This window comes from Cryptomeria japonica, chromosome 11 (assembly GCF_030272615.1).
Source record: "Cryptomeria japonica chromosome 11, Sugi_1.0, whole genome shotgun sequence".
Lineage (NCBI taxonomy): Eukaryota > Viridiplantae > Streptophyta > Pinopsida > Cupressales > Cupressaceae > Cryptomeria > Cryptomeria japonica.
In genome coordinates this window covers 174,897,080-174,969,168 of record NC_081415.1, presented here as the reverse complement: position 1 = coordinate 174,969,168, position 72,089 = coordinate 174,897,080, and the positions used below count along the sequence as shown (strand labels likewise).

General features: G+C 34.6%; 3 protein-coding genes across 3 annotated transcripts; 1 reads left to right on the top strand and 2 right to left on the bottom strand.

Annotated features, from left to right (window-relative positions):
* Positions 1-14,366: 14,366 nt before the first annotated feature.
* Positions 14,367-14,927, bottom strand: LOC131036966 (uncharacterized). Its single transcript, XM_057968998.2, has 2 exons — positions 14,845-14,927; positions 14,367-14,700 (listed from the first exon to the last, which is right to left on the bottom strand). Exons 1-2 carry the CDS (start codon positions 14,925-14,927, stop codon positions 14,367-14,369), a joined length of 417 nt encoding a protein of 138 aa, XP_057824981.2.
* Positions 14,928-33,210: 18,283 nt separating this feature from the next.
* LOC131036918 (uncharacterized) lies at positions 33,211-33,975 on the bottom strand. The gene is made up of 2 exons (XM_057968928.2): positions 33,856-33,975; positions 33,211-33,709 (listed from the first exon to the last, which is right to left on the bottom strand). The coding sequence occupies exons 1-2, from the start codon at positions 33,936-33,938 to the stop codon at positions 33,379-33,381; spliced, it is 414 nt and encodes a 137-aa protein (XP_057824911.2). The 5' UTR covers positions 33,939-33,975; the 3' UTR covers positions 33,211-33,378.
* A 16,047-nt stretch (positions 33,976-50,022) lies between these two features.
* Positions 50,023-50,593, top strand: LOC131859786 (uncharacterized). The gene is made up of 2 exons (XM_059213850.1): positions 50,023-50,111; positions 50,252-50,593. The coding sequence occupies exons 1-2, from the start codon at positions 50,029-50,031 to the stop codon at positions 50,574-50,576; spliced, it is 408 nt and encodes a 135-aa protein (XP_059069833.1). The 5' UTR covers positions 50,023-50,028; the 3' UTR covers positions 50,577-50,593.
* The last annotated feature ends 21,496 nt before the right edge of the window (positions 50,594-72,089 follow it).

Below are 72,089 nucleotides of genomic sequence, written 5' to 3'. Positions count from 1 at the left end.
ATAGTTTTAAATACATAGGTTTATCACTGAATTCCAAGACAATCAAAAAAGAAAGCCCCTGCACTTAGAGAGCATAGAGGTCCCTTCAAAATCTGAAAACCTTTAATCTTATGATTTAGCCATTTTTCTAAACCATAGAAGGTTTAAAAGTCTAGAGAAAGCAAACACACTATAAACATGTATGTCCGATTTTCAACAACCTAGGAACAGAGTTTTTGAACGCAAAATTGATATCTAATAAAAATATACATATATAATTGCATAACCAGTAATCAAAATGAGATATCCACAGAAAGCCTAGCTTGGGGAGGGAATGTCAGGTTGTTGAAGCTGCTTCCTTGGACGGCCTCGACCTCTGCTTGCTGAAGAGACCGGACTATGACCCTTGCTCCCACGACCACTGCTCAGGCCGCCTCTGCAACTCTGATCAGGTTTTGGCTCAGCTTCTACAACAATTGAAGGCAGGAATCCATTCAACCTTGCAAATTGGAACAGAATCTCCTCTTTCCCTTCAGCCTCTGGCTCTTCTCCTAAGAAATGCCATTTGAGATAGCTCAGCCCTGCACTAGCAAAAGCTTTGTGCCTATTCAATTCTTTGCCCTTCAGGTCCAGTAAGAAAGGGTAATAGTTGATAAGTGCTCCATGGGCATTAAAGAGGATTTAGTCACTCGGTCTGGGTGCACCAGAGTCATGAAGGGCCTTGTTCAAAACTTCTTGAAGTTCTTGAAGAATTTCCACTAGGAAGAGTTCCCTGGTAAGATTCCAGACCATTTGCTTAGGTAGCTTCTGGTCCAGTAAAGACGCCATGAATCTGGAAGAGATGTTGGTGTTATCTCTTGGGTATTCATCTCTACTCAAATGAGCGCTACCCAGAATCAATTTGATGGCTAGAAGAACTAGAGGATCCAAATCGGTAAGGAGACGTTTGAGTCTCAAATCTGTAACCTTCTTGAAAGAAACCTGACGAGTAGAAGCCCTAAGAGAAATGGGGGTGTCTGCACTGAAGCATGATTCAGGCCTGGGATAAACACTCATAATGAAGCCAAACAGGGGCTCGGAAGACATGGTGTTTGAGACCAAGGACATGCCAGAAGAAAAACTAGGGAAGAACCAGAGAATGTCAAGAGAGAAAATGTAGTGAGAAAGGGATGCTTCTGTAGGAAGACGAGCACACAATTCGACAAGCAATAATGGGAATGGAGAGTAATAAAAACTCACTCGAAGGTGGCAGAAATTAAATTCCCAAGTTAGACCAAATCTACTCAAGTGCGAAGGGAAAGATTATCTTGCGGATAGTTCATGAAAAGGACTAGACGGTGGTGTTCTCTAGCTGGAGCTGAGTGTGTCCCGATTTTATGTTGCTGATTTGTCCTAGGCTAAGCCGGACCCACCTTGCGATCCAATGTTGGCTGAATGGTTTATTTGAAAAATAAAGTGACCATTGGGATTAACTGCCAAAAGGAGGGCAGGTAAATAATATTTAAATTTTCTTTTTGCAGTCCGCCAGTCCACTGGCAAGCAGCATCTCAAACATTTTTTGATCAAGTCTTAATGCCTTGCTCTATCTAGATTATCTACTGGCTAACAACCCTGAGACCACCAGTGAACAAAGGTGCCTTGAGCTGCAATTTTTGATAAGGCATCCGCCTCTACATTTGCTTCTCTGTAAATATGTTTTGCCTTGAAGTGTTCAAGCATGTCTAGGTTTTCTAGTATTCTTTCCAATAGTGCTTGGAGCCTCCAATTGGGGGTTATCTTCTTCCTTATAGCATTGATTGCTATCTCTGAGTCTCCTTCCACTGAGACATTTTTGATGCCATGGTTGATGCAATCTTGCAAGCCTAATAGTAGAGTGGTAAACTCTGCTATGTTATTGGTGTTTGGAGGGATTGGTTTTGCCATTTTCCCAATGATTTCTCCTATTTGATCTCTGATAACATAGCCTATTCTAGAGGGGCTAGGGTTGCCTTTGGAAGCCCCATCAAATTTCAGTTTCACCCAATTTGGCTTCGGGGGAGACTAGATTGCATCTTTCCTTTTATTGGTTTTATGGCAGGAAAGTGAGGGGATAATGATTCCTTGCCAATTTTGACTAATTTTCTTATCCCATGAAGAGAAGACTTTAGACTGGTTTAGTGCAAAGGTTGTTCTGCTATTGATTGAATCCACTATTGCCAATTCTATTGAATTTAGGATTGATACCTGATTTCTAGCTTTGCCTTCAAATAGCTTGCGATTCCATTCTTTCCATATTGCCCAGATTAAGCATGATAGAGCAATTTCCATAATTTGGCTCAATGAGCTCTCCTTTATATTCAGGGGCCAGCTCTGAAATAAAGAATTAATTTCATTCGGCAAGGCTAAGATTAGTTCCAATTTTGCATAGAGTTGTCTCCAACATTTGGAGGCAAAGGGGCAATTCAGGAGGAGATGATCCACTGACTCCAATTGGGCTTTGCAAAGTATGCATCTAGAAGGTCCTTCATAACCCATTCTTGTGAACTTGTCTGCTGTTAGAATTTTTTTTTGAATTGCCAACCATGCAAAGATGCCTACTTTCGGTATGATTTTGGAGCTCCAAAACATCTTCAGAGGGATATTGAGGTTGTTGTGCTCTGTAGGGCTGACCAGAATTCTATATCCATCCTTTGAGTTATACTGTCCTATTTTAGAAGGCTCCCAAATGAGAGAATCTTCCCCTCTTCTTGGGCTGATATTTCTCACCTATAAGTGTCCTAAAAGTTCTACAAGGTCCTTCCTTGGAATCGGTAGGCCCTCCATTGATTTCCACTTCTAACTATGTGAGTTTGGAGCATCTACCATTTCTAGACAGTCTCTAACTTTGACTCCCCAATTCTGTTTGAACCAATTTTCTATGGCAGGGATATGAATGATGTTTGCCAATGGCGGATAACCACCCCAAGAGTCTTCCCATAATGGACTTGCTGATCCATCATGAATATCCCAAGAGACCGATTTTGAGATTAGATTTCTGCAAGAGGTGATGAAGTTCCATATCCTCGATCCTTTAGGAAATGTCCTTGTTTTGAGGATGTTAAGATGGTTCTGGTCTGGGAGATACTTTGTTGCTAGCATTCTGACCCAAGAGGCATTTGGGTTTTTGATGAATTTCCATACTAGTTTTGCCCCCAAGGCTATATTGTGTAATTTAAAATCCTTGATGCCTAAGCCACCCATTGGTTTGGGCTTAATAATTTTATCCCAGGCAATTAGCATGATCTTCTGCTTCTCTTCAGTGTTTTACCAAAAACAATCTCTCATCTTTTTTATGATGTAGGCATTGGCACTAGATGTTAAGGATAAAATAGATAAAAGATAAGTTGGTAAGGCCGAGATCACTGCTTGAATCATGACTAATCTTCCCACCCAAGACAACCATTTGCCCTTCCAGGCATTTGCACTTCTTTCAACTTTGATTTTTAGTGGATCCTAGAGTTTGGTGTTCCTTGCACCTCTATCTATTGGGATTCCCAAATAGGTGCATGGAAGGCTTTCTTCTTTGCAGTTTAAAATTCTAAGAATTCTAGTCTGAAGTGAGATTGATGTTGTGAAGAAGAAGACTTTAGTTTTGTCCTTGTTTCTTAACTAGCCTGAGGCCCTACCATACAGATCTAGAATCTGATTTAGGTGATTGGCTTCATTAAGATTTACTGACCCCATTAAGAGATTATCATCTACAAACTGCTGATGGGTGGCTACGAAGTCTGTGGTTATTTTGATTCCCTCTATCTTTTGATTGACATGACTAGCTTTGATGGCTCTTCCCAGAGCCTCCCCCATTATTATGTACAAAAAGGGAGAAAGGGGGTCCCCTTGCCTAATACCCATTGAGGAAGAGAAGAAACCCGTTGGCTTCCCATTAATCAGTATTGAAAATTTGGGCATTGAAATGCACTCAAATATCCAATTTATCCATTTCTTATCAAATCCAAAGGCTTGCATGATTTTACAAAGGAAATGCCAATCTACACTATCATATGCTTTTGTAATATCTAGCTTTATTATCATACCTAGCCTATTTTTGCTTTGGAGGGTATGTATTGCTTCTTGTGCTACTATCACTCCATCAAGGATTGATCATCCTCGTACAAACCCTTTCTGTTCTTCTGAGATGATGCTATTCAGGAGAGGCTTCATTCTGTTAGTCATGATTGTTTAGAGAATTTAATAAACTGTGTTGCATAGAGAAATAGGCCTATAATCTCCAAGGTTTCTTGTTTTCTCCTTCTTTGGAATGAGTGCTATAAAAGTATTGTTTACCTCCTTAAGAATTATCCCTACCCTTCTCGAGCACTGTAAGGCTTCTGAGAGTTCCTGCCCTAAGATATGCCAGCATTTCTTATAGAAATCTATAGGGAAGCCATCCGGCCCTGGTGTCTTACCAGAGGGAAGTTGGTTTAGAGCTTGGAGAACTTCTTCCATTTTTATTTTCCCATTTAGGATCTGATTCTGTTCCACTGTTATAATCCTGGGGATCCCAGACAACAACGTATTTTGATCCTGAAGATGGGATCTTTTAGTGTTATCTGGAGATTGGAGTAGTAGGAGATAATCTCTTCTTTTATAACCTTCGGGTCCTCTGAAGTTTGGTTGTTTTTGACTTGTAGTTTGGATATCCAATTTTTGCTTCTTCTGATTTTTGTTACATTGTGAAAAAACTTAGTGTTTTTGTCCCCCATTCTTAGCCAATTATCTCTTCATTTTTGCTTCCAAAAGATTTCTTCTTTGGAGAGGATATCCTCGTACTCTAGTAGGAGGGATCTTTCTTGCCGAAAAGATTCTTGATCCATGCCTGCCTTGATGATCCTGTCATTTAGGGCTGCTAATTGTTCTTCTATGAGTCTTTTTGATGAGAAGATGTTTTTTAAGTGCTGGGAGTTCCATTGAAGTAGTTTCTGTTTGACTAATTTTAGCTTTGCAATGAAACAAAAGAGTTTTGAGGCCTCAAAGGATTCTTCGTTCCACCATTTCTCTATCATTTAAAGAAAACTTGGCTCTTTCATCCACATATTTTCAAATCTGAAAGTGGTCCTAGTTGATCCCTGAGTGCATTGTAAAGAGAGCAAGATGGGATGGTGGTCCAAGCCTGAGCAAGAGAGAACATTGCAGAGAGGAGTGAATGGGAAAAGAGTAAGATCCCCTTGCTAGAAGAATCTGTCTATTTTTTCTGCAATATTGCTAAAGCCTTTTCTCCTGTTGGTCCATGTAAAGGTGTCTCCTGATTCTATTTCAAAGAGGTCATTCCTATCAATCCAACTATTAAAATCCTGTTGAGCACTCCCTAAGCGACTGATACCCCCCCTCTTATCTGATGCGCTCCTGATAGCATTAAAATCTCCCCCAATGAAGACTTGTTCTTCAAATAAGGCGGTCAAAATTCCATCTAGAGAAGACTATGTCTATCTCTTTTTGGAAAGGGCTACTGGACCATATACATTGATTATGAAGAAAGAAATGTTCAACTGTAGGAGAGTGATTTTAAGAAGCATCCAGTCCTTATTAGATGTGATACCTTCAGCTTTAATATGAGAAGGCTTCAAAATTATCATTAGTCCTCCCGAGGAACCTTCTGATGCTACTGTAGTATCCAAAGAAGCTTGAAAAGAGGAGCTTATTCCATTCTCAAAGGCCACTGCTAACTTCTCTTCAAGTTTAGTTTCTTATAGGAGGATTATATCTACACTGACCAAAAGAATCTATCTTTTGATCACCCTCTGTTTGTTAGGGGCGTTGAGTCCCCTAACATTCCAAGATAATATTTTCATTGTTGTTCAGGAAGGGGGTTTCCCTTCCCTAATTTCCAAAGATCCAATAGTTTGGATTGATTTTCCGCCTTTCCATCCTGGGTTCTGACTTCTATGAAAGACTTTTGACACTTCTTGGGTGGGGATGAGCCATAAATGTTAACACTAATGACTGTAATTATATATTTTAAAACCTATCAAATCCAAATTACATTCCCACCATAAAAATTGTTTGCACAAGAAGCGTTTGCAAGTTAACATTGTACGGGTTTCTTAATGTGGTATGACTGGTGTCACACTTGATTACCAGAGTAGGTAGGTTCCGTTTTGTTAATAGACCTCCAGTCTCAATCCCTAATCATAATCCTAGGCAACTTCCAATTTTTAAGCTCTATTATTTTAGGTGTCACACTTGATTTAAGAAAGAACAATAAAGTTTGTAGTCAGTATTGTAATCGTGCATTTTAAGTCGATTCTCAAGTGGGTTTGTCCCTCGCCAGCAAAGATACAGTAACCTATCAAACACAAAGTACATTATTATTGTTAACTATCCATACGTTTCTTCCGGCCAACGATCCGTTTGCAATGCGAATGAATCCGTTTAGCTAAGAAAAATGGTGATCAAACATGCAAATTGGAACAATGCGAATGAATTCTGTTTGGCATATAAAAATAGTGATCAAACATGCAAATCCGAACACAATAGTATTTGTTGTACCAAGTAGAAATATGACAATGCTTGATTTGATTTCTCTAGACACAAGAGTCTGTGTCATATCAATTATTCTGAACTGATTTTTTGTTTGACCATAATGGAGGGCTAGGATGTCTACAATGGGTAACAAATGATATCAATCATAGATGGTGAATTTGAGGTCATCCATTTCAGATAGGAGATGCCTTCGGCGTAAAAATCTTAAAAACATAGATATTCTTCATAGAGTCACCTCCTTTAATATCCTTTAGCTTCCCAATAGATTTCCTTTGTTTTTTTTGTTTTATAAATCATGAAACATGTGAATGTGACTTACATTTACATGAAAAGTTAACGCGTATGGTTTAGTGAATGTAACGTCTGTTTACCTTGAATACGTTTGTTATGTAGATGGGACTTTGACAAAATCGTCGTGTTGTTGTAGGCTAGTTTAAAAGGAATGTTAGGGATATTTGTCTCATTATTAAGAAGGGTTTAGTTTATTTTAATTTTGAGGTTTTCTTGAAACAAAGTTAAAGTAATAGAAAGTCAATAGAACGTTTATTTAATTTAAAGTTTGTTCAGGTTATGGTTTTAGATTTAATTATAAAATATTTTTTAAATAAGTTAATTTATAAGAAATCAAAGTAAATAATTTTGGTATTGTTGTAAATATAGTGTTATAAAGTTTGTTTTTAATTTTTATTGTATAAGTTAATTTTAACTTTGTGTTTATCAAGGGTTTTGTCTCTACTTCGGGGGCTCTTGATCTAGCCAAGGTGGGTGGTTCGGGGGCTAAGGTGTGTCTACGGGTCTTTGCAGGTTTTCCCCCGTTGGCTTCTCCTTTTACTTCGAGTGCTCGTCTACCACCTTCAGCGATGGCTATTCCCTCTTCAGTTGTGGTTGTCATGTCTCCTTCTTGGGGTAACCACTCCAATGCTGGGGTTGAGATGAAGATTGCTCCTATGGCTGAGCGTTTTCCTATCTGCAGGTTTATTGCCATTTCTTTGGAAGCAAAGACTAAGGCAGAGATTGATCACGCTGCCCCTATTTTTGCTGCTCATGGTATTATTTGTAGATTTAGACATTTTGGCCTAGCCTTCTAGAACTTCATGCATGGATATCCAAGCACTGGGAGCCCGTCATGTTTGGTACAGTTCATATCTTCCCTTTGGCTAAAGGGTTTTTCATAGAAAAATTTGAGAATGTTGAGGACAAAAATTGTATCATGTGTGATCATTTCTTCGGCTGGGATGATTGTTTTATGTTAATGGTTAAGCCTCAAGGCACAAATATTTCAATCCCTTTACTAAAACTTTCAACAAGATGCCTATTTGGGTTAGGCTCCCTAACCTCCCACTTCATCTTTGGGTGGATTACTTTCAGGAGGAAGTGGATGAGGCTCTTAGTGACTTTCCGATGTTCGACACTAATTCTTTAATATTCACCATTCTACCTATGCTCACATTTTGGTGGACATTGATGTGTCTAAGGTTTTTCCTACAAAGATTATTCTTGTGTCTTCTAAGGGCCATTGGATTTAGCCTTTGGACTATGAAAGGATTCCCTTCAGGTGTAGAAAGTGCTTTAAAATGAGTCATGTTGCTGCTAAATGTGATCTTGGTGCTACTAAGAAACGTTCTGTGTCTTGGTGAAATGGTACTTCAACTCAACATTATTATGTTGTGAAGAATTATTCATAGTGAAGTTTCTCAGAAGTAGGTGCTCAGGATAGCCTAGTTGCTACTATGACTCCTTTGGAGGATGGGGAGGCTTCCTCTAGGGAAGGTGGCATTGATTCTTCATGGCCTATGGTGGCTACTCTGGCTTGTGTGTCGTAGGTTGGTGTTTCTTCTAATGTGGTTGTCCTTCCCATTGTTGACAGGGAGGAAGTTGATGTTGCTGGTCCTTTGGGCTTGGCAGGCTCTTTCTTGGGTCATTTACACCCGACTTCTTGGATGGATTCCACTGTGAAGGTGGAAGAAGGGTGGATATCGGTGAAAAGGAAAAAATCTAAATTTACAAGTGTTTTTGATATGACCCTTTGGTCCCATAAGGGGAAGAAGTAATGTGTTGTTTGTCCTCTTCCAGTTGAGGGAGCCAACTAAAACCCTCTATTGTGTGCTTTCCTTGGTGTATGCTAGCAATTTTAAAGGGCTTGCCTTGGTTTCTTAATTTTGGCTAGGGTGTGTTGTCTTTTCCTTTGTTACAGGGTGCCTGTAAATCCCTCGAGATAGTTTCTTGCTATCCTATTTTCTTGTGTTGGTTTGAGATGCCAGTGTTTAATGTCTATCTATCTAGGCAACCTTATCTGTGGGTTCTAGTCCCTAGTTCTCTTTTGTGAGGGGTTTGGGTCCCCTCAAAACCTGTTTCTGCTTAATTAAAAAATTTGTGTTTATCGCATTTATGAATAATCTTATTTATTCATTGAACAAGATGTGTTTGAAATTCTAGGATTCCTTCAGATAAGATCATGAGTACAATTTGTTCTTTGAATTATTTTATATTTCACTCTTGTTTCAATAATTCAAATGTTAAATTCTTTCTCTTGAGGGGAGTGATTTCCAAATTTGATTATTAGTTGTAAGCTTACAAAATAAAGCATGTTGACTTAAGCATTTTGGACTTTGTATTTAAGAATAATTATAGATCATTAGTAATCATGGGATAGTGGGACAATCTCATAATATAAAGAATCATCTTATTACATTTAGATCATCCTCACATTAACAAATATACCATTGTAACATCCTAAGCAATTCTATTCATTTCTTATCATGTCTTTCATCATTAGACATTAATAAAGGGTCAAACTTATTATTGAGGAGGTTTCATCCCCAAGGTGTTTTTAAACACTACCACATTTTTAGACTTAAGCATCTAGCCATAGGGGAAGGGAAACTCAATATAATAGTAAATGATTGATATGTGCAAGGACAAAGTGTCTAAGGACCAAGTTAGTATAGAAATTTATACTTCATCTTTAAGTTGTATAGTGTTGGAATCAAGGAACACTAAGGGGGGGGTGTTGAATTAGTGTTCTGCAATTTTTAATCCTATTAACTTGTTATTTTAGCCACTTAATGCAAATGAACAAAAGAAAGATGTAGAAACACAAAGTAATCAACAACAACACCATAACACCAAATTTATACATGGAAAACCTGGTTAAGGGAAAACCCATGGTGGGGATGAGATCCACAATATAAATATACTATGCAAAGTATCAAAATATTAAATTGGGAAAGCACATGCATTTAGGCAAACTGCCTAGAGCTCACTTCTCAAAAGGAAGAAGGACAACAACCTTGGAATGCTCACTACCTTACAAAATATTTTACAAAAGATAATTGGAATGTATGAACTAAAACAATAGAATCTACAAATGGCAGGGTATAGCTCTGGTCAAGCACAAAAGACTTATTCTTTTTTTGCTCCGCTACACTACTCTGTTATGTTTATCCGCAATATTCTGGAGCATAAACCATTCACTTGCACACATGAAACTGTGTTTAATCAATCACAAATACTTTTCACACTTTCACTGATATTAAAAATGATCATATCCATCGATCTTTTATATCTGCAACAAAAAATTAGGATAATTACATGTCGTCTTCAAGAACATTATACAAATGATGAAACATGCATACATAGTCAAATCAATCCGAACTCCAATACATATGTGGACCAACAATACATATGCGGACCAAAAAGAATTGTCCACACCTTACTCATATGTTGGCCAACCATCATTGAACACAAAAACTATCACCAAAATTACTTCATCAATTATGCACAAAGACCAATTATCCAAGTTGGCCATACAACACTGTTCAACCCAAAAACCAATTCACCGGACCTTGTAACTCAATAGAGAATGAACATCGAAGGCTAAGATTCTGGAATAAGGTACTCTAGACATATGGCTAACATCCTTTACGTCCGCAACACAAAATATTCAACATAAATGAAATAGCAGCCAAAATACTACATTCTCCTTGATACACTATTCTAACCACTGCACTTGACCAAAACTTCACTTTGACTTCTTGTATATAAATATCAATCACTGCGGATAGGATATCTAGCTTCAGTTGCCATCAATGACACCATTGTATGATCTGTATAGTGTCTCTTTCCAACAATATAGGTCCATTAAAATCTAAGATGTATGGTCTATAGATAGAATCTTGAACTTAATTGTCAAGTGCAATGTACAATAAAATATTCATGTTTGTCTAATCATAAATCAATAAATATAACTAATTTCCCTTCTAACCCTCTCCATTTTTTTGTTTACATCTTTATCATCCCATGAACTATTAAATTCATTTTGATTATTGTATATTAACTTATCCTCAATTAAATCCCCTAAATCAATTACAGTATGTCTTTCAAGTCCCCCAAAATTGACATGTTCTACTTCTTCACAACCTAGTTTGCTAATGTAACAACTCTTCCTCATTTCTAGTGGAAATATTAACAATCTCATTTATAATTATCCTTCTATTTGAAAAATGAAATGTTATGCCTTTCTAACAAATATTCCTACTAAAAGATAGACAATTATTAGAAAAACAAGCTATGAAATTATTTCATGGCATCATCAATAGTAATTATTATGTAGCTAAGAATTGCAACTACCCACAATATCAAAGGAATTCCAAAATGGTGTGTAATAATAGTGAAGTCCCAATGACCAAGATAATGACCTATTATATGAAGAAAAGAAAAATAGTAGACAACAAGAAGAGGAAAATAAGTAGCAACCCATCAAATTGTGCACAACTATAGAAGGAAATCAATTCAACATGGAAAATTAATTGTTTCCAATGGAAGAAATGTAGATAATTAGTTGCCTTAAAGATATAATATTTTTCAACTTACATTTTACTCAAAAGACATATACGCAACATAGAAAAGTTCATGATTTGAAACTAATAGGTTGAAATTTTAAGGAAAGACATGTCAAATACCAATTGTTATCTTGTATTTGCTACATTATTAAAGATGTGAATATAGGGTGGGCCAAACATTGGCAATAGAGGTGAAAAAAATATTTTTACTAATTCAAAATTTGAAAATAAATATCTTTGATTTTTTCTAAGTTGGGTGAAAAGTCAAAAAATTAATAGAGTAACTAAACACAAATAAAACTAGCACTTGCACTTGAATGAGGTGCAATGGTTAAGCCGATAGTAATTTACATTATTTATTTATCTTTATAATTTTAATATAGATTTTTTATTTATCTATTAATATTATTAAATGAAAATTTAAAAATATAATATAAGAACGAGTTAAGAATTAGAAAAATATATGATCCTCATAATAGATCATAGAATATGTCCAAAAATTCGATATTAAATTTATCACATAGTCAAAATCTTAAAATCATTTCAAACACACTGTCCATCAACCTTCCTCTATCCAAAAGAAGATTTGTTGAGAGATTTTCCTCTTATGTGAAATGGAAGGGTAATGACAAGAAGAAAGTAGGTGAGAATTCTGTTAGATTAAATTAATTTATGTTTTTGTCAACACAAGCCATCTACCCACAAAGTCAATGTTTTATGTAGAAAATGTTAAATGCATTTTCTCTTTTTGTTTGTTTTGTATTGAGATAGAATGGTTTGCTTAATTTATTGTTGGATTTAAATAGTATATTTTAGATTTTGATTTTTGCCACATTTTAATCGCACTTCATCTCACTTGTTCTTGTCTCACACGTACAACAAATGCCAATGTATTCGCATTTGCAACATTATCATGCAATAACAAATAGAGATTGATTTTCTCAGTACTAATGCAAAAAATTCCAAAATGGTAGCCTTGGTAGTACTCTTGTTGTAGTGCTTATGGTCTCTACTATGACCACTTCATTGCCAAAAATTAAAATTGATCTTGTAGAAATATAAACTAAATTGGGCTTCTCGACTTCATGGTTTCCTTCGGCCTCTAACTATGCCTTCTTCAAAAGTATTTCTTTTTTCGTAGCTTTATCTTTTGGCCTATATTTAAGAAGCATCTTAAATAGGTTTGATGCTACATCTCAAACATGGTAGTATTCCTGGAAAAAAAATGTGGTCTGGAAAGAAGGACTTCAGATTCCCCAAATTTTGAAGAAATTCTAATGGCAAGTACTTCGATCTATACTTCGGATTCTCAATTACAAAAAAAACAAACAATTGGGTAGAGGCCAGGATATTTGGAGTAGAAAGGCATGATGTGGTTGTTGAATATTCCTGCAATAAAACTACAATTGTAACCAAAAGAAAATGCATTCACCTAAAATTACAAAAAAATGAACAACCTAAACAAATTTAGTCAGAGTTTAATCTATTTTTTATTTATTTAGATAGTTCATTTTAAATTATACTTATAGATGAATTCAATTTAAATATGGAATTTGATTTTATATAAATCAAAACATAGAATATGATGTTTATGTTGGAAATGTGAAGTTCAACTGTCAGATGACCTTTCACCTTCTCCTAGCTATTTGTTTCATAATTGAATACGTTTGTATAAATAAATGGCTGTGTGCAGCCCACGTATGATAATTTTTTTTTTTTTTGATTTGATAACTCATTGATTTATAAGAAATATTTGATCTGCAAGTTGTATGGCAATTTGTATGGTCAATTTGATTAACAAATCACACTTTGTAGCTGGCTTATTTGAAATACAAGATCTTCTTACAACTTTGCTATCATGTAATATCATTCAAGCGGAATCTTGAAAAAGCCTTGAGGGCTTAGAAAGGCTAGTGCTGAACATCAAGATTCTAGTGCATGGTACAATTTAGAAGCACACATCTGAATATTTTTCTTGGATGTACAAAGTTTGAAAATGAAATAAATTGCATTCACAATTGTTGAGCTGGAATTGATTATCTGTCAACAGGTGGACATGTTAGTGTGGCATTGTAGATTTTTTCTTCAATCAGCTATGTTATATTTATGACTAGCTTATTAAAAAAAATGGCCACTCTGATGTGGTCATTGAATTTCTTACTATAGTTTCTCTGATGGCCATTTTTGAACTTGCAAATCTTCACATCTGCATCCAAATATTTGATTAACTTCTACAATTTTACCTGTGCGTTGAAGTTACCATATTCTACTCTAGGAAACATCAGGATTCACATTGCATGCATTTGTTTTGAGTCAATCCCCATGCCTTTTATGGCTACTACGTTTGGACTACATGGATGTGGAAATTTAAAGAAAATGTCCAAACTGATCCATTCACCTTCTCCGGCCTACAGAACTTTGAAACAGGGTATAGACATCCATCAAAGCATATAGTGCAAAGGAGATTTTTGTCAGATGATGTAGTTGCAAGTGCCTGATAGACATGTACACAAAATGTGGAAGCATTCACCGTTCACGGTAACTGTTAGACGGAAAACCTGCGAGCAGCGAAATATTCGGGCACAAAAAACTCCAGCGTGAGACAGTTTTCCGGTGGCCACGAACCCCACCTAAAAATAGCCAATCGGCTAATAATCTGAGCCAGTATTGTAAGAAACTATGAGATTGCTTATTATAATTATTTCCATGGCTCTCTTTCTGTCAGCTGAAATCTAACACATATATTAAACAAATAACAAATGCAATTTTTTTGAGAAAAAAAGCATAAATTGCGCAACGATAACAAATTACAGGGTTAGCCAATTTGATTACATCCATGATAAATCATATTTCTCCTTGTATTAGTTAACCGTGGAAGTGTAGAAATTACAATTTAGTATCTATGAAAGATATATATCCCTCATAGTGCTGGCCTATATACAAACATAGCTCCTTTCCATGCTCTCAAAATATTCACCCTCTGTTCATTTTAGACAAAGCATCCACCATACATATATATGGACCTATATTTCTTTGCATCCATTGCTATCAACAAACAATTTCATCAAGAAGCTTATATTTCTTCCCAAGTTTTCTTTCAGTAGTGCATACAACTTTAGGATTCCTCTGCTTCTTCAGCTCTTTGGGTATCTGTCCATCAATTTCAACACAGGATTTTTTCAAATTACTCTTATCTTCTCTATTTTGGGTCATGTTTGTAGACTCTCCAAACCCAGCAGAACTTCTAATTCTTTTAACAGAATCCCTGATCATAAGCCAATCATTAATCCCTGCATACTCTTCTTGAATAGTGAAGCACCAGTCACACACTTTACTGATACTCTCAACTGATAATTTCTCATAGTATGCTCTGCTACAATATCTGACCAAAAAGAGCCAAACTCATAAGATCAAAAGTGATAGTCCTTGCACAAATGGAAACAATAAATTTGTATATCCTACATGATACTTGTCTAGCTGAAATTGGATAAAATGAGAGCAATAAGGAGGGCAAATGCTAACTTACTGATGCTGAAAACGCATTAAACATTTTTTGCATTGGAATAAGTAGACTTGAAAGCCCACATCGCCACACAGACTGCACTCCATTGTTGTTTCTTCTTCTACTTCAAATGTGATTGTAATATTGTGCCTAAAAGGAGCAGAATTGTTGTTTCATATATAGGAGGGGATAAAGTAGTGCGAAATTGTCAAACATGAATTTTTCCAGGAAGTATTCTTGTGGGAGTAACGGCTCGTGCCTTGTGTATTGACTATTCCACCAAGTAGAATTTTTCTCCATTATCTATGGATGCCACTTCTGATATTTTGATTTTTCTATCATGAAACGCCTGAATGTCACTTTTATTTACTTTGAAGTCAAAGCCTACCGTTCGGTGAATGTAACGTCTGTTTACTTTGAATACGTGGTTCTGTAGAGGGGACTTGGACACCGTCGCCGTATTGTGGGTTAGTTTAGGAGGAATATTAGGGAGATTTGTCTTGTTAAAAATTAGGGTTTAGATTATTTTAGTATGAGGTTTTCTTAAATCAAATTTAAACGAATAGAGATTTAATAAAATGTTTATTTTAAAAGAAAGGTTTATTTAGGTTATGTTTTAGTTTTAGTTATAATATATTTTTAAATAAGTTAAAATAACGTAATTATAAGGAATGGAAGTAAATATTTTTTTATAGTTATAAATATAGTGTTATAAAATTTGTTTTCATCTTTTTGGTATATAAGTTTATTCTAATTTTGTATTTATCATTATGATTCTTTTATTTTTTAATTGAACATGATTGATTTGAATTTTTAAAGTTTGACCCTCTTTTAGATTAGATCATGGGTATAATTCATCCTTTGAACTAATTTACATTTCACTCTTGTCTAAAACTTTCAAATTCTAAATTCTTGCACTTAGGGCTAGTGATTCAAGAATTTGATTATTTCCTATAAGGTTACAAAATAAAACACCTTGACTCAAGAATTTATGATTTTGAATTTAAGAACAATTAAATATCATTAATAATCATAAGATATTAAGATATTCTCATAATATAAAGCATTATCTTATTACATTTATATTATTGCCACATGGACTAATACATCATAGTAACAACCTAGGGACTTGTATTCATTTGTAATCATGTCTTTGACCATTATACATTAACAAACTGTACAAATAGTTATCAAGGAAATTCTAAATCCTCCTAAATAAACCACATCTCAAAGGTGTTTTTAACCACTACCATATTGTTAGACTTTGTTATAGCCATAGGTGAGTAGAAACTAAAGATAGAAGTAGCAAATGATCATTTGCACAAGGTCAAAGTGTCTAAGGATTATCTTACTATATAAATTTATGTCTCAATCTAAAGTTGTATAGGTCTATTAAAATTTGAAGTGTTTACTTTATAAAATTATTATTTATATATTCATCATCCTAAAATCTATTAAATTTAATTTGATTAATTTTATTAATTTATCCTCAATATAATCTCTAAAACAATTAAATCATGTGTCGTATGTCCCTAAAAATTAACATTTTATAGTTCTTATGTAGCCTAATATCTTTATATAATTTATATAAACTTGATCAATATGTTGTTGAAGTTGTAGTTGTTACTAAATTTGTCCTACCTGTAGAAGAAAATATAATTATTAATAAAGCCCTTTCTTTGTTGTAGATTTCAAATGCATAGATGTTAATGAAGTGACTTTGGTAGATTCTAGTCAATTGACTTGATTCTAATGAAGTCACACATAGGATAAGATAAAAAGGTGTATAATAAGATAAGGAAGTTGGTTACTATAAGTTTAGAAGTCACATGCAAGCTTGTTGACAAAGATGATAATACCAATAAACTTCTTACAGAATTGAACTGAAATATCTATATCATTATAATTTATACGTGCGTCTTTTGTATTATGCCCAATATCTATCCACACAACTCCTAAAATTTTCTTAGCTTCATTTATTCCTTTTTGGGGTGATATTTCTCATGGACCCTGATGCTCTAACACAACATAGTGAAGGCTAAGATAAATAGCTAGGATTATATTCAAATGTATCTTGTAAATGTGCCTTTTTCATGTTGTTGTTCATTCCTTTTTTCATTTTGTTCTTCATTCCTAAATTTAATGGATTTTTTTTTTGTTGTTAGGAATTTTTTTTTTGTGTGTGTTTAAGGATTGTGCATAAAAAAATTTAATGTTGAGAATATTAGCCTAAAAGCGAAAATTAGGATTTTGTGTTGATCCAAGAGGTGTTTTCATAGTGCTGGCAACTCTAGTTTATAGTCCACTTTTAGACACAGTTATATTCATTTAATTTTTTAATATATTTTTATCTATTATTCTATATTAAAAATTATATTTAGATAAAAATAAAATTTGATAGATAATATTTTTATTTGTTAGATTTTTTAGGATAAATGTACAAAGTAAAGGTAGAGGTTTTTCATAGCCAACAATCAAAGAAAATGTAATGCATGTATTTCCTAGACTCAATAAATCTATATCAATTTTAATAAGTTCATTTTGATGACTTGGTAGTCAACACCTTCTTCGGGGTTCACAACATGGCTTAATTGCCTCCCATGGATCTGGGTAAGTTTGGCGTTGGTAGAGAGCATTGATAGAAATCTTTTGACACAAAGAGAAACATTCCAAAAATTGGTATCAGAGCCTTGGGTCATGGGTTAGAATCCTCGTAGTTCTCCTTCATTCTGTCAGTGTGAAATCCTTAGTTGGTGCTGAGGGAGAGATTGTTGACTAGGTGGTCAGCACCTCCTTTGTAGTTTGCGACGTGACTTAACCGCTTCTAGTGGATTTGGGTAAGTTTGGTGTTTGTAGCAGGAGTTGATAGCTTGAGCTTCCGGCACAATGACAAACATATCAACACATTTTACATCATTCCAACTTTCATATTTTTAATCTTTTATATTTTTTTAATGTTTTGATTAATTAAAGTAGGAAACAAATGAACCTTTACATATCCACTAAAGAGAAACTATCTGGGGTGCATGAAGAGTGAACACCTAACTAGAAAGCACTACTAGATCAAACACACTAAAACCTAATAGGCAACTAGGAGAAAACCACTAAACACAAAACCAAAAAGAAAACAACACCCAACCACTTGCCAAAGACATGAAGGAATGTTCTACTGAGTGGGGTCATTATCATCCTACTATTCATGGTACAAAAATTTAAATTTCTCAAAACAAGAAAGATTTTTGTTAGAATATTTCCTATAGGCCAAAGTGATTGAATCCAGAGTAGCCTTGACAATAAGGTGAGGGGGTTCATCGCCACCAAAGGAGACTCTAAGTGTCTCATGTCGTCTTTGTCTTCCTTCATTCTATCTCATCCTAGATAGCATGTAGAGAGGCCATATTATTCATTGCCATTTCTTGACTGAGAGCAGTAATTTCCTCGACCTTTCTTTTTAGAGCCTCATGATTTTCCTTTATCTTAGTCACATCTCTCCTCTCATCCCTCTAAGAAAATTTTGCACTAAGACATTGTGCGTCAACTCTGCAACCTCCCATTTTTCCAATTTCCCAACCCTCTCACCCTTTTCCTCTAGAACCTAGGCTATCTCCATGAGCCTCTACCTTAGCCACCACTTCAAGCCTATTGACATTCTTTTTGGCCACCCGTAATTGGCAGAGGAGCCAATGAGTAATTGTATCCTATCCTTCAACTACCTTAGCGAACTTAGACATTTTCTCAACTAGAGTAGGAGAGTCAAAATTGAGTTTAGAAACACCATGTATTGATGAAGAGGACACTAATGGGAGGTAAAGGGAGCTTTATTTAGAGGATCTAGTAGGATAAAAATAAAAACCCATGGTTGAGGAGGAATCAGAATCCTTCAAATCCACATCCTCTCTAGAGTCTACAAACTCAACATCGTTAGAAGTGGGTAGGAGGATTTTTCTATTTGGCCCCACAAATAGGGTTGAACTAGGTAGGGACGAGTTTTGTCTTGGACAAGGAATCCACATTGGGGTCCATTTTTAAAATAGGGGCACCAAAATGCTCAACAACTAGTTGATATTCCAGCAAGGGGTTGGGGAAAATTAAAGGGGTCCCACTAGATGTGGTCAAAGCCAAGTGAAAATTGTAGAGCCTTAGGATTAAGCCTTGGCAAAGGGGGAGGGAATTCTTAATTTATCCCTAGAAATTGAATAAGATAAAGATGAACATAAAAAAAATGATAAATTTATTTTGATGTCATATCGTAGATGATTGGACATGGGAAAAAGTTGGGCGTAGAATCTTTTGAATATAATGTCCAACATGAAGTACTTCATAAGCATGAGTGTCAAATCCTTCCAAACTTGAAGAAGGTCTTCTTTGTTGTAACGACTATGGAGTATCAATAGCTCTTATCCCAGGTCAAAGAACCTTTTGAATTCATCTCTATAGGACTCCTTTGACTTTTTTGGAAAATTCACTCCTTCAGAGATAACCTAGTAACAACGCCAATAGTTTTTGTAGAGAACACAAAGACCACTCCCCCAATTTTGACCTCACCTTTGTTCCATGTTTGGGAAAAAAATTTAGAGATGGTTGGGTCAAAACCCTACATTCCTTCCACATAGTCTGCAAAGTTTCCCTTTATTAGTTTCAGCCACATCTTAGCATTATTTTAAAAATCATTGCAACTATTTGGCTCAATTTTAATGAGGTTACCTCCCATATCTAGCACAATGAAACTAGAGGATAAAAATAGAGAGGGAATATGAATACCAGGAGTATGAAATTGACAACATGGGTCAAAATTAGGGAAGGTGCAATCAAAACTAGAATAAAACGTTTGCCACCTGAAAATTAAATGATTGGTAGAAAAGGTGGCTATGGAAAGAAATAAAAAGGAAATATTAGGACTATTATACATCATTAGATCTTATGTTAGAAAGGATAGTGGCATGAGACTCATCAAGGATTTTTTGCAAATTTGTCCACATTTTCATATGATTGGAAAATAGGCCCAAAGAAGACATCTTGCCTGATAATTTATTTTCCTTTCTTTTTGTGATTGAATCTTACATGGCCAAGCTTATGGAGTACCTCAAGATAGTTGGCTATGATGTGTTCACATTTCCAATCAAGTTTGGCATTTTCTTGAGCATTAAAATAGATTTTTTGAATCACCTTCAATAATTATTCATTTGTACCCTTTATCTCTTGCAATAACTATGTCATAATAAACAACATCCACCTCCATAATTCTTGAGATTTGCATATTAAGGTTAGCCACATAAGCTAGGACCATGTTTCCCCTTGATTCACATATGTCCCTACTCCTACATACTCAACTCGAGTTACCTTTAGAGGAGCTATCAAAATTCAACTTCAACAAACCTGTGTTTGAGGGAGGCATTTGATTGCATTTACAAAGCCAATAGGAGGGGAGATAAATTTGTATAGGGACTTAGTCAAACTTCAATTTTCTAGCAATCTGCCAATCCAAGGAATAGGGCAATAGAGAGTGATTTCTTTTATAAAAACATCCCATACTTTCTTTAACATTGTTAGTAATAGAAAAGCATAAAGAGTCCTAACTACTCTTTCTATCCCCGAATATTTTTTTATTTCTCTCTTTACATAGGTTCCACCTTGTATGAAAGAAGGCTTCCCATCATAGTTCCCTAATAAGGGGATGAATCCATAGAGGTGATTAGCCAAAAAAATATAGTCCCTAAGATCCCCATTCCAAACCCAATCAACCAAGAACATGCTATAAATTATGTGTCTTATATTCCTAGAGAATGAAAAAAATGAAACATAATATGATTTATACTCTCTTCGTCCTACTCACATAAAACACATATACTCAGTAACAAAAAACCATGCCTTTTAAGGTTGTCAATAGTAAGAATTTCACCATGACAAGATGTCCACCAAAAGAATCACATGTTCAGGATTATTTGTTACTTTCAAATGTTAGAACAATTAAAGAGAGGGGAGGGGGATGAAGTGATAATCTCAAATCCAAATTAGACAAAGTATTGGCCATATTTGAAGGAAGTCCAGATCAATCTATGTGCATTTTCCAGTCTAAAAATCTTGATGTTATTAAGGATCCTAAGAAGCTCCAAAACAATCATTCTCAATTGAAGATCAAAATCCATTGGGTTGATTATCCACAATGGAGGGAAAGAATCAAGAATTTGGTAGTCTCTAACACAACACCCTTATCTAGTTGTTAAAATACAAGGGGACAGGGGAAACCCATGGATCCTTTTAGGATCTAACATTATTTCCATTACCAACCCGACATAGAATACTCTTATTAAGAAGCTCTTTAGTTTTAAGAATACTATTCTAGACATGGGATCCTCTAAGAAGAACATCAGAGGTCAAAAAAGAACAATTATCTCTTCCAAGGAGGTACTTGTTCTTCATGACAACTGACTAGTCAAAAATTCTCTTATAGATGTCTCCAACAAATCCTCACCATAAGGGATAGATTTAGGGAATGGGGGTATCTAATACTAAGCCCACTAGGTTTTCTATTATAACAAACTATTTCACAATCAAGTAGAGAAATTCTACTTTTTTGCTCCATACAAGACCAAAGGAATCATTTTTGAATTTTATTTGGCTTATTAGCCCACACAATCAGAATATTAAAAAGTGAAAGGAGACAAAATGAGGTACTTTGAAGATATGCTTTGAATAACTAGAGCTTCCTAGCATTAATTAGTAAAGAATCTTTCCAACCATCAAGTTTTCATTGGATTCTTTCCAAAAGACTAGTCTAGACTAGAATTCCTACACCTTCCCAGTAGTTAAAGGTAAACCTAGGTAAGAAGATGGGAGGCCAGCGATATTCAATAATTCAAAAACATGGCAATGCGGTTCTGGATGTTTTGGGGGACATTCATAAAGTAGAGAGAAATCTTATCCAAATTATTATATTTCCTTGAAACACAAGCATAACCTTATAGGATAGAATACCAATCTTCAGCCTCTACCACTGAAGTTGATCCAAGTAAAATGGTGTCATCCATAAATTATTCACGAGAGATCACAAAGAGGGTAGAAGATGGTTTAATCCCTTTGAGGATGCCCTCTTAAATACAAACATTGATGTTTCACCCCAAAATATTTTCCATGAGAATAAAGAGATAGGGAGAAAGGAGGTCTCCCTACTTGAGGTCACTATAGGAAGATAAAAAACCTTGGTAGCACCATTCACCACCATAAATTATGTGGGGGTTTTAAAGCATGCCTCTATTTACTTTAGAATTTGTCCTTAAAACTAAATGTACTAAGACCCAAGGAAAGAAAGGGCTGTGAGACCATATTATAACCTCTAGAGATATCCAATTTTAGAATCACACCCTCTCTTGAATTGTTCCCCATAGAATGAAGAGTTTCATGAACATCAAGAACAACATAAGAAATCTAATGACCTCGAACAAAGCCATTCTGATTAATATGAGTTAGCTTCTCTAGGAGAGGCTTAATTTTACTGACAAGGAGCTTAGAAAAAAACAAGTCAATAAGAGTATCCTTGAGCTATGAAAAAGGTCTTTCAACAATTGAATCATGAAGCTTAAGCATTGACATCTCTCAAAACTAACCATAGGGGAGTTTTTTTGCATAACTTCTTAGGGAGGTAGAGAGGCCCTATGCTTCTCCATGAGTCTCTTGGCCTCTAATCAGATTTCCCCCAAACATTCATCATCCATGTGACTTCAAACCATAGTTCTAATCTTTAGTTTGATAATCCAAATCCACAGAGTCATCCTCCTTTCTTATCATTAGGAGTTCTTCTAGTTTTTCCTTGCTACTCCTCTACTCAAATAATTTTGTGCCACTAATGGTAAAATTTGTGGTTATTGATGTTAAAACTTGTGAGATTGAATTTGTTTAGGAATTAGGCTATCTTATCATCATCTCATAGCTTATAGATGCAACATGCGAGATTTGGTGTGTGGAGGAGTTGGTCTTTCTTATCATCCTATATAATTTTGAATTTATAAAATATATATGTTTGTGGCTTCTAGAGGGCACCCGATTACCTAAATAAGACTCATTTCATTGGAGCCCCTTTGATAGAATGGAACACCATGCTAAAAAAATTCAAGCAACAAATAGATGACTAATTCAACTTCATTCACTCTATGTGTATTTATTAGCTAATTGAGTAAACCATGCATTAATCCTTGGAAAGAACTAGATAGCGTCTGCCGAACTCAAAAGAAAATTATCATGCATTTAATTAAATTTCCAAAATCCATAAGTTTATCAAGTAGTTGCTTTCGGATTTGATTATGTGTCTTATTTAGCATCCAAAAATGAAACACAATCAAATCCAGAAACAATTACTTGATAAATTATAATGCATTCAAATGAACGGAATATATATATATATATATATATATATATATATATATATATATATATATATATATATATATATATATAAAAGTAAATACTTTAACATTTACTTTCACTTTCACATTATGATTGAATGAAAAAAAATATTTAATTTTACTAATTGAAAATTGAAAAATATTTTGATAATTGAACATATGGAAAAAAAACAAATTATTATTTTCTTCATAATTAAAAAATAAAAAATAAAAAATAAAGAAAAAACTAATTATATATTTAATATTTCACCTTTCCAAATTTAAAAATAAAACAAATATGAAAACATTCTTTTCACTAATAATGGAGACTAACCCCATTATGGGAAGGTTAGGCATCATCCTTCTCATAATTCTAGGTCTAATGCACGTTGGGTTTGTCCACATAGAGATTAGTTGAAGTTGAATTTTAGTAGTGCAGCTAGAAGAATTTGAGGGGTGTATAAAGCTAGCTTCTTGATCAGAAATCATTTGGGGTAATCTCATGAGTCAAGAAACTCCTACATGATATAAATAATGAGACTGATTTCATTTGTTCATGTGGTTGTTTAAGTGTGTTTTTTGTTTGAATTTGAGCAGATAGTGTTGCTATGTAAATTTTTAATAACATGAAAATGATAATTTGGAATCTTTTCCTATTTTAAAGAAGCAACTACTATTTAAGAATTGATAATAATCTGTGAAAAAATAAAAAGAACTGAAAATAAACAACTGTTTCTACCAAAAAAAATTAAATTTTAAATATACAAATTGTTATTAATATTATAATATAAATTTAAGATAATATACAAATTGTTATTATATTGTACTTCTCAATCTTTTAATAGAATCCCTCATCGTAATATGCACCACTCACACACTTCACTCATACTCTCAGTTGATGAATTCTGATAATATGCTCTGCTGAAATATGTGACCAAATAAGCCAAACTCATAAAATCAAAATTGATAGTCCTTGCACAGATGGAAACAATAAATTAGTTTATACTACATTAATCTTGTCTATCTGACCAAATAAGCCAAACTCATAAAATCAAAATTGATAGTCCTTGCACAGATGGAAACAATAAATTAGTTTATACTATATTAATCTTGTCTATCTAAAATTGAATAAAATGAGAGCAATAAGGAGGATTAAAAACTAATTTACTGATGCTGGAAACGCATTAAACAATTTTGTGCACTGGAATAAATAGAGTTGAAAGCCAACATCGCCACACAGACTGCACTCCATTGTTGTATCTTCTTCTTCTTCTTCAATTCAGATTGTAATATTGCAGCTAAAAAGAGAAGAAATCTTGTTTCACACATAGAGAGAGTGGGAAAGTGGTGTGAAATTGTCAAAGTAATGCTTTTCCATGGAAGTAATGGCTCGTGCCATCCGTGTTGACTATACCACAAACTAGAGTGTCTTTTCATTTTCTATGGATGCCACTTCTGATTTGATTTTGATTTTTTATTTTGTTTTAATCATGAGACGCACTGAATGCGACTTTTGTTTCCTTTGAAGTCAACGCGTATGGTTTGTTGAATGGAAGACGTGTTATGTAGACGAGACTTGTACACCATAGTCGTATTGCGGGTTTGTTTAGAAGGAATATTAGGCATACAAATTTTATTTTAAATAAAAGATGGTGCACTGAAATGAGAGGCATGTTTTGCACTCAAATGATGGCGCAGAACTAGGCACAAATAATAGACACAAATAAAATAATCTGAGCCACTATTCTAAGAAATTATGAGATTGCTTAAGATAATTATTTCCATGGCTCTCTTTCTGTCAACTGAATTCTAACAAACGTATATAAAACAAATAACAAGTGTAATACATTTGAAAAAACATAAATTGCATAGAGATAACAAATTAAATGGTTTGTCAATTTGATTACATCCATGATAAATCAGATTTATCCTAGTATTAGCTAATCGTTGATGTGTAGAAATTACAATTTAGTATCTATGAAAGATACTTATCCTCTATAGTGCTGGCTTATGTACCAAGTAGCTCCTTTCCATCCTCTCAAAATCTTCCCCCTTTGTTCATTTGAGACAAAGCATCCACCATACATTTGGGCCTTGCCAACAGAAACTTCCAGGAAGAAAAATCTCTTTGCATCCATTGTAATCAACAGACAATTTCATCAAGAAGCTTATATTTCTTTCCAAATTTTCTTTCACTACCGCATATAACTTTCGGATTCCTCTGCTTCTTCAGCTCTTTGGGTATCTGTCCATCAATTTCAACACAGGATTTTCTCCAATTAATCTTGGTTTTTCTATTTTGGATCATGTTTGAACACTCTCCAAACCCAACAGAAGTTCTGATTCTTTTAACAGAATCCCTCATCACAAGCTTAACATCAGAGCCTGCATCCTCCTTTTGAAAAGTGAAGCACCAGTCACAAGCTTCACTGATACTCTCAACGGATACATTCTCATAATATGCTCTGCTGCAATATCTGCTCAAAAGAGCGAAACCCATAAGGTAAAAATTGATAGTCCTTGCACAAATGGAAACAATAAAACAGTATATACTAAATGAAACTTTTCTATCCAAAATTGAATAAAATGAGAGCAATAAGGAGGGTAAAATGTAAATTTACTGATTTTGAAAACGCATTGAACATTTTCTGCATTGGAATAAATAGACCTGAAAGCCCACATCGCTGCACAGACTGCACTCCATCGTTGTTTCTTCTTCTACTTCAATTGAGATTGTAATATTGGAGCTAAAAAGAGCATAATTATGGTTTCACATATAAAGGGAAGGGGTAAAGTAGTGCGAAATTGTCAAACTAAAGATTTTTTATACATGTTATTTCGTGGGAGTAACGGGTTGTGCCTTATTTGTTGACTAGTCCACTCAGTAAAGTTTGTCTCCATTTTCTATGGATGTTATTTCTGATTTAATTTTGATTATTTTTAATCATGAAAAGCATGAATATGACTTTTGTTTACTTTGAAGACAACGCGTATGGTTTGTGAATGGAAAGTTTTTGGGTTAGTTTAGAAGGAATATTAGGAGATTTGTATCGTTACGATGTAGAAATTAGTTTATTTTATTTTGAGGTTTTCTTAATACGGACTTAGAATATGACTGAAATCTTTAGATGACTAAGGCGTGACGCTGACCTCAAACAATATGTTGTTAAACTTGTTGTTACTAAAGTTCTTTTATTTGTTTGTAAACATGTTTTGATTAAGTTAAGACGTATTTTTGATACAGTCTAAACCTTGTTATAAAGTAGGATGTTACCAAAGAGGTAACTAGCAACAATACAAAGGGATTAAAACAACAAAAGCGACTAACAAGCAAGATAGCACTTTTGTATTGAAACAAAATGAACAGCACATCTAGACAAATAAGTTAAAATCATAGTTGGGGTCGAACTTCATCCCCAATGAAACATTCTATGAGGGAGGAACCATTAAGGATTGACATTTTTTCTTGCAAAAAACAATTGTCTAGGAAGCATCATCTTCACAACTAGTACTTTTTGGAGTGGCAAGGAAGCTTCCACATAACAGATAGAAGAACTTCCACCTAGACGATCACTAGGTTTGGAGGGAGAATCCTCACAAGTCAGAGAAAACAAACCCAGTACCACTAATCTTATCATTAGAAAAAAGATTTGGATAGACAAATAGCCCCTTTGGGTAAATCAGTAGTAGGATGGATAGGAGAAAAAGAAACCAAAGCAAGAGACAATCGTAGATCTAAAGTTGTTTCAATTTATGTTACAAAATTATGTGTATTTTCTGTAATTTTTAATGTTAACTTTAGGGGTCCCTACAAAGAGAACATTGAGATATGACAAGGTTCTGATAACCTACTTGACACCTAAAACTAATTCTAGAGCCAACACAAAACATTGATGGACATTAGATAAAAGTCAATCTACAACTCACTAATCAAGTTAAAGAATTAGCATCAAGCTCTAAGGAGGTTACAAAAAACTTGTTAATTCTTGACACATGTTTCATAACTTACTCAAAGTGTTGATGCTTCCTTATTTAAATCTTTGTCACACACCAAGATAAGTTGAAAAAGTCACATTGAGCTCCAACAAGGTTAGGAATTATTTTTTAGCAGCTATGATAGGTTAAAAAACCTCCACAAATAATTGACATGGACAAATTGAATGAATCTTCATTTGAATAAGAAGCTTATAAACCCAATGTGTGCACTCAAAAAGTTTAGGAAAACCTTGTTGGTTCACAACATAGGGTTTAAGAAATTAAAAAAGTGTCAACAACCAAGAACTTAGACATCTCTCTTCAAATAAACAAGAGATTAGAGAAAAGATGTAAAGTATCAATGGGGCCATAAGGATCTTCTCACCACTTGAATTGTCTGAGAAAACCTTCAAAAGAAAAATGGCAAAATACAATCAATTTTAAATTTTTCTAACTTTTATGTTTGACATGAAGTATAAAAGACACTTTAACATAGAAGCCCACCTAAAGTATCCCATATCACTTATAAACCATGGGCCAACAAAATCTAAGAGTAGAAGAGACTCAAGGAAAACTAATATTTTATATTTAAACCCCAATAGATATAAAAATGACCTTTAAGAACCATATGGAGTTTCTATTTAGCACTATTTCTATTATTTTTTGAGATTCAGTGAAAACATTTATTTTTATGTATATAGTTAAAAAATTAAATTATAATATTTTGCTCATTTTGAATTGTGCAAACTATAAATTCGTTTCAAAAAGTTTTTTCTCGATCTTACAACTTTTATTTTTAGAATAGATATATATTATGTAATAATTTACTTTAAATTTATATATCTATACAAATGGAAATATATAAAACTAGCATACTCATATCTCAAAAAATCTATGTAAAATACGTCAACAAAAATTCTTTTCAAGACACTTATTTCACTTATATATGTGAATCTAATTGTAAAATAGACACCTTAGGAAGGATCATATCTATCAAGATCTTTTACATATGTGTTTTCTGAAGTAGGTACACTAGTAAGATCCCCACCTATAATCTATAAAACAAATAATTGATCACTAGTATTAGATAAATAAAGAAATCAATATTATTTAAAAGGTAATAGAAGAATCAATATACATAAGTCAAAACATATGAAAAATTTATCTTCATTTGAGTAATAATGGAGGAATTAAGAAATAAAGAGCCATATATTATTTTAAATCCATACAGTATGAGCTATTCAATAGATTCTCATTCCAAATGGTCTTTTATCTATATCTCTTTAAGGGAATCAAAGGGTTTTGTAGTATTCATAATTAATTTTCCAATGTCTATTTATTTATTTATTTATTAAATTTAGTCTCTCTTCTTTAACTTTGTATTTAGGAAGTTTTTTTCTTAACTTTTTCATATTCGAATGCTATTCATTTGTAAATGGTGAACATATTCTTATTCCTTTGGATGATTTCATATTAGATATAATCACAATATTAAAACTATTATTTCCTTTTTCCCTATGCCACTTATAGCTTTTGAAAGACTCAAATCTTTATTATTTATGTATTATCAATATCAAAGTGAAGAATAAAGAAATTTGGATTTTGCATCTCTTTTGTATTGGCAAAATTAAAATTTTGAGTGGAATTTTATTTTATAGTGCTATTCCTAACTATCAAACCCTACATTAACATATTATTGTGGTATTGAAAATATAATCTAAAGTTTGTATATCATATTTTGAATGTAACCTAAAGTTCTATTTATAATATGCACATTTATCCAATATTAGAGGTTACCATGATTGTTTCATCCTCCACATTCAATATAACATAGATTGGCCTATTGTCAAATTATTCATTCGTCATTTTGTTTATGCTAGTTTTGATTCTTTTCCTAATAACTTCCACTCATCAATATTTTGATTCATGTTTCTTATATGTCAAGAGTTTGATTCATGTTTCTTATATATCTAAGAACTTGACAAAGCATTTGTTGGTCAATATTTTGTCTTTTATGTCTTAACATCTTTTCCAATATTACAATTATTTTGAACTCATCTATGAACATAGTATTTTAGCATATCTATTACTATCCTATGGAAACTTATCATTGATTAGAGAAAATTATCCCACATCTCCAACTGATATCCTAAATACACCTACAAAACATTTGAATAAATTGGTTGATATTACATAAGTGAGTTGTAATACTATTGCATAGTTAATAGTGATAAACTCATTGTAATAAAAGAGAAAAAAGATATGTGTAACTAAAATTGTAAAAATACCTCAAAAGCTAATGACTTTTTTTGAAATGTTTGATTAAGTTTAGAGTATATTTTGTAACAATTTTTATCTTGCAAAGATCATGACACAAATCAATTTGTATGTTATATGATGAATATTTTCATTAAATATTGTAAGTATTCACCCTTCTAATTGAAAACAAAATAGTGATTGAAAAATTATAAATGAGCTTTTTGATGGTTTGATATTTAATGTTGCGACCCTAGTTGGTACATTTAATAGAACTAAGGAGTGACTTGGCATTGTTGCATCCTTAAGAGCTTGATGAATGGTGGCTATTAGATATGGTTTTCATATTTCTTTTATTCCTTGAATTATCATGTATAATGAAAATGCATTTTTTACTTTCATGTTGATGTATCATAATTATATCAGATGCCTTTTGTTAGCACCCATGTTTACATGGTTGATATTTGATGGTTTATCATCATCTATGGAAACATATTATCTTTTGTGAGGTTAATGAATTTTATATCTTTACTAGAATATTCTTTATCTTGAAATTGATTAGATCATAGTGTTTTTCTATCAATATCAATTCTTCTCAACATATCTATATACATGTCACTTCCATCAATCAACCATTTGTAACCTACATATTACTTTCCACTCATTTTTGTTGTTTTTATTGTGATGGTTGATTATCTTTGATTTCACAATCATTACAATTGTAAATCTAGAATAGCTATCTATTGAACATGCTAATAACTATAATTAAAATAAAACTAATTTGATTGTATTGAATCATTTTTCTTTCTATATCGTTAAATCATTTATTTGATTCATGTGTAGCGATGGATGCCCTCATAATAGTTGCCATAATCCTTGTGTCTCATTTCTTATTTCTCTAAATTACCTTAGGTCGTATGTAACATCTCAATCGTACTAAGAAATAACTATATTTTACCCATATCATAAAGTGAAAAAATGTGAATAAACTTGAATAAGAAAAATTCTAAATTGCTATGACAATCTTATACATTCAACTTAGAGAAAGTTTAGAATTTTCTTGAATAACCGATTTGTATCTCAAGCCTTGACATGCATTTTGAACAACATGTTTGAATATCTCATTGAAAGATTTTGACTTGTAAATTTTCTTTTACTCTTTAGTAATAGACAATTCATCTAATTGATCAATTTCTATAATTTTTTTTAAAGAAATCTCCTCTATGCTCTTACAGCTAATCCATCCAAAATATACAACATATTTAATTCTATACTATTCTCTACTTTTGCAACATGCTTGGAAATGTACTTGATTATACAACATATTTGAAAAGAACTAGTTTCTAAATTATTCATCGCTTCATCAATCACATAGCTTATAAGTAAATGTTACCTTGGGTAGGATTTGCTGAAGTATTTCCTGTGGGAAAAGGAACGAGAATGGCCAAAGGGTAAAAGGAAGTGGAGCCGATGGATGCACCAAAAACAGGGTTCAAGTTGAAGGACCATTGGGCATGAATGGACTAATTTTGCATTGAAAATTAATAATATATATATATATATATTATTACTGAAAAAAACAAAAACTTACAACTAAATGCCCTTTCTTTGTTATATAGATAATTCGCTAAACCCATTTTCTCAATTTGAAATTCAAAGTGATTTAATACGAAAGCACTTTATCATTCTTCATATGTGAAGCAGGTCTTTCAACAATGGTAGCAAGCAAATATGGCTTTTCAGCAATGAGACCCAACTCTGCATTTTCACCCAAACTGAAGTCCTTCAGGTCAATCTCACTGACTGAAAGATTGCACAATCTAGATAGCCCTCGTCCAGGCTGCAGGCCACCTGATTATCTGAATAAAACTGTACGCTTCTTGGTAGGGTATCCTTCATTGGAGTTTCTTTCTTAATCTACAACAGCATCTTAAAACAAGCCAAACAACAAATACATGACTAATTTCAACCTTATTCACTCTATGTGCATTTATTAGAGAGCTGGTGCATTCTATACACTCCAAAGCCAGAACCAAATAATTTAAGACCAGAACTAAATAGCTTCCGTCAAACTTCTAGAAACCTCTATGGTGAATTATAAAATAGAATTTACATGAGTCCGTTCGTACGGGTACCGGTAGGAAAGAACGGACAAGAAAATCTCCTGTCTTGCCCGGGACTTAATCAGCCCAAAAACCATACAATCCCGCACTTTAACTAAATCTGAACTCATGCAACTAACTGCCAGTCTATCAATATTTGTCTTTGCCTGTACTATACCAGATTTTAAAGTAAAAGGTGTTGAATAGAAAGACCATTGCTCTGGAGCTGCTTCTCCCTCAAATTTCATCCTGAATCTCATGCCAACTGAGAAATTACTGCTCATGGCCTCCATGTATCAATCATAAGGAATTATGAATACTGACGGGTTGGTTCTTGGCTTGTACAATATAGTAAACACAGTCCTTGTTGAAATTGCGTGTGATGCAGTAGCAAGAACACCAAGCTGCATGCTGTGACTGGACATTACTGAGGATGGAATATTACTTTGCTGAAGCATGGCACGCCTGACCCCTACACTTAGTTTGCCATTTTGACCCCTCAGAAGGATGAACGTATCTCCTGCTGCTAGCGTTTAGGATGTAACAAAGACACCCCACCCTGTTGACAGCAAATGAACCCTTGCCCGACTTGACTGCCGGGACCCTCTACAGTCAGCTTGACACAGTCAAGGCAATTACACCCCTTCTCCAGCAGTAAGAATGAAGTAGAGATCCTCCATATTGTGGCATCTATCACTGGACATTCCCATTGCCATACTATGCGGCCTACAGTAATTAAAACATTCCTCTGTGTCAATCAATCATTTGTGTTTCTGCCATCACCTCTGATGCCAGACATAAACTGTGTTCCACCTGGAAAGCCAAATTCCTCTTTCCACCAAATCTGTTGAATACCTGTTGCCGCCAATTTTGATAAGGAATCTGCTTCTGAGTTGGCTTCTCTGTAGATATGTTTGCAAGTGAAATTGTCAAATTTCTCCAGAATATAGAGGCATTTTTCTGCAAAGTATTGAGTTTCCAGTTCAGAATACTTGACACCCTTATCGACACCCTTATCGCATTTATAACTAAGGCTGAATCCCCTTCTACTTCAATCTTTCTAAACCATTTTTTGACACTCTTGCAAGCCAATCATTAGAGTCATAAATTCAGCCGTATTATTAGAATCTTCCGGAATTGGGACTGCAAGCTTGGGAAACTACCTTCATGGTCCCTTATAACACACCGCCAGGGTTACCTCTAGAGGTTCCATCGAAATTAAGCTTCAGCCAACCCTCATATGAAGGAGTCTTGTCCCCAGTACCCCTAAGAAAGAAGGAATCTTGATCCCTAGCCAACTAGATCTGATCCAAGCATCACTGTCCCACTTTGATTTTGTTTAATTTTACTGACTAAAGATTTAAAATTATTTTGTAAAACCGATTCAATCAAAAAATAATTCAAACTATTATTTAGAGATTTAACTGTGTAAGATTTATTTTGTAATAATCTTCATATCACACTCCATCATAAACTCCATCATAAACTCCAAGATGAAAAATAACATGGGCTACCAAACTATTATTTTCTTTAATACAAAAAAAAAAAAACATGAACCATATATGTAATCTTTCAGCTTTACAAAATTTGCAAATCAAGGATATATGAAAACATCAGCAATAGAGGCTAACCATTATAAATTATAAATACCGTTCAGAGTAAATTGAGTATTCGCACAGTATTATTATCAAACAACACGAGAGGTAATTCCATAGTAAATTTCCTATGTTCATGAACAGCTAACCTGACAAGATACAAAACTGAATAGATGGTCTATTTCGTAAGTATGTATCAGTTAAGATCAGCTTTTTCAGAAATTAGCTTCTCTACAATGTAAACCATTGCAATCAACAGACAATTTCATCAAGAAGCTTAAATTTCTTCCCAACTCTTCTTTCAGTACCGTATGTAAGTTCAGGATTCTTCTGCTTCCTCAGGTCATTGGGTATCTGTCCATTAATGCCGGCACAGGATTTTCTCAAATTTCTCTTGCCTTTGCTCTTGTGGGTCATGTTTGTACACTCTGCAAACCCAGATTTTTTTATTCTTTTAACAGAACCCTTGATCAGAAGCTTAACATCATAGTCTGCATCCTCCTCTTGAATACTGAAACACCAGTCACACACTTCATTTATACTTTCAACTGATACATTCTCATAATATGCTCTGCTGCAATATCTGACCAAAAGAGCCAAACCCATATGATCAGAATTTATATTGATTGCTTAAATTGAAACAATAAATGAGCATGTGTACTTGCTGAAACTTGACCATCTAAAATTGATTAAAATGAAAAGCAATAAAGAGGGTAAATGTTAATTTACTGATGCTGAAAAAGTATTACACATTTTTTGCATTGGAATAAATAGACTTGACAGCCCACATCGCCACACAGACTGCACTCCATTGTTGTTTTTCTTCTTCTTCAATCGATATTGTAATTCTGCACCTATAAAGAACAGAATTCCTGTTTGACGTATAGAGAGGGATGGGAAAGTAGAATTTTGCATGAAGCTTCCGTGTAAGTAACGTCTCGTGCCTTCTGTGTTGACAATTGTAGACTAACTAAAGATTCTCTCCATTTTCTATGGATGTTTCTTCCAATTTGATTTTGATTTTTTTATCGTGATCTGGAAATACTTGAATGTGGCTTTTGTTTACTTTGAAGTTAACGCGTATGTTTTGGGCAACACGACTTCTGTTGTTTACTTTGAATACGTGTGTTATGTGGAGGATGGGACTTGGACACCATCGTCGTATTGAATGGGATTGTGGGCTACGTTGAAAAGAATATCAAGAGACGCATTACAAATTAGGGTTTAGTTTATTTTGATTTGAGATTTTCTTAAAACTCGAAGCTAAAATGAACGGAAATTTGATAGCAACAGCTGGAACAACAGAGAGAGAATAGCATGAACTGAACAAAATGGCAGAATTGGAGCAGCTACAACAAAATTTACTAGAATGTTTTTAAATAAAGTGTCTTTAAGAAATAAAAGTAATTAATTTTTTTTTTATGTTATTAGTAAATATATTATTATAAAATTTATTTTGTTTTTTCTGATAAATAAATCTTAATTTTATATTTGTAATTATAAATAGTATTACATTTTCTATTAAACAAGATTAGTTTGAATTTCTTAAGATCTTATTGTTGTTTAGACTAGGCCATGAGTGTAATTATTCCCTTCAATAATTTGCATTTCTCTCGTCTTAATATTTCAAATGATAAATTATTGGTCTAAAGGCCATTACTTCAGCAATTTTATCATTACCTATAAGCTTGCAAACCAAAACACCTTGAGTCAAGCATTTAGGGTTTTGTGTTTAAGCACAATTGAGATAATTAATAATCGTGTCTTAATATGATCATCTCCTAATATAAAGAATTATTTTAATTGGTGGTTCATGATTATGAATAGTTGGGAAATTTTCTTTTTGGTGTGAACAGGGTACACTTCTCAATTGGCTCCCTTTTAGATCATTTTCACACTTAGTTAATTATTATTATTATTATTATTATGATTATTATTATTATTATTAAGCTTTTAGTTTGAATTTTTTTAGTATTGCAGATTGTCAATGAGATATGCATTCTTTTGGAAACTTCAACATGGTATCAAATCTTTTAGTTTACAAGAACCTTCTCCTTTTTTGGAGAGATTCTACCAAGCTATTTTATATGGCTCATCAAAATCTATATTGGATCTCATAGTTGAGTTAAGAATATCCAAATCTATATAAATAATAAACTCAATAGGATTTAAATGAAAGTAAACTTATAGCCATACAATGAAAATTTTCATATAAACCATAAGATAAATATTTGTAAATAAGTACTTGAAATCCATATGCAAAAGAAAAAAAAACATACCCATCAAAGATAGCACAAAATATAGAATCCGAAAGCCCTGAAGAGGAAAAAAATCCAACCTCAAAAAGAATCCATCACCTTGTATTATTCAACAATGCAACACTATGTAGGATTTTGCCAAGATCAAGGGCACAATGAAAAGCATAAAAAGAGAGAAAATAGAATGATAAGAACAAAAGTGTATTCTCATCAATATGCAAATGATCAACTGGATTAACCAATACAATGAATATAGGCCTGCTTATATAGGCAAAGCCATATGGATGTACGAGCACACAATTATGACATGTGGCTCAATGAGAAACAAGGGTAGGTAAGAAATACTAGGGATAGGTAGGAGAAATAATATAATATTCCACAACAGGTGGATGACCCACCGAATGTGGAGTGTAACAGCAAAATAAGACCACAAAAGGTGGAATTTCTCCTACAAGCTCTATCCCTATGTGCACACTTCCCTAAGTGTCTCAAATCCAAACTACGAAGAGATGCATTATCCTAAGTGAACTTAAGTAAAGTGTAATAATATCCAAAATGAATATTTATTTACACCAACACCCCCCCTTAAGTGCAACTTAGGGGAATGAAGACTCAAGTCAACAATGCAAGATGGGTCCCGGCTACTAGGCCATGATAGGTACCCATGTACAATATGCAAATGCAAGCAAAACAATGCAATGCAATCTCTCACAAACAGAGAAAGGGAGAAAACCCATTGGGAAAAAAATCCCCCCCAAAAGAGAGATGAATGTACAAAAGACTCTCAAAGAAGAAGGACAAAACCTTAAAGAGGAAAAAGTCCCCCCCATAAGAGAGGAAGGAGAAGTCAGCTGACCCCCCTAATGACACATCCCGCACCTCCAAGAGAGCTCGCAACTGCTGGAACTTACTCTCGGTGAAAGGTTTGGTGAATATGTCAGCAACCTGCTCTACTGTAGGACAATACTGCAAATCAATGACTTGCTCCTGAATGAGCTCTCGAATATAGTGCATATGAATTTCGATGTGTTTGGTCCACTGGTGCTGGACCAGGTTCTTCGAGATCGCAATAGCACTCTGATTGTTGCAATGTAGAACTATCGATTGTGGAGTGGTGAATCCAAACTCTATGAGAATCTGCTAGAGCCAAATGGTCTCAGTCACTGCGTTAATAGCGCCTCGATACTGAGCCTCAGTCGAAGAGAGAGCAATAGCATGTTGCTTCTTGCTCTGCCAACAAATGGGGCCTAAACCAAGGTGAAAACTGTAACCAGAAGTAGACTTACAATCATCAAGATCGCTAGCCCAATCAGAGTCTGTGTAACCAACCAAATGAAGTCCTATGCCTGCTGCATAGTGAATCCCATAGTGATGTGTACCCTGGATGTAATGAAGGATGCATTTGGCGGCTTTCCAATGAAGCTCATGTGGTTCCTACATGAAGCGGGAAACCATGCCAACTGCAAATGAAATATCAGGGCGTGTATGAGTCAAGTAGATGAGACTACCCACAAGCTGACGATACAAAGTGGCATCAACTAGTGGAGAAGAACAATGAGCCTCAAGCTTGACTCCTGAAAGAAAGGGAGTCAGGGCAGGCTTACAATTAGCCATATGAAAGCGTGCAAGTAGATCAAGAGCATACTTGGGCTGTGATAGTGTAATCCTGAAAGGTGACTGTGAAATCTCTATCCCGAGAAAGTAGTGCAAAAGACCCAAGTCAGTCATAGCAAATCTGTCATGCAAAGCAGATTTGACCCTGCTAATGATGGATGAAGTACTCCTTGTAATGATCAAGTCATCAACATAGAGCACAAGTATCAAGTGAGAGTCATCCTATCGCAAAATGTAGACATTCGGATCGGAATGACACCTGGTGAACCCTGCGGAGAGAAGAAAGGAATCCATCTTGGCGTACCAAGCCTTGGGGGCCTGCTTAAGGCCATAGAGAGATTTCCTTAGTCTGCAAACCAAGGAAGTATCCTGGATGAAACCCTGTGGCTGCTCCATATAAATCTCCTCATCAAGATCACCATGAAGAAAAGCACTCTTCACATCCATCTGATGTACAACCCAACCATGAGCTACAGCAATAGCAAGTGTCAAACGAATGGAGTTCATCTTGGCTATAGGTGCAAAGGTCTCAGTATATTCAACACCTGCAACCTGAGAGAAACCTTTCGCAATAAGCCGAGCCTTATACTTATCCACACTACCATCTGCTACAAACTTGGTTCGATAGATCCACTTACATCGAACCATCTTTCTCCCCTTAGGGAGATGGACTAAATCCCATGTGTTGTTCCTCATCAAGGAACTATACTCTTCCTCCATAGCTTGGTCCCACTCAGGAACCCTTGATGCTTCCCTAAATGTCTGTGGATCAGAAGCAGTAGCAATGAATGCATGTGGAAGATCTTGATGTTGTGATCAAGTTCTCTATGTATCTGAAGGATCCCCAACAAGAGAACCCATAGACTCAAGTGTCTGTTGAGCCCAACGAGGTTGAGGTGGAGGTGGAGAATGAGGCTCCTCAATTGCAAGTGGACCCTATGGAGGTGTAACCCTACGAGTTGTAGTTGAAGGAGTCTCATCATCTGAATCACTAACATCACTATCCACAATGGAGAAAGATGGAGGAGGTAGAGAGGCTAAGCTAGGAGAGCTTTCCTCAAAGTGAACACTCCTCTTAATGAACACCTCATGTGTCTCAGGATCCATCAATCTATATGCCTTAACAACCTCAGGATATCCAACAAATATGCAAGGTCGACTCTAAGGTTCCAATGCCTTGCATTTCTGCGGAGGTATGCGAGCCCATGCTGGACACCCAAAGACTCTGAAATGTCTCACAATCGGTTTCCTACAAGCCCAAGCCTCAAAAGGAGTAATACCTTGCAAAGCTTTGTGAGGAACCCGATTCTGGATGTGTGTGGCACAACTGATAGCCTCTGCCCAAAAGGCGGGATCAAGAGAACGTGCATGTATCATACAGCTAGCCATTTCTTTGAGAGTTCTATTCTTGTGTTCTACAACTCCGTTCTGTTGTGGAGTATATGCTACAGAATGCTGAAGATCAATCCCCTCAAGTGTACAAAAATCCTCAAGTCTCTTGTTCACATATTCCCTTCTATTATCTGTGCAAAGAATCTTGACCACTTTCCCTGATTGCTTCTCCACACGAGTCTTGAAGTCCTGAAATTTGTCAAATACTTCACTCTTATTAATGAGAAAGTAGACCCAAGTGAAGCGGGAGTAGTCATCAATGAAGGTGAGGACATAGCGGGCCTTACTAAATGAAGGTGCTGGAAATGGACCTGCTATATCGCTGTGAACAAGTTGAAGAACTTCCAAAGCTCTCCAAGCTTTCCCCTTATCAAACTTCTCCTCAGGATGCTTTCCCATGGAACAAACTGAACATACACCCTCTGAAAAATTGATTCGAGGTAGACCTGTGACCATGTCTTTAGTGTTGAGTTGCTGAAGATAGCGGTAGTTGAGATGACCAAACCGCTCATGCCATAGCTTACTTTCTGAATTTGAATGAGTAAGCAAGGCCCTAGAAGGTGAACTTGGCACAAAATGGGAGAATGAATAAAGCCTTGAGTTGTCATTGACTTGTCCCACTACTACCAAGACATCATCATCAAGCTCCTTTACCACAACTGAATCTAGTGTAAACTCAACCTTTTTCCCATTCCCATAGTGAGTGATTTGGTAGATAGAGAGAAGGTTGGTAGACAAGTTAGGAACATAGAGAACATTCTCAAATGTTCCATCATCCATGTCAACTGAACCTTTCCCTTCAACCTCTACTTGTGTATCATCGCCTATATAAATGTGAGGTACCTTAGATGGCTCCAATGAAGAAAACTGCTCCTTTGTAGAACCCATGTGATATGACGCACCCGAGTCAAGTATCCATTGCTGTGAAGAACTTGTTGTAGCCACAAATGCTTGCCCTTTTCCCTTAGACTGTGAGGAAGAGGAAGGAGATGAGTCCTTCTTTATGTAGGCAAATGGCAAGTTGATGTTGTTTTTCTTAAGAATATTAGTTAACTCATCAACTTGCTTTGCATGGCATCAATGCTCATCATGACCATACTTCTTGCAATATGCACAAGTTGGTTTATCCTTCTTAGGTGGTGTCCCCTTCTTGGAAGAGGATGAAAAATTGCCTTGTGATGGAGAGGATGATTGTCCTTTTTCCTGCTGTGGCGTAGACTTAGAGTGCTTCTTCTTCTTGTTGGAATCTTTTCCTTGACTTCCTTGATTCCCTTGATTTGCCACCAAAGCCTTGGACTTTGAAGACTTGAGAAGCCCCATGTTCAACAACTTAGATTGTTCCAATATTAACATTTCTGTGAAAGCATCAAATGAAGGCATAACATAGGAACTCCCCACTGTCAAACGATGAGTTTGGAAGCTAGATACAAATGTTGCATATTCTGGTGCAAGCTTGTCCAACAAGTTGAATATCAACTGAGCATCCTTTTTGTCAATTCCACAATCCTTAAGCTTTGCTCTTAGCTCATTTGCATTGGTGACATAATCTTGGATTGTATCAAAACTCTTGGGATCTAAGTTGGTGAGCTCATTGTCAATATGATAGCCTCTAATTTCATCAACTTGACCATACAATTTCTAAAACATATCCCAAGCCTCTTTGATTGTTTTACACTTCTCAATGTGAAAAATGAGGTCATCTGATACATACTTGCACAAAGTTCCAAGAGCCATGCAATTCTTTGTGAGCCATTCTAATTGAGTATTTGGATCAACCTTAGGATCAGGTGGTGCTGTTATTGTTCCATCTATATAATGTGTGAGACCCTTTTCCATTAATTTACTCCATACTTTAATTTTCCATGATGCATAATTATGTGGAGTTAAAGGTGGAAACTTATTAGAACTCATTGCAACAAAAATGGAAAGAGCACAAAGAGAGCCACAATCACACAAGACACCCCCCCAAATTCACTCAATCAAAGAACCCCCCCCAAAAGTGATGATTTGGCACTTTATAATTAGTGCGTATATAATGGGCCACTTGCAAAAGATGGCAAAGTGGACTTCTGATTAAAATTTTACAACTGCCTCAATAAGGCCAAAAGAGACTCAAACTGATAATGCAAGAGATCTAAACTAAGATCCAAGCACATTACAAGCACCTAATAGGCCAAATAATACCAATGTCTAAAAGTACAATTTCCACTCAAAATCTCTAAAATCTGATCATAGATTATGAAAGTAGATGAAAAAACATTCACTTTCAAAAAAAATGGCACCTGAAAAGGAGGTCGTATGAGCTCAAACGAGGCCTTTGAAGTTGCAAAATTGAGGATTGGACAGGTATAGCTGAGAGAATCCAAAAATTCCAAAAAACCTATGCACCAAAATCAGAAAATAACCACACCACTACGAAGATCATGAAATTTTAGCCCATTTCAAAAAAAAATGCACCAAAAAAGGAGCAAAAATGAGCAAGATATGGCCTTTCAAAGTTGGACTGCAAAACTGAAAAGCTCAATGGAGAGGGGGTCAAAACATTTCAAAAAGATTCTAATGTGGCATTGATGTCAGCAATTTACTTTCTTAAATTTGACTACCATATGATCATCACAAAAACTTCACCTCCTTGCTGACTGGGCGTCCGTACCGTATGGACTGCTGACTGGGCGCGGTGACTGTGTAGTTGACTGGGTGTACGGTTGGCTGACGTGGCACAGTGACTGTGCATATAGACAGATGATGTGGCTCTATGACTAGGTGTACAGTGTTGACCGCGGGCCAGTGGCCGCCTACCATGTGGCGGGCGCGGCTCCGTCGGTTTAGCCACTGACGGTAGGGAGACGTTGCCGGTGGGTGGAGATACTGGCGGGCCGGGAGCCAAGGTGGGGGCCGGAGGTGAGGTCTGGGCTGCCGGCGGGTGGTCTGGGTGGCCGGCGGTGTGGGGGCGGCGGCAGTGGGTGGCTGCGGCTGCGGCGGCGGCGGGTGGTACTCTGCTACGGTACTGTCTACAACGCCTACTGCGCGGTACAGTGGCGACGTGAACCTGCAACAACGCAGGTACGAAGGGCATGGGGGGGGTCTGTGGATCCCCCAAAAATATATTTTTTTTTGTTTTTTCTTTTCCAAAAATTTTGATCGCCCTTTTGAATTTTTTTTTGAATTTTTTTTTCAGAAAATATGAAAAAAATTCCGAAATCCGTACAATAATAGCCAAAATGGGAAAAAAAAAATTCTCACCAGAATAGGTCGACTTTATAGTATAAATTCATGGAAACGGCCTCCTGGATTCAACGGTGATGTCCAAATCATTGTACGACGCCCCCAAAAAATGAAGATCCCCAAATCCGAAAATAGAAGCCTCCAAAATGTCTCCAAAAAAACTAATCAATGAAGCCCCAATGGCTCTGATACCATGTAAGATTTTGCCAAGATCAAGGGCACAATGAAAAGCATAAAAAGAGAGACAATAGAATGATAAGAACAAACTGTATTCTCATCAATATGCAAATGATCAATTGGATTAACCAATACAATGAATATAAGCCTACTTATATAGGCAAGGCCATATGGATGTACGAGCACACAATTATGACATGTGGCTCAATGAGAAACAAGGGTAGGTAAGAAATACTAGGGGTAGGTAGGAGAAATAATATAATATTCCACAAGAGGTGGATGACCCATCGAATGTAGTGTGTAACAGCAAAATAAGACCACAAAAGGTGGAATTTCTCACACAAGCTCTATCCCTATGTGCACACTTCCCTAAGTGTCTCAAATCCAAACTAAGAAGAGATGCATTATCCTAAGTTAACTTAAGTAAAGTGTAATAATATCCAAAATGAATATTTATTTACACCAACACATTACAATATGCCATAAATATTTTTGAATCACAAGCCCTCTTTTAAGAACTCCATGTGAACAAGCATGCAACTAGACAACTTATGCCATGCTTAATAAACTCCACAAATGCTAGCTTGGCTAACCTTAAACAACTACCCTTGTGGTTGCTTTTATAGTAACAAGCTCCCACAAAACCACCAAGTGGTATTATATAAAACCATTTGATTGATACCATGGGATTACAAACCATTGACCCCACATTTAATATTGGGTACTAAGCTTTACTTTATTAAATTACTTTTCCCAATATTAAATAAATACAATATAATATCTCAATGTGAAATCCACTTTACATGCACACATATCATACAAATAATAGAGAGCATGAGTGGAGGATGAAGAGGAGGTGTAAGAGTTTCTGGAGAGGTAGACAATGTTTTTGAGGACATGGAAGCAAAGTCTTATGGTGAAGAGGTATTGCTTGGCTGCTCTATCAATTCTCATGCCCCTCCAAGTCAGATTTTTGTGGCATTTTAGGGTACATTTGGTTGGACGATGTTCCAGATGTTGTCCTACTTTTTCTTGGGGTCTCAAACAAGACTATGTGCTTTCTTTCTCAGTTCCCTCAGGGATTGGATAGACTTGAACATCCTACTTCTTAAGTTCATGGTATTTCTTTAGTTGTCCCTATTTTGTGCCAAAGTGAATCCTTAGGTACTGCGTCTATTATGCCTAGAGGACTTTGCACTATGAGGGATTTTGCCTTGTTTATGGAGCTATCTTATGAGGGATTTTACCTTGTTTGAGGATCCATTTTGTGTTCTTCCCTATCTAATGTGTCATCAAATACAATTTACATGTGAGTTTCATTCATTAGTGAGGTTGATCTATTTGACTCAGCCCATGATGCTAGAGTTGTGGTTGTAGATTTGGAGTTTCTAGGTGGGTGAGCTTGGCCCCTTTTTTCTCTATGGTTGTTGCAGATGTGTGCTACTTGGCTATCCCATGGGAAGTTTCTGGATTGGTTTCTATGTAGGAAGTTTCTAGATTGGTTTCTATGTGGGAAGTTTCTAGTTGTTGCAGATGTGTGCTACTATGAACATAAGATGCATAGGGGGTTTCTAGGTGGGCGATCCTTGTATGTAGAGATTTCTACTAGTAAAAAATTTAGGGACACCTTTCAAAACCCTATGAGCTTTCTTGTTCTAGTCCATTCTTTTAATATTCCATTTAGTGTTTGTTTAGAATGACTAAATATGTCTAATGTTATTGGGTTTTTGGGTACCTTCCAAAACCGGTTATTTTTGTGTTCTTTGTGGTCTCCTTCCTTCTTAAAGATAGTCTCTATTAAAGGTGGTCCTTCAAACAAAATTTTATTAGAAGCCTTTCAAAACCTAGTGTTAATATTCTATTTCCTTGGCTACTTTATCTCCAATGCAAGGGTTTTTGATTGTTTAATGTTTTGGGGTTTCTAAATCTGTTTGTTCTGAGTTTGTACTGTTGTGGGTTTGGGACCCTTGTTCCTACCAGTTTGTTGCTCTAATCAAAAGCTTTTCTTTCCGAAAGGAGTCTTTTCTTTTTCTCATTTTGGTTGTCTCACTATCTATGAGTTCCTCCTTCTCACCTTCCTAGTTACCTTCCTATTATCCCCAATTTAGAAAAATTGGGGTAACCCTACAAATTTTGTCCAATTTGTCACTTATATGCTCTATACATGCTTTTAGAGGTAATTTGTGTCACTTCCAATGCATGAATTTCCATCTTAGAACATTTATTTGAAGTTTCTTGATCTTTTGTGTGTCTTGTGAATTTTAAGTGTCTAGGTGCAATTTAGGTTTACAAATCCGAATTACACCATTTAGTTTTCTTAGTGCAAATTGGGTTTAAAAACCAAAATTGAACCTCCACCTTGCCATCGCCTTTGATTAAGGTGTATGGAAGATCCACAAGCCTAACCTACACCTTACTCCCATTAAGTGTGATGTTTTGTGTAAGGCAAACTTACGAACTCTCCTTACACCATGAAGCTTATACATAGTGTATGGCACATTTGTAAGCCCACCCTACACCAAATTTAAGTACTAAGTTTTCTAAGTGTATGTCATACCTATTGGTCTACCTTACACTTTGTTATTTTCTCTTTGATGTATGGTGGGATTGTAGGTCTGACCTACACCATGTATCTCCCCTAGGTGTAGTTTGGACCCATAGGTCGACCCTACACCTGTGTTAGCCCTTCACTATAATGGTGTAGATCGGACCTATAGGTCTGACCTGCACAAGTTTTAACAAATACATTATTTAGGTGTACTTCAGACCTATAGGTCCAATCTACACCATTCACATGTTTTTCCCCAGGTGTAGTTTATGTCTATAGGTCTAAACTACACCTAGCCTATTTTCCAAGTGCAGTTCAGATCTATGAACTCAAAGTGCACCTTTCAACTACACTTAGCCTTAATTGTAATTCAGGTCTATAAACTTGAATTGCACCAATTATATACACGTTTAAATAGGGCCCGTAGGCCCGATTTACACTTGTTATACCATGGTACAATAAGGGTTTTTGTAATCTTGATGGTGCCAAATTTAGCACATACATAATCTTGTTCAGTTCAAATGATCAAGATGGTCGATGAGTTGCTCCTTACAAGTGTTGATATTTTCCCAATGCTACATTTCTATTCAAATGTTAGAACCTTCTCTAGAGAAAAGACAATGAAGTTCAAGAAGAAATACTCCTATCCGATCTTCCTCTCATCCTCAGTGGCATCAAGTATTGCAAACACCAAATGATTCTGAAATATAGGGTACTTGGTGACAATATGAAGATTTTCTAAAGAAGGATGATCATAATAAAGATGTGTCTTTGGAAACTTAGTCATTTTTATGAATCTGTAATGTAGTGGCATTTTGTAATTTCAATCAACACTTCAAGTGTCATTTTTAAATAATCTATCGACACTTCAAGTGACATTTTATGTATGCAGTAGTACACATATAGGACTACACGTTCCCTAAGTCAAATAGGTCTCTACTTTTGACTTCGTCAAAGACTAGTTGTAACTTTCCTAGTTTCATGTTGCAACTCTCCTCTAAATATATGAGGGATCTCATTGTAATAAGAATATTTTTGGATCTTTTGACGAATCTTTTGGTAATGCAACAAAACTCTGCCAGTTTGAGAAGCACTCTAAAACTTTGTTTTTAGATATAAATCAAATTGCAGTCAATAAAAGAGACAAGTTGCTTTTAATATTTGTGTTGAAACAATTTGTAATGCGATGACATTATTGAGAGTTTATTGGGAGTATTGTGGTCTTATTCGAGAGAGATTTAAACCCAATCTTGTAGTCTTTGAGCTGCTTAGTGTGTTTATAATTAATGATATATTGTCAAACTTGATTCTTTGAACTACTGATCACATTTGAAGATAATGTTTCATGCTCAAGCAAAGAGATAACTTATATTATTTGTTTCTTTTTTGCCTTCTACATTTGTGCATTTAATGTGAAGTGTGTGTTGAAGTCTTTGAGCTACACGTATTTCATCTTTGTTCTTAAAGCTTTATAAGAAGTCATGGAAAGTCTCCGAGCTTTCATGAGCTTCTTGGTTAATTATGCTTGGTTTTTTTTGAAATTTTATTGTAAGAAATGATCATCTATTCTAAAAGAAGAGGATATGATGAAGGAAGAACACCTATTCTAAAAAAAGAGAATACGGTGAAAGTGACACCTTATTTATTAGTGTAGTGTACATATTTTAGCTCCTAGTTAAGAATTAGTGGTTTTAAGTAGCAATAAAAAGGGGTAGGCTTCAATTATAAATACAAGAGACTATACCTTTCCTTCTAAGAGGTATTGTCTCACATGCTATAGTGCAAATCCACATTTTGTAAGTTGTCTTGAGTTTACAAAATTTTCATCCAACATTGTTATGTAATGGTTTGGGCCTCTCCCAGTTTTATCTAATAAAAAAATGACATCCACATTAAAAATAAACCACAATGTTACAATACAACACATAAAGTATCTATAATAATGTTATCTCTTAGTGACACACATCCATCTAATTTCCCTTAGGTGCAATACACAAATAATAGTAAGTAATACATTATAAACAATATGCGTGGTGTACAACATCTAATTCTCAACATCAAAAAAATTGTAATTAAATTTTTTGGAGGGCTCAATAAATTTTTATATACTATTTGTATTATGCATGCATTATAGCTAGCATACAAGCATAAAATGAAAGAAAATTCATATATTTTTTATAATGTTTAAAATATAAAATATATATACTTTACATATACTAGAATTTGTACCCTCTCATACTACATATCTTTTTTGCATATTTTGTGGGTGTTTGTGGGAACTTCAAATCCTCTCCACCATAATTTTTTTTTAAAAAGAGTTGTTACTTACTATAAATGAGAATAATTATACAGTCTCCATATTATTTGGATACAATTTTTTGTAGCTACGATTATATTTGGTGATTGGTTTGATATATTTTCTATATTTAGTGTTCTTTATGGTGGTCTCGAGATTAATTATTTTGTTCTACATTTAGTAAAGTATTCTAATTTTGTTGGCCCTCTTTGTAATGAATGATTAGGTTCATATGAAAACTTTTGTTCTTGAAGGATTAGTGAATTCATAATAAATCACATCATTATGAAAACATTAATCATCCAAACAATTTTTTATCAAAAAATTGTTTCATTTTATCACCAAATTTAAAAACATGGGCATTTTTGCCTTGTATCTCTCTATTTGAAGGAAAGGCTTGCTCATGATAGTTGGGAATGAGGAGAAGTACTAGGTTTTATGGAAAACACAAATTGAATAATTTTTAATTTTTCTTATTATTTATTTTTAATTTCTAATTCTTGGATGTCATATGTGAAAAAGAATATCTTTATTATGAAATTTGGATGTTTTTCTCAAAATCTTAACATATACTAGTGGAAGCATTTTATTCATGCTTTCTACATCATTATTCAAATTGAAATTTTAATCTATGGTTTTATATTTTGAATGTGTATTTGTGTCCTCCTTGGGCCAATTTTATCATTTAATCCTCCTCTATCATGGTCTAGGTTAGAAATATAAGAGTTAGCTTCACCTCATACAAATGTGAATCCTAGGATATTGAAATATATACGAAAAAGATTAATAAATTCAATATCCAATCTTATGGATATTATTTAGGAAAAAGGAGAAGTAAAAAAATTGGTTAATGACTTTAGTTGTGATTGGTTCATTCTAATCAAGGAAACATAATAGTTTTCCAAAGGATTATGATAGTGAAGTTGGGAGTTGGGATGTTGGTGGGATTGTTCTTTCTTATGAACTCGGTGTCTGAGTGAATTATTCAATATTATTAGCAATGATTTAGTCTAACATGGTAGGAAATTGTGTTTTCATGTTCGTGAATGTAAGAAGAGATGTGTAAGACATATTTTTTCTAGTGAGGCTTACATTCATTATATTCTTACCAAATATCTTGTAATGGATTTTTGAGGAATTAGTCTAACATGGAAAAAAAAAAATTGCTTCCATGTTGGTGAATGCAAGAAGAGGGGTGCATGAAATATTTTTGCTAGTGAGGCTTGCATTCATTACATTTAATCTTAGAGGAATTCATTAGGTGGTAGATTTCTACTACACAAATCCATAATTCACTTGTCATTGACACACATTTAGTAAATTCATTTTTTGATTGTTTTGTAGATTGATATTCAAAGTTTTTTAGGTTTATATGTTTTGCATAGGTTTATGTGGCCACTGTGTGTCACCTCCATAATGTCCACATAGGGTTGAGTTCTCCTTGTTTGTGTCACCTCCATAATGTCCACAAAGGGTTGATTTCTCCTTTTTTTCCTATCTTTATGAGTTGATGAGTTTGTTACTATGGTTTACTAGGCAATATATAGTTTATTTTCTTCGTCTTAAGTTTATGTTAGGCAAATTCATTTTTTGCATTATTATTAATATATGGGATAATCTCATTAGATAAGACTCATTTTAATTTATTTAAAATGGTAAAAATATATTTATTAAAATAATATAAATAGATCAATTTTAGAAATTTAAATTATCAAATGGAAGAAGTCAGGATTAAAGAGGATGAAAAACCTTAGGTTTTTCACCATCGTGTAATCCATGTAGTATAGAGTAACAAAAATAACCATTAATACTATAATAATGAAACCTATTACTATTTTGTAATCTAATCATTACAAATCAGTTATAAAATACATGGAATTTATTAGAATGTAGCAAGCTTACCTTAGAGAGATTATTAAAAAAAGTCCCTTTAAGCACATTTGGCAAGAAAATTTTCTACAATATTTTATTCCATAGGAATATGATAAAATGAGATATCCTTAAAATTTGAAGAGAGATGGACAATTTATTACATTAAAGAAGAAATCCTATAAGAGGACTCAACGGAGCCCTATTTTTTTTTATAAAAGAAACCAATATCAAATAATTTAATTCACAAATGAACTTTCAATCCAATCCATAAAATTTCTCAAGATCCATCAAAATAGCTTGAGATTCACCCAATAATTAGTTCCAATTCCCATAACATGAAAGAAAATAAAAAGGATTATACCATAATTGTCATGATCTCCTATAATTATACCTAAGTTACCATGAGAAGACCTATCAATATTAAGTTTGATAAAACTAAAATTGAAAAGAAGACCATTTGTACATCTATTCACCTTCTTAGATGACCTAGACTTAGAGCTATACACAAGCTAAAGTTTCAAAACACTTGAAAATAGATATTTGAGAGAAGATATGACCCCTCAAAAGAATATAATGAGGTCATTATTTCTTGAGAACATCAAAGTATTCATTCAAGGAAATGTTAATGAATCCAAAAAATTCTATGATTCACCTTTAATATATTAAAGAATAAAAACAGGAACAATATCTTATGCAACCACAACAAAGGTCTAATTAGCCCAAAATTCAAAATCTTCTTTGCTGGTTCAAATCAATTGAAATAAGGTATATTTGTTGTTAACAATTTCGTTTAGCACAAAACATCAAAATTCATAATCTCCTTTGTTGGGTCAACTCAATTGGAATAAGGTATCTTTGTTCTTAAGAATCTTGTTTAGCAAAGAATCTTTCCATCACAATTAGTCTTGAAACAATCCACACTGTAATTCAATATTTCTTAAGATTACATTATAATGTTATAAAAGTTTAAATAATAGATATGATTATTTATGTAAAGAGAGGGCTATCTTGAAATATAAATGATTAGTTAATTAAATTTTAATATGTTAATTGCATTTATCATTCATGATCTGATAGCTGCTTCCTTTATACAATATATGAATTTAAAATATATGTATTTAATTTTTTACAAAATAATATTACATATGTAAAATTAATCATCTAAATTAAGTTTAATTTATAACATGAAATAGTTATTTCAATATATAATGTTTTTATTTTGCTGTAAACTTATACCACGGGACCCACAAAGCTGAAAAGAAAAATCCAAATGAGAAGTCACATGCATATAAATCAGAAAATACATAGTCTGAAAAGAGTCCAGAAAATAAATAAATCAGATGCTACCGTGTTTAAGAGGAAACGTTACTTCCACGCATTCCTTCGTTTTCTTAATGAAATGCCTTTATTTGGCAATTTCTCACTACTTTCCACGTCTTCTAGACTTTATACATCAAACAAGCATTCTGATATTTTAGGTGCACTATACAATCTCAATTACAGAATAAGAAGAAACAACAATGGAGTGCAGTATGTGTGGGGATGTGGGCTTCCAGATCTATCTATTCCAATGCACAAAATGTTTAATCCGTTTCCAGCATCAGTAAGATAACAATCACTCTCCTTATTGCTTCCAGTTTATTCAATTTTAGACAACAAAGTTTCATGCAGTATATGCTAATTTAGAAATAGATTTGTGAAGGCCTAAAATATTGGCTAATTGTTTTTTGCTTTCTTGGGCAGATATTGTAGCAGAGCATATTATGAGAACGTATCAGTTGACAGTATCAGTGAATTGTGCGACTGGTGCTTCACTATTCAAGAGGAGAACGCAGGCTCTGATGTTAAGCTTAGGATGAGGGGTTCTGCTAAAAAAATGAGAAATTCTGTTGGATTTGAAGAGTGTACAAACAATAACAAAGGCAAGAGAAATTTGAGAAAATCTTGTTCTGAAATTGGTGAACAAATTTCTAAATTGCTGAAAAAGAAGGGAAGGCCTGAATTAAGCGACAGAATGGAAAGAAAAAATAGGAAGAGGTATAAGCTTCTTGATGAAATTGTCTGTTGATTGCAATGGTTTTCACTACAGGGAACCTGATTCTGCACAGGATAGCATCTAATTCTCCGTGGAATAATGTAGAAATCCTCTGGGATTCAGTATTTTGATTATGATAATATGCCAAACCTGCTTTGGAATTGTCTCTCGATTCTCATTTGTGATGATGCTGTAAATATATTCGATTTACACTTAAAATTATTAGCAGTTTAAGAGATTACTGTTTCTGTAAATAAAATCTTACTTTGAGTTATATAAAATCCGTTTATCATCAACACCACAGGATGAAATTCATTGTTAGCAATCCCTCCTTTTGTAGTTCATGATGTTCTCACATATATAACACAAACTTCCATTATCATTCGCTTGAATCTATGCCAAATGTAATATGATTTGCAATGGCTTCCATTTGATCGAAACATAAGATTAACGTCGAGGGTCCACTCCTCAATAGTGGAGAAAAGATTAATGGCATCATAGCTCGTTTATTAACGTTTAATCAAACGAATTTGACAAACCATTGATTTGTGGTACAAATTTGACGTTGGTAATTTTTAGCAGTCTAACAGACAACGTGTCGGCTGTTTACGTGAGACTCGTTTCTTATCAATGAATCACATTTTATCTCATCAATTTAGCCAATATAAGCCTGACACTTTGTGGTGTTGGTGAGCCAACCTCCAGAAAATATGGTTGGGATTGAATAGTGTCCATCCAATTAATGGTTCAAATTGCTTCTAGTATGATTCAATTGTCACAATGATACGTATTACAGTTAAATAGAAAAAGAATTAGTCTTTGACTGTAAAGACAAAGGATAAAATCATTTTTAAAAGAAAATAATTAGGTTTTTTTTTCAACAAAAAAAATTAGTCTTGAGTTTAAAGACAAAGGATGAGATCAATTTTTAACGGCAAAGAACTAGTCTTGAGTGTAAAGTCAAATGATAAGATCAATTTTTAACATCGTCCTAGATTGTCTCAAAATGGAATTTGTACAACATGAAATGGAACCACTTTAATATATAATACAATATAGTGTTCTCTTATTGCAATAAAATAATTGTAGATTACGTATGAAATAATCTTGTTGATCAAGGAGGAGATGGTTCTGTAAATGAATGGCAACTTTAAAACCAGATTCAATCATCATTAGCACCGTGATTCTAATTTGTGTAAAGTTATAGTTTTGGAATAAATAACATATGATTTTCTTGGTGATCAAGCTTGGTCATAGATGTTAGATTATGAAGATACCCCTTTTCCATTTTAAATGTTGTTTTTCTATTGGGTGTTTGGCCTCTACTTGTTCACATAGCTCTCATAAAATGTCTTCCCCAACTTGGTAGAAGAATGCTCTTCCTAACCATTTCACTATGCTTCTTGATGATTTGGATGATGAATCTAGTGAAATGGTGTCTCGTCTTTTGGCTTTTACTATTCATGAGGTCTAAGAGGTGGCTTCTTCTTCTATTTTTCTTGAGACACCTCTCCTTGGAACTAGTGATTCTCCTCTTGCTCTATTGTTCAATTCATGTTACCTTGCTTCACCTAGTGTTCCTAATCTTCCAATTATAGACAAGGAAGCCTCTTCTCCCTTGCCCCATTCCTTTCCTCTTTATGTCCTTTTAGTTCATTTCAAAGGTGCCTCTTCCCCCTGTTGTCCTAAGGTTTTAGTTATGGATGATGGTTCTTCTTGGACAATTATGCAACAAAAGAAGAAATGTCTTGTTAAGAAGGTCTATCCTTCTTAGGTGGTGCCTTGGGTGTGGAGTTTTATAGATTTGATTCAATCCTACATTTGGCTTGATTTGCTTCAAGTTTTGTCTTGGTTTTTCTTCTTGTATTGTTTTTGTGATGGTGACTCTAGTGAAATGGTGACTCCTCTTTTGGCTTTTAATATTCATGAGGTCTAAGAGGTGGCTTCTTCTTCTATTTTTCTTGAGACACCTCTCCTTGGAACTAGTGATTCTCCTCTTTCTCTATTGTTCAATGCATGTTACCCTGCTTCACCTATTGTTCCTAATCTTCCAATTATAGACAAGGAAGCCTCTTCTTCTTTGCCCCATTCCTTTCCTCTTTATGTCCTTTTAGTTCATTTCAAAGGTGCCTCTTCCCCCTGTTGTCCTAAGGTTTTAGTTATGGATGATGGTTCTTCTTGGACAATTATGCAACAAAAGAAGAAATGTCTTGTTAAGAAGGTCTATCCTTCTTAGGTGGTGCCTTGGGTGTGGAGTTTTATAGATTTGATTCAATCCTACATTTGGCTTGATTTGATTCAAGTTTTGTCTTGGGTTTTCTTCTTGTATTGTTTTTGTGATGGTTTCTTTTTGCTATGTTGTTTTTGAGTTGGTTTCTTTCCACTCTATTATTTTTTAGTGGTTTCTATTTTGTTCTAGTTAGATTGTTGTCTAGTATGTGTGGTGGTGCTCGATTAGTTTCTTTTCTATTCTATGTTGTTCCCCGTTACTCTTTGGCTAACCTTCTTTTTTGTACCAAGGCTTTGACCTTGTCAAAAACCCATTTTCCTTAATAAAAAACACAATATTTATGTGATATTTAGAAATGAAGAAAGTTTCATTGAATAATTAAGTCAATATTGAAATCACAATCCTTCTCAAGATTTGAAATAATTGGATGGGAACAATTTTTTCTACGTGATATAATTATACTTTTGTAATTAAGGGTGTTTTTTCGCCATTACTTCATCTTTGGTCTAGGGAAATTTTTTTCTATCACTTAATTAAAGCCCAATTGTCTAAAATTATTATAGATAATTTAAGCTTCATTTTATACCAATGGAATGATGTTTGATTGATTTATCTATATGAAATCTCATAGTATTGATATTCTAGCATTATTGTGTAGATTAATGTCAAGTTGCATACCAATGTACACAATGCAATCTATCATCTCATAGAATTAGATTATTGTTTTTAATTAAGTTAGCAGGGAGAAGTCCCTAAACCTACAAAACAACAAAAGCATAGTACAACATCAAAAGGACTGGCATCAAGAAGCCAGCCAAGAAAGCCCAACTAGCTGTTCCTCAGAATTAATAAAAAATTAACATGTCTCTATAATTAAACATACTAGCATTGACTAACCACCATCTCTCAAGCATAAAATAAGTTTTTTGAGTACCAAGAAAACTAAGTAACTTAACTATAAAGACAACCATAATAATAGTTTGGTTCATATGACACACAAGCCTAAATCTTTCTAAGAAACTTACTATATATACTACTATCATTAGTGGATTACTAAGAAAAAAATAAACTAAGCATAACATCTTAATCATTTTTAATCAAATTCCAATTTCATTGAAGCTTGTAAACTTGGTTGGCCCAGGTGTCCTCTTGGCTATTCTCCTTGTCTTCATTGTCACCATCTCCCTTTCCTTCCTTTTCTAGTTTCCTCACCTTATTTTTCATCTTACTCTCGCCAGAAACAACCCCCATGGCAACCTTTCTCATGATGTCATTTGTGATGATACAGCGCAAACCAAAGGCTTGACATATATTATTGAAATGTTGCCTATTGTCTTTGGTTTTTTCTTCTAGGTTCAAGACTCTCTCTTTAAGCTCCATAATCTAATCCTTCGGGTTTTTTCCATTTTCTTTGTCCGAAGGCAAGTCCAACGAGCAAGGGACCATTTCTAGATCCTACCAAGAGTTGAGAAGCTATGTGTTTGAGTTAGAATCCTCTGAGTCCTCCAAGGACTCACTCTCTTCCTCCAACCCCTCCTTATAATGTTCTTCTTGTTCTTCTTCTTTAGCTTTGAAATCCTCATCTTTCGAATCTTGGTTAGAGATACCATCATCTTCCTCCAGATTGAAGGCCTCTTCAAGATTCATTGTGATCTCCTTTTTCTTAGTTAAAACCTTCTTTTCCTTAGCCAATAGCCTAGTGGATCTTCTTTCTCCTTAACTACTCTCCTTCTTCTCCCTCTCCATTATCTTATCCTCCTCATTCTTTGAGTCATGCAGGTCAATATCAATAGTAATACTCTTCCTTGTAGAATCCTTCTCAGTCTTATTAGCCTTGACAAGGCTGTTTAAATTTAGGGTGTCCAATTTCCTTTTGTCTGGGTTAATTTGGAGCAAGGTTACCTCAAGCGACTCAATTTCCTACACCACCAATGACTTCTTACCCTTAGGTTTAGCCGAGGGAGTAGAATCAAGCGAATGCAGGGTTTTGATTTAATTAGGGGTTTTGGAATCAGAGGACCCCTATTTATCATTTTTTCGTTTTCAGCTTGGCATTGCTAGTTTGAGGGAGCAGATAGCTCCAATTCAGAGAGTAGTCAAAGGAATACTTGTATATTATATAGATTAAACCTTGGTGGAGTAGGGGATTTTCTCCATTAGCAATACAAGACTCCCTAGAGGGAAACAAGAAATAGGGTAAATTAATCCTTTCACTATGCTAATATGATTTAAGATGGGAAAATGGTACCCATGAACTATAGTATAACGACCCTCCAAACTGAAGTATTTTATTACCAAATAAATAACTTTGGGATAGGGTTTTGGGATAATAGTACGACCATACCCATTTTAAACCACCATCGATCATTCACATTTCTAAAAGAACTTCTTCATGTAGGATTTATAATCACCGCAACTGCACCTCTCGACTTTTTTCCTTTCATTATTCATCCTAGTAACTTCTACAATTAGCTTCGGTGACACCACAAAGGAAATACGGGCCATAGTAACTTCTCCATTCAGCCAAGAATTATACAACCTCATAGATAATGTCCTATTGTACCCCTTCATGGCGAGGAAAAAAAGGGCCATCCCTGCATTTTGGAAGAGCTCCCAAAATTCTTCATTATTCTAGAGTTCGTTACTTGACTTTTCAGATTTGTTCTTTTTAGAGGGCCCCCCATATCGGTCTGATTCTTTGTAGAGAAGGAACAATTGATATGAAAGTGACTGCGAAACCAAGTGAGATTTTTTGATGTTTCTTTTTCTATTAAAAGATGCTCATTTAAAAATTTATTTTTTCCTTGATAGGTTGCATTTTCCACCCATTTGGGCCTTCTTTTCATATTATGGGAAATTAAGGCTCCTCGAGAAACAAGACAACCACCTTTCCCACAATTGATATTTTCATCCTTAAAAATCACTGCAGGGCGTGAGAGAAAAAGCATCATACTACCAACTAGACCATTTAAATTTATGAGACCCTCGTCATCATCATGCCAACTTGGCAATCTTCTAATTATCCCAATCAACCAAACAATTAGCATCCTACCCATCAAATTTTAGGTTACCGAGAGAGCAATTTGAATTTGAAATTTATTGGTGCTCATAAAAAGTAAAGAAAGGGGTTTCCTCGATCATTACAACTTCAAGTAATTGATCGAATAACCCAAGAAAGGTTTTACCCTTTCACTAGCCAAAATATTCTTTAATCCCACCCAAATCTTGGGATAATTAAAGTGACACCACTCCTTTTTTGTTAAGCCTTGATTTGTAGCCTCATCCGTTGTTGCATTTCCTTCCCTATACAGGTGTTGCACTTTTATTTTGCAAAAAGATCTAAATAGCCTTTTACACTTTTGAATGATTCCTCGTACCTCCCAAGGGGATTTCATAGTATCATTTAGGCAACTGATTACAAGTTTGGAGTCACCTTCCAAAATCAAATTGATGTAATTATGGTGGTGCAAGAACACAAGCCCCATCCATGCAACCATCACTTCCATTATGTTATTCGAACCCCTTCCAAGTTTGCACATTACCCTTTTATCATGTAGCCTCTTTAGTCCCTTATGATGCCTCCTTCTCTAGATAAACTAGGGTTCCCTTTTGAGCAACCATCAAAATTACACTTTAGCCATCCTTCCTCTGGGGGTTCCAAGTGCAGCTTTTCCTTAAGATCATATTGTGCCAATTCATCCTTAGAAGACTATGATGAATTCCCCATCTTTGTTTTAATCTTAGGTCTAGTAGACTTGGTATAGCATTTTCTTTTTGTAGCTGAATTGCATTATTTCTCTCTTTAACTATCTTCTTTATAATGTAAAATAGAACCTTACTAATTCTTGCTTCATCCCTAAACACTATATTATTTCATTCTTTCCATATATTCCAAGCCAGAATATGCAGAATTTGGAGCCAAAGATTCCTAGTAACAAGATGAGTATAAAGGGTTAGGGGCCACTATTCCATCAGGTCTTTCATGTTGTCTGGGAGGGTCCAACAATTTTTTAATTCTCCTATTACTTCTTCCCAAATTTTCTTGGCAAATTGGCAATGAAAAAATAGGTGGTTGATTCTCTCAAGGTCTTTATAGCATAAAAACACACCTGTTAAGAAAGGAAAAAACTCTCTTGTTTAGATTATCTATCATTAGAATTAATTCATGAGTAGTAACCCACCATAAACAATTGATCTTTGGAATAAGGACTTTGATCCAAATTCTAGAAAGCTCTAGAAGCGTTTAGCCACTAGATCCATTCATCCTCCACATGAGGAGAGAAGAAAGTGCAATCAGATAAAAGAGAAGTTAGATATTTATCCTCTCTAACCAAATGTGCATGGTGTTGGATCGGGATATCCTCTTGTCGAAGCACCTCATTTCCTAGGGTCTTCCATTTCACCTTGTCACCTTTCCATATAATATAATCTTGAACCAACCTACCACATTTATTGATTAGAATTTGCTTGATTTTCTTGAATTTAGGTAATTCTGAGAGGGCATGGTCTTTAATCCACACATCGTCCCATAAATTGGTTCCTTTTCCATTTCCAATTATCCTTTTTCCACCCTTTGTAATGAAAACTTTAGTTTTTGAAACATAATTCCAAATGCAGGAACTTGAGGGTAATTCAATCTTATTTAGGAAACAACTGCTTCTAGAATTATTGAGGTATTTATCTTTTATAATGTTTGTCCAATCCATTTTCTCTTTGATCTATTGCCAACCAACTTAGATCAAGGAATGATTGAAGGACTCAATTTTTCTTATTCCTAGATCACCCACTTTAATCAAGTAGCAGACTCTATCCCAAGCCACAAGGGACAGTTTATTTTTTTCCTTAGTACCAATCCATAAGATTTTTTTTTGAATCTTTTCTATCCTATCAACAATAGACCCTATCATTTTAAAGAGGGAGAGGTAATAGACTAGAATATTTTGAAGACAAGATTTAACCAGCTGAATTTTCCCTACCATACTAAGCAACTTCCCTTTTCATCCCAATAAATTCTTCTGAAATCTTTCAATTATCCCATTCTAGAATTGAGAGGATGGATATTTAGAGATGAGGGTATCCTAGGTAATAATATGCTAGGGTAGCAGTCTGACAAGCCAAAATATTAGTGATCTTCTCTTGTAGGTTGTGACTGACATTAATAAAAAGGAGATTTCTTTTCTTATAGTTAATATGTTGCCTTGAGATCTTTGCATATTTATCTGGATTCATCTTCTAACATTTCATTTCTGAGACATAAGCTTCACCAAAAATGATGGTACCATCAACAAACTGTTGGTGTGATATAGGATCTAAAGTAGAAGCAGACCTAACACCCCTTCTAGCTTACCTCTCCTTCCAAGTTTGTCAATATTTCTACCAAGAACCTCAACAAAAGAAATCAATAGGTATGGCGACAATGGGTCTCCTTGGGAAATCCCTTTCCCACATGAAAAATAACCTTAGGCAGACCCATTTAGTAACATTGATAATTTTGGAGCCATGACACATTGAGCTATCATATTTATAAATTTACCCTTGAGTCCAAACTTTCTTAGGACTTCAAAGAGAAATTTCCAAGAAACTCTATCGTAAGCTTTTGAAATGTCTAATTTGAAGGCCATAAAAGGTACTTTGCTGCTATCCATTGAGTGTACCAGTTCGTGTGTAACTATAACTGCATCCATAATGTACCTCCCTTTGAAAAAACATTTTTGGTCAACTAATATTATCTTATCAAGAAATTATTTGAGCTTATTAACCATAACTTGTTAGATGATTTTGTACAGAGTATTGCATAGGCATATAGGCCTAAATTCCTTAATGGAAGCAACATTAACATTTTTTGGAATTAAACCAATATAGGTTGAGTTGATTTGATTGAGGAGTTTAAATGACCTAAATAATTCCTTCACCTCATGATAGATATCCATTCCAATGATATCCCAATGAGCTTGGTAGAAGGTTGGAGAGAATCCATCAGAACATAGAGCTTTGAAAGTACCGAAGGAGAACACTATTGTTGGCAATCAACACTCATCTGGTGATTTCAAATGATTTTTGGTAGTTTCATATCTATCTAGGGTTGTCATTGATGGAAATTATTCTTGGAGATTTGATCCAGCAGTCGTGATTAATCTTATCCAGATATTGGAGTTAACCAGTAGGCAGTTAACTAATAAAACAGGGTATTTCGGTAATGTTTGATCTAGAATGATTTTTGATGATTGTAGTGTTTTTGGTGATTGTTTATGTGATCTAAATGACTTGGAAGACCCTTAGGAAGCATTTTATTGAAGCCGACTTGATGATACACGTTACACTTTTTGAAGCCAACTTGAAGGACATTGCTTTTGTGGTAAGATATATAAGATCAATTTGGTGATTGTTTTTCTGCATGTTAGAGTTATGGTGAGTATTTTTGGTGCGATTGAGCATAGTTTCACGTGCACACTTTTCTTCTAGACCAACTGGTATTTGACTAAGATAGAAATAGAGTATTCAGCAGAGCGAAGACATTCATAGAATTAGTGCTTAACTAGACTTCATTCTTGCATAGTCAGCTACTAATTGAGAGTTAATTTCATTTCATTTTCTCATTATAATCAAATTGTAAGTCAATGAGACTTCCTTGAAGGTTGTAGCCTTTCATGCAATTGTAATTGAGCAGTCAGCTCTAGGTAGTGAGTCTGAATGCAAGTGTAGTCCCTATCTATGTAATATTTATGTACTCCTTTCCATAGTATATGAATATTGTGGGTTCCTTCCCCAACATGTTTTTTCCCTTTCTGGGTTTCCATGTAAAAATTCTAGTGTTGTGGATTTGTGTGTTCTTTGTTGCATGTTTATGTTCTTTTCTATTATGCATTGCTAACAGGTGGATAAAGAATAAGTTTGAGGATTTGACTTCTGGTAGATCACTGATTCAACCCCCCCCCCCTCTCAGTGATCTTTGATTCTAACAACTACATCTCTAACCTCCTAGAAGGATAGATTGGTAACTAGTAAAGATAGGTCCTCCTTAGTGATAACCTTTAGAATCACCCCGAGAAAATAATTGTGGTCTTGAGAGCTTCTCTGGTTATTAGAGTTATTTAGGCTAAAAAAATAAACAAACATATTAGCCATCTCTTTTTCATTTTATGTGATCAATCCATCATCTTTAATAAGCTTTCTTATCCTATTTCTACTCCTATGCCTCATGGTGGATTGGTGAAATAATTTGGTGTTTTTATCTCCTTCAGTGAGTCATCGTATTCTTGATTTTTGTTTCCAAAACACCTCTTATTTATTTTTCAACCTACATCATTGATCTCTTAGCACAATATCCTCCCCTTTCTCTTCCTCAAAAGAATAATTATCTTCTATCTTCCTCTAAATGTTCTCAAGGTTGGCAATAGTGACCTTTTTTTTGTTCAAATAGATTCCCAAATAATGGTCCCAACCTTTGACCTTTTCTTTTAGGAACTTATATTATTTGACAACATGAAATATTAGGGTGCCATCAACTAGGACATTCCACCATTGTTCAACTAGAGATCTGAATTCCGAGTGTAGGGACACATTATTTCATATTTGAAGGGATAGAATTTTTACTCCCTGGAGTCTTCCATGGATAGAAGAATTGCACTATGATCAAATCTTGATCTAGGAGGGGTACAAAAAGAGAGGGAGTAATAATTTTTTCAATTACTCAAAACCAAGAACTTGTCAAGTTTGATCTGAATGAGATTTTGGCCAAGTCTTCTATTAGACCAAGTAAATTTGGAACCAGTGAGATGGATATCGATCAGTCGCCTTGTAGAAATAAAGTCCACCAAATCATTCATGCTCTCTGAATAGTCTTCATTACCCCCAAATTTCTCTGAGGAATAAAAAGGAGAGTTAAAATCTCTTGCAACCATCCATGAAGAAGCCACCTAGTTCTTGAAAGGCTAGCCAGAGAAGACCAGAGGCAAACCTAGGGTGTTCTAGCATTAGGGGCATAAACATTTATAAGCTACCATTCAAGGAGAGAATTAAGATTCAACATGTTAACAATGAGAATTTTTAGTATAATGGATCATCGTTCCAATGAAAAAGGTTGGGTTCCACAAAGTACCAATTCCACTAGATGCTCCTACCACACCACTAGAAAAGAGATGATATTAACGCAAAAAGAGTTGGTGGCCTTGAGGAGAACATCAGACTTCATTTTTTATTTCTTGAATCAAGAGGATATCATATTTTTGTTTCACCAGCATACACTTTAACATATGTTGTTTCAAAGGGTTGTTCAAGCCCCTCATGTTTCAGGTTAAGATCTTCATCTAAAATAAGGCAACTGATCTACTCACCTTGAGGAGGACCAACATCCCAAGAGTGGGTTTAGATTAATTCTTCTTTCTCTTATTCTCAGAGAGACCATCCAAGGTCCTTTTCCTTCCCACAACTACCTCTCGAGTTGCATCCTTGAACCTTACATCCTTCTACGAACTTCTCCCAATTTTACTATCTCCACAACATTCTTCTTCTTTTTCTTTTTTGTTCTTGGTTGTAACTTGGATCCAATCCCACTCATCTCTTTCCTCTTTAGAGAGACATTTTTTTGACTTACCAGGTGGGGGAGTAGAAGACAACCAAAAGATCGAAAATTTTTCCTTTAGATTCACAAAGCCTACACTCCTTTTCTCCTTCAGGGTCTGAATCTGATTCTCTGAGTTAACATTTTCTTTATTTGGGATCAAGCCTATTGAAACTCTTTCTGACATCTCCTTAGTTTCCTTAACTTGTATTAAATCCACTACATGACCAAGGTTGTGACCTAGGTCAACCACCATTTCTCCATCTGGCAAGGCATCATCCTCCTTGTGACCAAAAACATTTCCAGGAGGGGGCAGTCAGATCGCACACTCAAACTAAGCTCCATCTAAGGATGAGGCAGTGAGATCATGAAATTATTTCTTCTTGTCCTTAGCTAAGGATTTCTTAATCTCTAGGTTAGATGACATAGGATCAAAGGGAGGATCCAACTCCACACTAACATTATGAGTCTTTCCAATCTCCTCACATAGCATATCCAAGACCATGGGGGGTTGTTGATTTATCCCCAACCATTTCTTACATGTTGAGATGAGATGCCCATATATGTTGTAGTTTTGATAGAAGGCTTTAGCATTTTCATACTCAGTAGGTTTTACCCAAGTTCATAGCATGGATAGGAGTATCACTTTAGTCGGCAACACTGTGTTAATGACCACATTAACACAAATCATAGCAAAGAGAAGTCTAGATTTAATTTGTGTAACACGATCCAGTATGAGGAATTTACCAAAGGACTTAGAATTCCCCTTAAAAACCCCTGAATTTCAAAACTGTAGTGGTAAACCAGGGAAGCAAATCCATGTACGAGCAAAAACACCAAAATATTTCTAAGGGTCCAGATTAGGCTTCCATTTACATAGAGATAGGAAGTTGTTTCTACCATAAGCCCAGGGTCCATCCAGATCCTCTTGGTTGATGAACATAAAGAGAAATAGTTCATTCACCATTGCACTAATGGAAACACTACCTTTTAGTTTCCATTGAGCCGCAACCCACTTCTTTACTTGGTCTAAGGAAGGACAAAAAGATAGAAACTTATTAACAATTGAAAGGTTGAGCTCAACAATCACCACATCTAGCAGCATGTCTAAGATCTCCATTTGATGTTCTATAACCACACATTTTGCCTAGGGAAAGGAAATGTTTGATGATTTCCTGATCTTAGTACGACTCTTGCCAAGGAGTTTATCCATGAATCTTGTAGGTTCCACATCCAGAAAAAAAGATTCGAACTGATACTAAGGTGAGGGGGCGATGGGCAAATTATGCAATCAGGGTGTCTACAAAAAGGGGAGGACAAACAAAAATCACATGATTACAGGTGCCCAGAGATGGGGAATCCTGTAGAGGGGCCCTCTTTGAAACACTCATTGTAGGAAGCACTGGCTATGGGAAAGGGAACAAGTGAGAAACACAGGTTCAAAATAATAGTTGTCATAAGAATTTTATTAAACTGTTTTTTTTTTTAAGTTATGCATGTAATGGGATTATTGATAAATCATTGGATATGTTTGAATAAATACAAATGGTAATAGAAATTTCAAATTTAATAAGCTTTTCAAATGTCATCCTAATTTGTGTCAATGAATAGTTTTGAAAGAAATAACATACCTGAGCAATATGCAAAATTGTAAATTTAAAAATTTCCTTTCAACATCAAATTCAATCTTTAAATGATAATATCTTGAATATTTTAAGGTTAAGGAATAGGATGAAATTCATATACAAGTCAATTATAATGAGCTTAATTTTATGTAGTGTATAAATTGATCATTTTTATGTAAAATTGAAAAAAAAAACAAAAAAAAAAACATTTTGAATCTAACCTTCACTTATCACTCATATCTATATTATCCATATTAGTAAGAAAATATTCTTACGTCAAATTATATACATGGATTGCAACCCATATATGAATTTAAAAATTAGTAAATGAACCATCCTACACACTTGCTAAGAGTTAGAAAATGTATTATAATGATTGTAAGTAGAAATAAACAATTATTGCAATTGTTCAAATTCCATGTTTTGAATAAATAGAAATTTAGTTAGTTCTCAACAAAATAAACAAGAAAATGAATTCACCAAGGAAAATAAATCTTCATCACTACAAAGTTAGCACATAACTTTTGAGATCAATGGCTTCTCACTCCCAATTTTAAAATTTGTTTTCCTACTTGACTCTACTAATTACAATGACTTCCCTTCTTGCAAATCGGTAGTGGATCTCCTAGTTATTGGTAGTGGTTTTTTCTTAACAAGTACACCCACTCCTATTTTAACATTTTTGATGGGTTCTCCCCTTTTGGTTGGGGGGAATACTTCTATTTTCTAGACTTTTCCAATGACCAAGATGGGGGTTTCTCCTGTGGCTATGCAAGTGGCCCCAACACTTTATGCTCCGAAGTCAAATGGACCCTCACCTCTTAGGACCTCCTTCACTAACATTACATGTGTAACCCTTTTGGGGTTGTTTCTCCTATGATTTTGAGTGTTTCCTAGAAATGCCTCCATATCTCATATGGTGGTATTAGACCAAGATTTGGTTGAAAATATCTCATATTTGAAAGAAAATGTTTGATTTTTAGGTTTAGTCATCTTTGGTAGACACTTGTAGACTTGCATAAGTGGATCTCTATGAACTAGAATCCTCTAGTTATGAATAATTTATAAATTTACCCCCATTCTTGTGGGTTATTTGTTAGTTTTTTGGCCTATCCTAAAGATTGAGAAACTATCCTTGAAGGGGGTCTAGAAATGGGATTCTCATCCTCACTCATCTTGCATAAACACCCTCCTTTCACTCATTAAAGTGTCTATTGATGTTTCTCCTATTTGTTTAAGAATTCCCTATCCATCTTTATATTTTTTATGTAAATCAACTAATGAGGCTACAGGTAACGCTTTATGTCACCTTCTTAAAATGGATATAAATAATAGTAATTTATCTTAAATATTCTTAAATTCACTCCATGATGGTGAATGAAAGATGAATTTAAGTTAAAATGGGCTGCACAGATATATCCCAAATGGATATGAATGTGAAAATGGTGAGTAAATAATTGTTCATTACAATGGTATGAAAATTAAAGTGGATGAATTGTGAAGGAAAATGAAGGGATTAAATCTAGGCCAAGATGGGAGATGGAAAGGTATGAGAATGAGACATGTGTCCCTGAGAAGGGCAAGTGTCATGGATGAAAATGAAACGTGTTCTTGAGAAGGACAAGTGTCAGTGGAAGGAATGACACGTCTTTGAAGATGCATGCCTATTTGGGAATGAAACATGCCAATAGGAAGGTTTTATTCCAAATATAGATATATCCATATTTTAGGATATTGTAAAATTATACTCCAAAAAAACATAGACCCACAAAAAATGCTACAAATATTTCATGAGTTCATTTAATAATTAAATTATGAGCAAGAAAAGCCACCTCTAATTGAAAAGGCTCATGGAGAATGTTAGTCTATGTACAAATAAGAACTCACAAATTTATGCTCTCACAAATTCTTATCTCTTATCCTTAGACCAAGCTCCAATAATTACCATAAGTCAAATCCTTCTCTTGGAATTGTACCTCTCGAGCCCTAAACATCTAGTGATGCATACATAATACTCAATTCAAAGAAAGGATTACAATCCATAATACAACCCAAACTCGATACCACTTTTTGGCATATTATTATCTACTATCAAAACTAAAACAAGTTGTTTCCACTCCCTTCAAGCTTCTTGTACTAATATAACTAGAAAAAATGCACATGACTACACCACTTTATTCAAACAATAATAAAGAAGGAAATGCACATAATTTATATCCTCTCAAATAGAGCTCACTATTGAGAAAAAAAATTAAATAAAAAGTCAATGAATAACCTTTCTATTACCACCAATGCAACCTTTGTGAAGTTTGAGGATCATCGATTTCTTAGTGCCTCATTAAATGTAATAGTACCACAAATTTCATGCCCCAAGTAATGCTTTTGATAAAAAAAACTATGACTTGATTAAAAAATTTACTTAAATTTTTTTAATGAAACAAATACTTAACAATTCCTAAGTCAAAACTCCTTATTTGGGTCTAAGGAATTATATCTAGGATTGATAGTTCGTAAATAACTATTAATCATATACAAATTGTCGCAACAAACCAAGATAACAAGGTATATTGAAACAACACTTAAAAAATCAGGAAGTCACAAGGGTTATGATAAACACCTCAAGGATTAGCCCACATGGGTAGTGGAGTTGTCTTGGGCCATGGGTTTTCTCCTCATTGGTCTTGGGTTTGACTCAAAGGTCTAGACTCACGTGATGCACCTAGCTTACGAGAAACTTGGTACATACCCAAGGGATTAGTCTCGCCTCAATTCACCCCTTCCTAAACCTGTGACATAGGTCATAGGATAACCCTGTGGTAGCAAACAAAAAAAGAAGAGATTAAACACTAGTTACTTGTACACCTTTCATAGTGTTTATAATGATTAATTTATTATTGTGTGTGTGGTGTAGATAGGGGAACCTAAAAGTGCATGCATCACTTGGAGTCAACATTGTTCGGGCCACTTTATGTATTGAATTTAATTATTATTATATTTATTTAATATTGGCAAAATTATTTAATAAAGTACCCAATATTAAATGTGGGGTCAATGGTTTTTTAATCTCATGGTTTTATGTAATACAACTTGGTGGTTTTGTGGGACTTTATTTTTATAAAAGGAAACACAAGGTTAGTTGTATATGGTTGGACAGTTGTTCATTTTGACTAAGCGCTTGAGAGAATATCTTTCTTAGCATTTATGAGGGTTTGAAGCATGACATGGGATGCATTATTACATTCTTGTTCCCATGGAGTTCTTGTAGAGAGATTTTGTTTCTAAAGTGTTCATGGAGGAATCAAAAAATGTATTTATAACAACTTCATTGTTAAATAATACTTTAGAGATCGATGCTTTTACAAGCCAGTTTTTTTCCCTCTTGAGGGTTTTCCTAGAGTATTCCTTGAATCATATTTGATGTTATTTTGTATATTCAATAGCATATCGATTTTGAGTACTTGTTTGCTTAGATTTCTTCTTTTGGGTTATGTGTATCTTTGTCATTTATGAATAGAAATTTCCCAAAATGATCACATTCTTTATTTTTGAATACCTTCAGACTAGGGCATCAAGTGCCTATGTCTAATACTTTCTACTCCAAATTTTAGATCTAGGTTTCTCTTTATACTTGTGGTCCAGAATTGGATTATTGTTTAAGATATTATTTCTATACCTACTATTTTTTTATCAAAATTAATCATATTTCTATCATTACGGGTAAGTGCAAGAAGTTGTGTCCACTTAATGTGGAAGTTTTGGAGTTAGTTAAAAAGTGGAAATCAAGCAGAGTGGATATGAGATGAATCGCGATCTCGTTTACTCTATGGATCCCTAGCCTAAAAACAAATGGGATCCCGTGGGCCCCAGCATCTTGAACCTAGAACACAAAACGGGATCCTGTGTTAAAAACGAAATGAGATCCCATTTCATTTCAACACGGGATCCCATTTCGAATATATAATTTTTTTTCAAAACAAAATGGGATTCAGTTTTGCATACAGGATCCCGATTGAAGGAGTGGAGCCCTCTTAGAAATTGCCAGCAACTAGCCTACAAGTCTTCCAGGTATGCCCAACACCCATTTTTATTCAATAATTCATATTTAGATTAATTTTTTAGTTTAAAATTGTTTTTTTTGTTAATGATTTTTAGTTTTAAATTATTATTTTTTGTTAGAATTTTTTTTTTAGCTTAATAATTATTTTTTTCATTAGAAAAGTATGTTTTTGGTTTAAAAATTAGTTAAATTTAGTTTGAATTTTTTTTATGAGTTGATTAGATTAGGATTTTTTTTAAACGAATAAATTTAATAAAAATGTTGAAAACCTTGAAATGAAACCAAAACCCCCAAAAAAATCAAAACCAAAACATTTAATTTTCAAGATCAAAACAAAAATGAAAATGAAAACCAAAACCAAAATATTACAACAAAAATGAAACTATTTAAAACATCTAAATTGTATACAACATACCCCCTATGACCACATAGGGTCACATCACGTCCAACCCCTTACGACCACACATGATCCAATAGGATCAGCCATAGGGTCCAAAGGGGTCATGTATGTGGTCCTAAGGGGTCACACATGCACATTATAATGTACATGTAATGTACATGTGTGACCCCTTGGGACCACATACATGACCCCTTCAGACACTATGCACCATCATATGGGATCATACATGTACATGGTCCTAAGCGGTTGAATGCATGTGTGACGGGCCTTTAGGACCACATTGTGTTCTAAGGAGTCATATATGTGATCCTAAGGGATCACACATGTTAGAACACATGCGTGACCCCTGAGGACCACATATGAGCCATATTAACATCCTAACTTAGTTGGGGTATACAATTATACCCCAACTACTATGATGTTAATTTAGCCCACTCATATGTGGTCCTAATGGGTCACACATGTGGTATAACACATGCGTGCTCGATCCCTTAGGATCACATATATGACGGTCCCTTAGAACACAATGTGGTCCTAGAAAGGCCTATCACACATGCATGCGTGAACTAACTCATGCTTTCAACCCCTTCTATGACCATGTATATGTGTAATATGACCTCATAGGACCACACAGCTCACCCTAGGGGGTCATATGTGGTCCTCAAGGGTCACACATGTACATTGTAGAACACATGCGTGTATCCCCTTAAGCCATCTCCTATTTTAAAATTCATTCCCCTTTTAAGCCACATGTGTCCTATAATTTAGTTTGAGCCATGTCCATATTATACCATGAGTTAGAATGTGTGCATGTGTGTGACGAGCCTTTACTAGGACCACATTGTGTTCTAACGGGTCATAATCTGGTCCTAAGGGGTAATGCATGTGTTAGAACACATGTGTGGCCCCTTAGGACCACATATGATCCCTTTTACCATCCTTGTAGTAGGGGTATATTGTATACACTAAGTATAGGATGTTAAAAGGGCTCATATGTGGTCCTAAGGGGTCATGCATGTGTTAGAACACATGTGTGACCCCTTAGAACACAATGTGGTCCTAAAGGCCTGTCAAACACATGCACGCGCTCTGACTCATGCGTTCAACCCCTTCTAGGACCATGTACATGTATGACCCCATAGGATCACATGGTGTCCTAAGGGGTCATATTATGTGCTCCTAAGGGGTCATATATGTACATTAGAACATGTATACGTGTCCCCTTAAGTTATGTCTCATTCCCTTTAAGCCACAACATGTCCTAATAAATAGTTTGATCCCCTTTCAACTGCCACATGTCCCAATCAGGCCTGCATCCCCTTAAGACATATATATCTAGTTTAAACACATGCATTGACAACCCGTTAGGACACAATACCACCTTTTTAACATTTATGTACACAACATGTACCCCTTATGACCCAACTTGACCACATAAGATCTCATATATTGTGTACATACCCATCCCCTTAAGTTAGGTGTCTTAAATGATTAATTACAAAATTTGTAGATGTTAAATTTAAAAATTCCTATTCTAAGTACATGAAATTAACTAATTAACTAATTACGACTATATCCCTCTTAAAACATACTATTACGATCATACCTGTTTTAATGTATACTAGGACCTATTAACTATATATATTATTAAATGCCATATATTAAATAGCATAATAGGTCCTATTAACTATATATGAAATTAAGTAATTACTATCAAATTAAATAGAATTACTTGACCAAGTATGCTTTTAAGACATATGTAATTAGGACATGCACGTATCTTAAGGGGATCCCAGTCATAATTATTTATTTAAAATGACCCCCTTAAGCCACATGTGTGTCCTATATTTAAAGTAGTTCTTCTTTCCTTTACTTGCCACATACATCCTATAATCTAGGCCTATCCCCTTAAGCTATATACATCCTAATTAGGCCTTTCATCTTAAGCCACAGACATCCTAATTAGGCCAATCTCTTTAAGTCATGTGTCTTTGTGGCTTAAATGATTAATTACAAAATTTGTAGATGATAAATTTGAAATTCCTATTCTAAGTACATTAAATTAACTAATTACAACCATACGGGCCTCTTAACATACTATTACAATAATTCCCCTTTTAACACACTAGGACCTATTAACTATATATATTATTAAATAGCATGTAATATGTCCTATTAACTATATATTCAATTTATTAAACTTAATTATGATCAAATTTAATTTAATTTTGACCATGTCCCCTTAAGACACATGTAATTAGGAAATGCACATACATCTTATAATTTAGGCATGTCCCCTTAAGCCACATACATCCTATAATTTAGGCCTATCCCCTTAAGTCACATACATCCTAATTAGGCCTATAGATCATCTTAAGCCACGTACATGTCCTATAATTTAGGCCTAACCCCTTAAGCCACATACATCCAAATTAGGCCTATAGATCATCTTAAGCCACATACATCCTATAATTTAGGCCTATCCCCTTAAGCCACATGCATCCTAATTAGGCCTATAGATCATCTTAAGCCACATACATCCTAATTAGGCCAATTCCTTTAAGTCATGTGTCTTAAATGATTAATTACAAAATTTGTAGATGCTAAATTTTTAATTCCTATTCTAAGTACATGAAATTAACTAATTACAACCACACGGGCCTCTTAAATAACATGCAATAGGTCCTATTAACTATATATTCAATTTATTAAACTTAATTATGATCAAATTTAATTTAATTTCAACCATGCCCCCTCAAGACACATGTAATTAGGAAATGCATGTACATCCTATAATTTAGGCATGTCCCCTTAAGCCACATACATCCTATAATTTAGGCATATCCTCTTAAGCCACATACATCCTAATTAGGCCTATAGATCATCTTAAGCCACATACATGTCCTATAATTTAGCCCTATCCCCTTAAGCCACATACATCCTAATTAGGCATATATATCATCTTAAGCCACATACATCTTAATTAGGCCTATAGATCATCTTAAGCGACATACATATTAATTAGGCCAACCCCTTTAAGTCATGTGTCTTAAATGATTAATTACAAAATTTGTAGATGCTAAATTTTTAATTCCTATTCTAAGTACATGAAATTAACTAATTACAACCATACGGGTCTCTTAAATAGCATGTAATAGGTCCTGTTAACTATATATTCAATTTATTAAACTTAATTATGATCAAATTAAATTTAATTTCGACCATGGCCCCTTATGACACATGTAATTAGGAAATCCACGTACATCCTATAATTTAGGCATGTCCCCTTAAGCCACATACATCCTATAATTTAGGCATATCCCCTTAAGCCACATACATCCTGATTAGGCCTATAGATCATCTTAAGCCACATACATGTCCTATAATTTAGGCCTATTCCCTTAAGCCACATACATCCTAATTAGGAATATAGATCATCTTACGCCACATACATCCTAATTAGGCCAATCCCTTTAAGTCATGTGTCTTAAATGATTAATTACAAAATTTGTAGATGCTAAATTTTTAATTCCTATTCTAAGTACATGAAATTAACTAATTACAACCATACGGGCCTCTTAAATAGCATGTAATAGGTCCTATTAACTATATATTCAATTTATTAAACTTAATTATGATCAAATTTAATTTAATTTTGACCATGCCCCCTTAACACACATGTAATTAGGAAATGCACGTACATCCTATAATTTAGGAATGTCCCCTTAAGCCACATACATCCTATAATTTAGCTATATACCCTTAAGCCACATACATCCTAATTAGGCATATAGATCATCTTAAGCCACATACATGTCCTATAATTTAGGCCTATCCCCTTAAGCCACATACATCCTAATTAGGCATATAGATCATCTTAAGCCACATACATCCTAATTAGGCCTATAGATCATCTTAAGCCACATACATCCTAATTAGGCCAATCCCTTTAAGTCATGTTTCTTAAATGATTAATTACAAAATTTGTAGATGCTAAATTTGAAATTCCTATTCTAAGTACATTAAATTAACTAATTGCAACCATATGGGCCTCTTAACATACTATTACGACAATTCCCCTTTTAACATACTAGGACCTATTAACTATATATATTATTAAATAGCATGTAATAGATCCTATTAACTATATATTCAATTTATTAAGTAATTATGATCAAATTAAATTAAATTTCGACCATGTCCCCTTAAGACACATGTAATTAGGAAATGCACGTACATGAAATTATGAGTATGTACATGAAATTACGAGGTCATGTACACCCCTTTTAACATGTATATTATTATGACCATACCCCTTAAGCCACATGTGTCTCCTATTTAAAAGTTTCTTCCGCTTAAGCCACATACATCCTAATTAGGCCTATCCCCTTAAGCCACATACATCCTAATTAGGCCTATCCCCTTCAGTCATTTGTCCTAGTTAGGCCAATCCCTTTAAGTCATGTCTTAAATGATTAATTACAAAATTTGTAGATGCTAAATTTAATTACGACCTATTTAGGCCTATCCCTTTAAGCAAAAATTATCCTATTTCTAGTTTGATCCCCTTAAGCCACGTGTCCTAACTTTAGGCCAATCCCCTTAAGTCGTGTGTGTCACTTGATGATTAATTACAAAAAATTTCATTGATGTTAAATTTTAAATTTTTATACA

What these genes read in the sequence shown, in the direction of transcription:
- LOC131036966 (XM_057968998.2), bottom strand. Translation starts at nt 14,927, where the DNA reads ATGGAGTGCAGTCTGTGTGGCGATGTGGGCTTTCAAGTCTACTTATTC. An exon ending in TTAATGCGTTTTCAGCATCA is followed by an intron (nt 14,701 to 14,844) that starts GTAAGTTAGCAT and finishes CTTTTTGGTCAG; the next exon opens with ATATTGTAGCAGAGCATACT.
- LOC131036918 (XM_057968928.2), bottom strand. Translation starts at nt 33,938, where the DNA reads ATGGAGTGCAGTCTGTGTGGCGATGTGGGCTGTCAAGTCTATTTATTC. An exon ending in GTAATACTTTTTCAGCATCA is followed by an intron (nt 33,710 to 33,855) that starts GTAAATTAACAT and finishes TCTTTTGGTCAG; the next exon opens with ATATTGCAGCAGAGCATATT.
- LOC131859786 (XM_059213850.1), top strand. Translation starts at nt 50,029, where the DNA reads ATGGAGTGCAGTATGTGTGGGGATGTGGGCTTCCAGATCTATCTATTC. An exon ending in TTAATCCGTTTCCAGCATCA is followed by an intron (nt 50,112 to 50,251) that starts GTAAGATAACAA and finishes TTTCTTGGGCAG; the next exon opens with ATATTGTAGCAGAGCATATT.